At 44.9% G+C, this 72,089-nt stretch overlaps 2 protein-coding genes across 4 annotated transcripts in view; both read left to right on the top strand.

Annotated features, from left to right (window-relative positions):
• The window catches only part of LOC106568787 (protein sidekick-2), a 767,299-nt gene extending 766,232 nt beyond the window's left edge, over nt 1–1,067 (top strand). For both annotated transcript variants that reach the window (XM_045715764.2, XM_045715765.2), the window contains exon 45: nt 1–1,067. This exon is cut by the window's left edge and continues 9 nt beyond it. In XM_045715764.2, the coding sequence (XP_045571720.1) occupies nt 1–525 (525 nt within the window). In that variant the 3' untranslated portion in view covers nt 526–1,067.
• Nucleotides 1,068–7,865: 6,798 nt separating this feature from the next.
• LOC106602028 (cdc42 effector protein 4) lies at nt 7,866–50,066 on the top strand. Of its 2 annotated transcripts, XM_014194474.3 has the most exons (3): nt 7,866–8,222; nt 21,098–21,304; nt 43,085–50,066. In XM_014194474.3, the coding sequence occupies exon 3, from the start codon at nt 43,323–43,325 to the stop codon at nt 44,427–44,429; it is 1,107 nt and encodes a 368-aa protein (XP_014049949.1). In that variant the 5' UTR covers nt 7,866–8,222; nt 21,098–21,304; nt 43,085–43,322; the 3' UTR covers nt 44,430–50,066. The 2 variants fall into 2 exon arrangements, with proteins under 2 accessions (XP_014049949.1, XP_014049952.1); XM_014194477.3 differs by lacking the exon at nt 21,098–21,304.
• The last annotated feature ends 22,023 nt before the right edge of the window (nt 50,067–72,089 follow it).

Here is a 72,089-nt window from a genome sequence, read left to right on the forward strand (position 1 = left end):
AGCGAGTACGAGGTGGATCAGAATCGGGGAGGGCAGCAGAAGACCCACTCCTTTGTCAACCACTACATCAGTGACCCCACCTACTATAACTCCTGGCGCCGCCAGCAGAAGGGCGTCTCCCGCCCCCCGGCCTACGGATATACCCAGCCAGAGCCGCTGCACCCCCACCCCCTGGATGATCAGGACCCCATCCAGCCCACCACCAACACCACCCCGAGACACCCTCCACCCCTGCCCCCACTACCCCCCCTGCTGCCCCGGGCCCTCTCTCCATCCCCCCAGCCCCAGGGCCTCCAGCGGCTTCATAGCCAAGGGGGTCTCATCCAGGGTCTGGCACCCCAGGGTCAAGGCACACTATTCAGGCCAAAGGGCAGCCGGACTCCCACTCCCTCGCTGCTGTCCTGTTCTGTGTCTGAATCCCCCAGCCAGCACGGGACCCTCCTGTACAGCAGTAGGCCTCCAAGCAGCCTGGGCTGTTCCTCCACGCAGCAGCCTCCTACCGCGGGATTCTCCTCTTTCGTTTGAACCATGTTTAACACACTGCTCCCAGTAGGAACATATATCCCAGAGGTCTCTTTTATCCCTCATTCACACTATAGGGCTGACCCTGAGCCCTACTGTGCTGGCTAGCCCTCATTCACACTATAGAGCTGACCCTGAGCCCTACTGTGCTGGCTAGCCCTCATTCACACTATAGAGCTGACCCTGAGCCCTACTGTGCTGACTAGCCCTCATTCACACTATAGGGCTGACCCTGAGCCCTACTGGCTTCGACAGTTTCTTTTCACATGATCCTGTCCAGCATGGTCCATCTACTATAGTGGATGTGTAACCTGGCCAGCGCCGTACAGCTCAGGGGATTATTTTGTTGTAGTTGGTTTTACTCGCATTTACATTTTTTCTGCTTGTTTCTTAATGACAACGATTTTTAAAGGTGTTCTCTCGATATTATAGTAAACATTGCAGGCATCTTGGATAGTATTTTTTCGCTCTCCCGTGTGTGTGTGTGTGTGTGTGTGTCTATGAGTGAGCGAGAGAAAGTGAGAGCGAGAGAAAGAGAGAGAGAGAGAGTGGAGAGAGAGAGAGAGAGAGAGAGAGAGAGAGAGAGAGAGAGAGAGAGAGAGAGAGAGAGAGAGAGAGAGAGAGAGAGAGAGAGAGAGAGAGAAAGATTTAATACAAAATTTAAAAAGACAATCATTCAGAATGTTTATGATGCTTGGCACATTAATAATAGTATTTTACATGACAGCCACGACACGTGAACCAGGAAATGAGTATTTAAAGTGCAGCCTATATGAACAAGAGAACAGTACCACATCACAAAGGATCAGTGGACTGTGGACTATGTCTTACAGAGAATGACAGAAAACACAATTAAAGGGGAAAAGACTCAATGTGGGCTAGAAATATGAACCAAGGACAAACGTAAGAGTCAACTGTAACATGACGAATGACATTTGGTACCACGACACTCAATCAGCTACAACGGCTTCAACACCTTTGATGTTCTTCTCACTTAAACCCAAAACATTGTTGCTATTTTATATGTACATATGTGATATGCATTTGTCTTCATTTTGTTGAACAGATATTTATTTCTTAATGGCATCTATCAATCACTTCTGTAATGGTAATGTTATCAATGTCATTAAAAAAGTATTGCATAATGTTATCTGTGTGCTTACAGCTACAGTACATTCCTCTGCAACTGCACAACGTTGCATGTGGTTTTTCAACACTTTACAATATGATTCAGGCTTCATTCCACCTATACATAGATAAACACCCACATTTGTTGTATTATAATATTAATTTGTTGTATTATAATATTCATTTGTTGTATTATAATATTCATTTGACCAAAGTATTATGGGACATTTCTAACGGGATGGAAACCATTGGAAGAAGGTGCCTGATCACATTAAAGGTCCATAAGGACACTTATATCACCTGTGTTGATGTGTGCTGAAACTCACTGTACACATCAGAACCACATGATCATGGTACTACTGCAACAATAAATTATTTTATTTTCTACAAATTGTTTCTTTGAATGCCTCAAATTGTAAACCTTGAAATAGATACCCAGACTCTGTTGAATGTTCCTGCAGTTTATTCAGTTTCTACCTGAAAGGTCAGCCTCATAGGTCTGGAGCAGATATCAAGGCACTCGCTAAAGTTAAATAATCAGGTTCAGCCTCACAGGTATGGAGCAGATATCAAGGCACTCACTAAAGTAAAATAATCAGTAATATGTTGAAGTCTGAATAACATGAACTTGTCCATGTTTATGTACTGTAGCTAGGCAACACTACTGAAAGAACCCCATCCTCCTTCACATAGAACACAACTCTGTCAGAGCCAGAGCCATAAGGATGACTGACACTAGATGCTAATAGGCAGATAGCTGACCTGATTCTTCCCAGCCACATCAGAGACAGAGCAGAGCCAGGACAGAGACAGAGACAGAGCAGAGACAGGACAGAGACAGAGCAGAGACAGAGCAGAGACAGGGACAGAGACAGACAGAGCCGAGATGAGACAGGGACAGAGAAGAGACAGAGAAGAGACAGAGACGAGACAGAGACGAGACAGAACAGAACAGAGCAGAGACAGAACAGAGACAGAACAGAACAGAGCAGAGACAGAGCAGAGACAGAGACGAGACAGAACAGAACAGAGCAGAGACAGAGACAGAGACAGAGACAGAACAGAACAGAGCAGAGACAGAACAGAGCAGAGCAGAGACAGAACAGAACAGAGCAGAGACAGAGACAGAGACAGAACAGAACAGAGCAGAGACAGAACAGAACAGAGCAGAGACAGAACAGAGCAGAGCAGAGACAGAACAGAACAGAGCAGAGACAGAACAGAGCAGAGACAGAGACAGAACAGAACAGAGCAGAGACAGAGACAGAACAGAACAGAAAAGAGACTGAGACAGAACAGAACATAAAAGAGACAGAGACAGAACAGGGGAGAAGAGATGACAGGGGAGAAGGGGGGTGACAGGGGAGAAGGGGGGTGACAGGGGAAAAGGGGGGTGACAGGGGAGAAGGGGGGTGACAGGGGAAAAGGGGGGTGACAGGGGAGAAGGGGGGTGACAGGGGAGAAGGGGGGGTGACAGGGGAGAAGGGGGGTGACAGGGGAGAAGGGGGGTGACAGGGGAGAAGGGGGGTGACAGGGGAAAAGGGGGGTGACAGGGGAGAAGGGGGGTGACAGGGGAGAAGGGGGGGTGACAGGGGAGAAGGGGGGTGACAGGGGAGAAGGGGGGTGACAGGGGAGAAGGGGGGTGACAGGGGAGAAGGGGGGGTGACAGGGGAAAAGGGGGGATGACAGGGGAGAAGGGGGGTGACAGGGGAAAAGGGGGGATGACAGGGGAGAAGGGGGGTGACAGGGGAGAAGGGGGGTGACAGGGGAGAAGGGGGGTGACAGGGGAAAAGGGGGGATGACAGGGGAGAAGGGGGGTGACAGGGGAAAAGGGGGGATGACAGGGGAGAAGGGGGGTGACAGGGGAAAAGGGGGGATAACAGGGGAGAAGGGGGGATGACAGGGGAGAAGGGGGGGTGACAGGGGAAAAGGGGGGATGACAGGGGAGAAGGGGGGTGACAGGGGAAAAGGGGGGATGACAGGGGAGAAGGGGGGTGACAGGGGAGAAGGGGGGTGACAGGGGAAAAGGGGGGATAACAGGGGAGAAGGGGGGTGACAGGGGAAAAGGGGGGATGACAGGGGAGAAGGGGCGTGACAGGGGAGAAGGGGGGTGACAGGGGAAAAGGGGGGATAACAGGGGAGAAGGGGGGTGACAGGGGAGAAGGGGGGATGACAGGGGAGAAGGGGGATGACAGGGAGAAGGGAGGTGACAGGGAGAAGGGAGGATGACAGGGGTGAAGGGGGATGACAGGGGAGAAGGGGGGATGACAGGGGAGAAGTGGGATGACAGGGGAGAAGGGGGATGACAGGGGAGAAGGGGGGATGACAAGGGAGAAGGGGGATGACAGGGGAGAAGGGAGATGACAGGGGAGAAAGGAGATGACAGGGGAGAAGGGGGATGACAGGGGAGAAGGGAGATGACAGGGGAGAAGGGGGATGACAGGGGAGAAGGGAGATGACAGGGGAGAAGGGGGATGACAGGGGAGAAGGGGGGATGACAGGGGAGAAGGGGGATGACAGGGGAGAAGGGGGGATGACAGGGGAGAAAGGGGGATGACAGGGGAGAAGGGGGGATGACAGGGGAGAAGGGGGGATGACAGGGGAGAAGGTGGATGACAGGGAGTAGGGAGGATGACAGGGAGAATGGAGGATGACAGGGAGAAGGGAGGATGACAGGGGGAAGGGGATGATATGGGGGATGACAGGAGAGAAGGGAGGATGACAGGGGAGAATGGGGAATGACAGGGGAGAAGGGGATGATAGGGGAGAATGGGGGATGACGGGAGAAGGGAGGATGATAGGGGAGAATGGGGGATGATAGGGGAGAATGGGAGATGACAGGGGAGAAGGGAGGATGAAAGGGGAGAATGGGGGATGACGGGGGAGAAGGGGATGATAGGGGAGAATGGGGGATGACAGGGGAGGGTGGGATAGTACACCTGGAGATAATCTCTTTATTTCTAACCGGAAAATATGTATCCTTAGGAGAGAGACGAGAGACAACAAAAAGAGAGAGGGGTTGAGAGAGAGAGAGAGAGAGAGAGAGAGAGCGAGAGAGAGAGAGAGAGAGAGAGAGAGAGAGAGAGAGAGGTGGGTACAACGAAATGAGAGGCCCGGTCTACAATCCACAGGAAGCTCCAGAAAGCTTATATTTTGCAGAAGCCCTCCTCTGACGGCAGTAATTGGACAGAAAGACAGATCCTTGGCAAATCGTTAATGCATCCACAAACCCAAACAGAGCACTGCAGTTGTCTAGAGATTCTCATTAAGATCCAACTCACAGGGCCAGGAGCCGGATGGAGTGAAGGAGAGAGAGAGCGAGAGTGTACGAGGGAGAGAAAGAAAGACAAAGAGGAAGAAAGAGAAAGAGAGGGAGAAAAAGAAAGGGAGAAAGAGAAAGAGTGGGAGAAAGAGAAAGAGAGGGAGAGAGCGAGAGAGAAAGAGAGAATACACTGGGAACTCAGCCAACAAGAAAAGGAAATGGCTATAAAATATGACTGATGGACATTGGCTGTTTAAATACAGTCCTTCATGTTGTTCATTTCATCACAGAAAGTACATGAGGGAGGAGAAAGAGAGAGGGGGATAAGGGGGGAGTTTACAGTAAAGTGCTTGTCAACATGAAGTTCATCACGCATCTTTTAGAACAATTAAATTGTCTGAAAAAGTATTTTCCTAAATGATACTATGGATAGAGATGATGAATTAGTTCACTGACTGTTCTTGCCTAGTGATTTGAACATGAGTTTTTTCCAGCGTCATCATCTATCACTCAACAGCAGCCCTGCCAGTCAGAGTAACAGAGGGGGCTGATTCTGAATAACTATATAGTCTAATGGCCATATCATCACAGACATTGTTAGAACAGGTGTAGGATGCTTACTCTAACCTGGATTGTTAGGCCAGGTCTGGGATGCTTACTCTAACCCGGATTGTTAGGCCAGGTGTAGGATGCTTACTCTAACCCGGATTGTTAGGCCAGGTGTTGGATGCTTCCCTAACCTGGATTGTTAGGCCAGGTGTAGGATGGTTATTCTAACCTGGATTGTTAGGCCAGGTGTAGGATGCTTACTCTAACCCGGATTGTTAGGCCAGGTGTTGGATGCTTCCCTAACCTGGATTGTTAGGCCAGGTGTAGGATGGTTATTCTAACCTGGATTGTTAGGCCAGGTGTAGGATGGTTATTCTAACCTGGATTGTTAGGCCAGGTGTAGGATGCTTACTCTAACCCGGATTGTTAGGCCAGGTGTAGGATGCTTCTCTAACCTGGATTGTTAGGCCAGGTGTAGGATGGTTACTCTAACCTGGATTGTTAGGCCAGGTGTTGGATGCTTACTCTAACCTGGATTGTTAGGCCAGGTGTTGGATGCTTACTCTAACCTGGATTGTTAGGCCAGGTGTTGGATGCTTACTCTAACCTGGATTGTTAGGCCAGGTGTTGGATGCTTCCCTAACCTGGATTGTTAGGCCAGGTGTAGGATGGTTACTCTAACCTGGATTGTTAGGCCAGGTGTAGGATGGTTACTCTAACCTGGATTGTTAGGCCAGGTCTGGGATGCTTACTCTAACCTGGATTGTTAGGCCAGGTGTAGGATGGTTACTCTAACCTGGATTGTTAGGCCAGGTCTGGGATGCTTACTCTAACCTGGATTGTTAGGCCAGGTGTGGGATGGTTCCTCTAACCTGGATTGTTAGGCCAGGTGTAGGATGGTTACTCTAACCTGGATTGTTAGGCCAAAACACAACGTGCAGAACGAACGGCCGAATGAATGAACTGCAGAAGACCTTCAGATGGACCTTGGGCTGGTACGCTCACTAAAACTTTGAGGACCATATGGTTCTGAATAAGGTTGAATATTTTCCATCAAATCTACCAATTCTGCAAGAAAATTGTAAGCTTCTCCCGGGCATCCTGGGTATTCCTGTTCAACCTGAGTCTGACGTAATTATACCTCATTTAGTTGATGTAGTCTAGTCTTAAAAGTAGCGGTAAAAGCGGTAAAATATGATGTGGTTATTATTACAGCCTAGTGAAAATGACATTAGTTTGAGTCTACCTTTGACTGTAAGATGTTAGCCAGCTTGTTAAGTCCTTTTCTCTCCCCTTGTACCTGGCTATCAGGGGGATTTGGAAAGGTTGTGGCTGTTTTTATATTAAACTGTGCATCCTCTACTTAAAGGCTGTTATCACCCCCTTGAGAGGAGCCCTTTTCCATAGGCTAAAACATGTTACCTCTCACGCCCCTGAGTCGAACCAAACGCAATGCTCGGTCCCTCTGGGTGACCCTATCATAATCAATCTGCTATCATAATGAATCTGTTGATAGACTGCATACCCCCCAGCAGACTTCCACCCACCTCAACAAAGCATGCAGGTCATGCCCCTTTGTTCTGTAAATCCTGCACCTATTGGAAATCATCTTGTAAGTCATGTGACTATAGGCCTACCTATCCCCTCCCTGGGCAGTAAGTCATGTGACTATAGACCTACCTATCCCCTCCCTGGGCAGTAAGTCATGTGACTATAGACCTACCTATCCCCTCCCTGGGCAGTAAGTCATGTGACTATAGACCTACCTATCCCCTCCCTGGGCAGTAAGTCATGTGACTATAGACCTACCTATCCCCTCCCTGGGCTGTAAGACATGTGACTATAGACCTACCTATCCCCTCCCTGGGCTGTAAGTCATGTGACTATAGACCTACCTATCCCCTCCCTGGGCTGTAAGACATGTGACTATAGACCTACCTATCCCCTCCCTGGGCTGTAAGACATGTGACTATAGACCTACCTATCCCCTCCCTGGGCTGTAAGTCATGTGACTATAGGCCTACCTATCCCCTCCCTGGGCTGTAAGACATGTGACTATAGACCTACCTATCCCCTCTCTGGGCTGTAAGACATGTGACTATAGACCTACCTATCCCCTCCCTGGGCAGTAAGTCATGTGACTATATACCTACCTATCCCCTCCCTGGGCAGTAAGTCATGTGACTATAGGCCTACCTTTCCCCTCCTTTGGCTGTGTGAGATATGGTACCCGTTGGCACACACACACGAATTTGAATGTGACAATCATTCATTACCCATGTCTGCAGTTTGGAAAACATGTGGGGCCCACACAGAGCCTTTTGTCGGTCTCAGTAAAGTGAGAATAGCCTGAATTCTAGAATACCCCTCTATCACTTTAAGACGCCATGTGGGAGGGGAGTGGTCAGACTCACGAAAGGAGTGGAAACGTGATGAACGTTGCACCGGTGTACAGCCACCCCTGACAGAAGCACAGAGGACACATCATAGCTACTATTTTACTCTGGAAATCAACTTCACTATCTTATTTTGGTGTTGTTTTGTTTCCAAATAAAAATAATAGAATTGGGATTTTGGAAGAGTTGATAGGATATATATTCTCTACATTTTGCCTGGTCCCGTTGTTGAGCGGATCCTAGCCTACTACAAGACAAGCCTACAGACAACGTTGTTGTGTGATGAACGCGCCCTTGTCTTGAACCTGGGGACCCGTTGAAACTGTCACGCGGATCAACGCCTTGTGAATGGGATGCTTTTCACGGTGAGTTCCGGGTGGCCTATGCATGCGCTTTAAATTAGATCCATAAAAAAATACTTAATTGTGGATATTTTATTCCGTCTTGATCATAGTGCATGTAGCTTACAAACAGACAGGAGCGCAGATGGGGGGACCACGGGGGGTGAATATTGGGAGGGGAGAGGCTTTTGTAATCATCAACCAGGCTACTTATTGTTCCCTAGTCAGTGATCCTCCGCCGTGTTGAAACTGGTTTAACTAGGGTTATTTCATGATTCTCTTTTTAACAGCTTCATTGGAGTAGTTATCCCCTTTCTGTCGAGTGTAGACTATTCCCCACATTACAAAGAACAGACCATTGCAACATGCAGTGGTTTTGGGCGCTGCCGGGTGCCTGTTTATTGAATGCAACGATGTTGCAAAAATGACGGTAGTCAGTAGAAATAGGCTCGTGTTACTTTGTTGCCTTTTCTGTGTCTGGCTTCATGATCATTTGCTTTGCGTTTTGAAATCAATACAATAAGATTGTTTTAGGTTTTCTGTTATAACTCTGCTTTCAGTGGACTTATTATTTTCATATTTCTTAACTTTATATTCGACTGATTCACTTAGAAGTTGTGTAGCTTAAAGGAATTCAAGGAAATATGGGGCGACTCACTTTTTATTATGGTAAAAAGAAAAGTATCGGTTGTATTGAAGGCAGTGGTTTAGCTCCTGGATAGGTTGTCTAGACTAGGGGAGCATGGTGGCCTAAATCTATGATGATGGTGACTCCGGTGAAATCTTTTCTGATGTACTCCATCATACCATGTCCACGAACAACGTCCTCTTTGATAGCCTAACTACTAATTGGTTGCACCAGAGCACTTTCTTAAAGAACATGCATTTGACAGAATGGGAGAAAATGCATTTTTGCCAACTCACTCTGCAGCATTGGGAGAGGTGAGTTTGGATCTCAGACCAGAGAAGTGTTCAATCATTAACCAGCAGACATTAGATAAAGTGGCACTGCTGGTGACAGAATGGACAAACTGACCCTGTTAAGTTCAAAACTGTGTACGTACACACACACACACACACACACACACACACACACACACACACACACACACTTCGTAGCAGACAGTTCACCTACTGTTTAGCCTCTCGTCGTGTGTGTGTGCGCGTATGCGCTGGTACACTGGTCAATGCGCATCCCATTCTCCCAAACCATTACCCTCCCAGCCAGAGACTGTTGACATGGCAACCAGATCTGTGTCACTGGGCATGGCTGTCAGTCATGGCCTCAGATCAGCTCATTGGCTTGAAGTCCTCTACTTCCTGTGTTCCAAATGGCACCATAGTCACTATACAGTGCACTATTTCTGACCAGGGCCCATAGGGACGGATAGGGAGCCATTTGGGACACAGACCTCTGGTCCTCCTGTTATAATGGACCATGGGGGGTTGTGGTTATTAGGGCTAAACTTTATAAAAAAAATGTGCAACGGAAAATTCAACCAAACCAACCATTTCTCATTGGACAAATTTAGGTAGTAGCCTACCCCAAGTTTCACTCAGGTTTCTACCGTTTTGTTGAATCAAGAATATTGGTGGATAAATCAAACGTTTCAATTGTCATGAAATGAATGGATCTTTTCATTTGTCTGTTTTCCTGTGTGGTAGCTGTGAACCGCTGTGTTCTGTCTTTCACCACAGCACTGTGTTCTCTTTCACCACAGCACTGTGTTCTGTCTTTCACCACAGCACTGTGTTGTGGGGGGGGGGGGGGGGGGAGGCCATGCATCCTGCTTTAAACCGAACTCTGTCATAGAACGTGTGTGTGTGCGTGTGTGTGTGTGTGTGTGTGCGTGCGTGTGTGTGTGTGTGTGTGTGTGTATGTATGGGGGGTTGACGTTCCAGGAAATTCCAACAGTGTTATTTTCTCCTAGGAATGTCTCTGCGGACTGCGACACTGAGCTGAATGATGCTGAGTATGTGGTGAAGGGTTGTACCCTGTAGTTTGGGTGACTGATGTTGCCAGTTCAACACTTAGAAGTAGGTCTTTCAGCGACCAGGGACGCTTTGAGGTTGGAATGGATCCATCTTTATCATTGGTTCCCCTCCTCTGATCCTGACTGTTTACTGTTCTGGCAGGTTGTATCCCTCCTCTGATCCTGACTGTTTACTGTTCTGACAGGTTGTATCCCAGCTGACACCCTGCCCTCTATAGTCTGTATCCCAACTGACACCCTGCCCTCTATAGTCTGTATCCCAACTGACACCCTGTCCTCTACAGTCTGTATCCCAACTGACACACTGTCCTCTATAGTCTGTATCCCAGCTGACACCCTGTCCTTTCTGTCCTCTATAGTCTGTATCCCAGCTGACACACTGTCCTCTCTAGTCTGTATCCCAACTGACACACTGTCCTCTATAGTCTGTATCCCAGCTGACACCCCGTCCTCTCTGTCCTCTATAGTCTACATCCCAACTGACACCCTGTCCTCTATAGTCTGTATCCCAGCTGACACACTGTCCTCTATAGTCTACATCCCAACTGACACACTGTCCTCTATAGTCTGTATCCCAACTGACACCCTGTCCTCTATAGTCTGTATCCCAGCTGACACACTGTCCTCTATAGTCTGTATCCCAACTGACACCCTGCCCTCTATAGTTTGTATCCCAACTGACACCCTGTCCACTATAGTGCTCTACATAAGATCCTGCTAGGGAATAGGGTGTTGTTTAGGATTAAGACATCATTTGACTGTATTGTCCTCTCTTGCTTTTGGCACACAGTTCTAAGGGTCTGTAACTAAACTAAACTAAACTTAACTAACTAGGTCCATGATTTGTGCACAGGAGCTAACCTTTGAGCTTTGGTTCATTAGTTCACTGCAAACTGTATGTAACCCCTGTTATGTTGCCCCAACATCTATATTCCAAGGGGGTTTGGTGAGTCTCAAATGTCACTGTGAATACTGTGTTTGTTCCTGGGACCCTCTTGTTTCAGGCCTGATAATAAGTGTGTGTGTGGGGGGGGGGCAGGCATACTAACGTGATTAGTAGAGTTTGTTCACAAGCCAGAGGAAATGTTTATTCAGCAACCCCCTGCTATCTGGGGTCCTGAGGATGTCCGACTCATTATACAGTCCTCTGCCCTCTCATCATTATACAGTCCTCTGCTCTCTCATCATTATACAGTCCTCTGCCCTCTCATCATTATACAGTCCTCTGCTCTCTCATCATTATACAGTCCTCTGCCCTCTCATCATTATACAGTCCTCTGCTCTCTCATCATTATACAGTCCTCTGCACTCTCTCATCATTATACGGTCCTCTACACTCTCTCATCATTATATGGTCCTCTACACTCTCTCATCATTATACGGTCCTCTACACTCTCTCATCATTATACGGTCCTCTACACTCTCTCATCATTATACGGTCCTCTACACTCTCTCATCATTATACGGTCCTCTACACTCTCTCATCATTATACGGTCCTCTACACTCTCTCATCATTATACGGTCCTCTACACTCTCTCATCATTATACGGTCCTCTACACTCTCTCATCATTATACGGTCCTCTACACTCTCTCATCATTATACGGTCCTCTACACTCTCTCATCATTATACGGTCCTCTACACTCTCTCATCATTATACGGTCCTCTACACTCTCTCTCATTATACGGTCCTCTACACTCTCTCTCATTATACGGTCCTCTGCTCTCTCTCATCATTAAACGGTCCTCTGCTCTCTCTCGCCATTACACGGTCCTCTGCTCGCTCTCGCCATTACACGGTCCTCTGCTCGCTCTCGCCATTACACGGTCCTCTGCTCGCTCTCGCCATTACACGGTCCTCTGCTCGCTCTCGCCATTACACGGTCCTCTGCTCGCTCTCGCCATTACACGGTCCTCTGCTCGTGCTGTACAGATGAGTGGCAACATTCTGATGCATCTAAAGCACAGGTGAAAGGTCAGGAAGCACTCACAGTACAGTTTAGCAGTACAGGTTAGAAGTACAGTACCTCGTTATTAAAACCTTATTGCTGCTGGTTGGTTTAGATTTGTGTCTGTTTATTTGTTTAGAGTATGGATTGATTGTGTGTGTGTGTGTGTGTGTGTGTGTTATTTTCTGTTGAGATGGGAGACTCCTACTCCCCCTGCCCTTCCTGTGGGCTCAGACCTTTATACACACACACACACTCCCCTGTACCGCCACAGTGTGTCACCAGTAATTGCCATGTAAAGCTAACTGATGTCGTTAACTTATCTTTCTAGTGTAATTAGGAACATTCCTTTAGCGCTGTGCAATGCAGAACACAGTTCAACAGCCATGGACGTGTGTCTCAGATGTTCACCAATTAGTCCAACCAATCAGGTCAAGTCTTTGGTCCAGCTGGTGAACTGGAAGGCCAAGCCTTGTGGTTTAGGAACTGAGGACAGCAGTAATTTTAAGGAGGAAAACTTAACAATCCCCCCCATATCTTACTTCTGATAAAACCTCCAAGTGTATAATTTTAGATGCCTGAGAATTAGAATGCATTTTAATATTCCTTGAATGTTCCGGAGTTCCACTCTGTTCTAATCTCCCTCACTGTGCCCACTCTCTTTAGGCTGTGTAGTAAGTCTTCTAAATGCCATGGTGGGAGGTGTCCCCTCTGAAAGCCTCTGCCTGTTTACTTCTAGATGCCATGGAGGGAGGTGTCCCCTCTGAAGGCCTCTACCTGTTTACTTCTAGATGCCATGGAGGGAGGTGTCCCCTCTGAAGGCCTCTACCTGTTTACTTCTAGATGCCATGGAGGGAGGTGTCCCCTCTGAAGGCCTCTGCCTGTTTACTTCTAGATGCCATGGAGGGAGGTGTCCCCTCTGAAGGCCTCTACCTGTTTACTTCTAGATGCCATGGAGGGAGGTGTCCCCTCTGAAGGCCTCTACCTGTTTACTTCTAGATGCCATGGAGGGAGGTGTCCCCTCTGAAGGCCTCTGCCTGTTTACTTCTAGATGCCATGGAGAGAGGTGTCCCCTCAGAAGGCCTCTGCCTGTTTACTTCTAGATGCCATGGAGGGAGGTGTCCCCTCTGAAGGCCTCTGCCTGTTTACTTCTAGATGCCATGGAGGGAGGTGTCCCCTCTGAAGGCCTCTACCTGTTTACTTCTAGATGCCATGGAGGGAGGTGTCCCCTCTGAAGGCCTCTGCCTGTTTACTTCTAGATGCCATGGAGGGAGGTGTCCCCTCTGAAGGCCTCTACCTGTTTACTTCTAGATGCCATGGAGGGAGGTGTCCCCTCTGAAGGCCTCTACCTGTTTACTTCTAGATGCCATGGAGGGAGGTGTCCCCTCTGAAGGCCTCTGCCTGTTTACTTCTAGATGCCATGGAGGGAGGTGTCCCCTCTGAAGGCCTCTGCCTGTTTACTTCTAGATGCCGCGCTGAGTGCCGTTACGTCACTCTGTGCAACGGTTGGAAAGGGAGGATATATTACTGGAAAATGTCAATGTTTACCAGTAAACTACCAGCATTTTGGTAACGTTCAAGGATTTTATGTAATTTTTTCACAAGACATCTAGTCCCTTTTGGGTCCTTCAGATTTTCACAGATGTGTGTAATTATCTCAGGCCCTCTGTGTGGTATATCGCATGTCAAATATTCAAAGATATAAGAATTAAAAAAAATAGCACGACAAAGCTGTAAATCATGCTGAATACAAACCATCAACTTGGTGAATATCATTGGTATTTAATGAGGGTTTCAGCATGAAATATCCTTTTTGTTTTCTTTAAACACGTTTATTTATCCTACTATATCTTTGTTGTAAATGTATTGGTCGCCAAACTGGTGGCAGTTGTGGATTGTTAGTTGAATATAATGCCTGTGTATGTACAGTGGCAAGAACAAGTATGTATAAACCGTTTGGAATTACCTAGATTTCTGCATTAATTGGTCATCAGATTTGATCTGATCTTCATCTATGTCACAACAATAGACAAACACAATGTGCTTAAACTAATAACACACAAATTATTTTTGTTGTCTATATTGAATAGTACATCATTTAAACATTCACAGTGTACGTTGGAAAAGTATGTGAATCCCTAAGCTAATGACTTCTCCAAAAGATCATTGGAGTCAGGAGTCAGCTAACCTGGAGTCCAATCAATGAGACGAGATTGGAGATGTCCTGCCCTATTCACTAGTAGGGTTGCACATTTTGGGGAATATTCAGAGGTGGAAACTTTCTGTGGGAATTAATGGAAATGTATGCAAAATAATATTTATACCATTTAAATGTAGGTGTTTTTTGCATTGGATATATTTACCTTACCATATAGAGACAAACAAACCTTTTCCCTTATCATAAGTAGACATAATTGCAAATTATTAAATACTTCCAATATAAATCAAATATCAACATTTAGTTACAAATTGAACTTTAAATAAATGAGTTGACTCTTCCATGTCTTCTCCCTGGACCTCCTCAATGTCCACCTCTTGAACATCAGACTCTGAGGCCTCATCTTCACTGTCACTTTCCAACCTTGTTGAGGATGGCTTGTTGTCAGGCTCAAAAAGCCTAAAATTTGCCCGGATGGCCACCAATTTTTCAACCCTTGTATTGGTCAGCCTGTTGCGTGCTTCGGTGTGTGTGTGTTCCCAAACAAGGACCAGCTGAGCTCTGAGGTGGCTGATGTTGGTGGGATTTGGAGGATGATGGAGGCAACAGGGGAAAGAGCTTCAGATCCACAAAGTCCCTTCCACCAGGTGGCTGATGAGATATGTTGGCACGACTGCAAAGCCCTTGCTTGGAAGTGTACTTCGCCAGACTGCCAAGAACCTTGCCCTCATCCAGGCCAAGGTGGCGAGACACGGTAGTGATGACACCATAGGCGTTGTTGATCTCTGCACCAGACAGGATGCTCTTGCTAGCATACTTGGGGTCCAACATGTACGCTGCGGCGTGTATGGGCTTCAGGCAGAAGTCTTCACGCTTTTTGATGTATTTCAGAACTGCAGTTTCCTCTGCTTGGAGCAACAGTGAAGTGGGTAGGGCAGTATGGATTTATTCTCTTACATCTGCAAGCAGAGTCTGAACATCAGACAGGATGGCATTGTCTCCCTCAATCTGTTGAATGGGTACTGCTATAGGTTTCAGGCTGCTTACCACTCTCTCCCAAAATACATCATCCAGGAGGATCCTCTTGATGGGGCTGTCCATATTGGCAGACTGTGATATGGCCATTTCTTGGAGACTCCTTCCCCTCCAGGAGACTGTCAAACATGATGACAACACCACCCCAACAGGTGTTGCTGGGCAGCTTCAATGTGGTGCTCTTATTCTTCTCACTTTGCTTGGTGAGGTAGATTGCTGCTATAACTTGATGATCCTTCACATACCTAACCATTTCCTTGGCTCTCTTGTAGAGTGTATCCATTGTTATCAGTGTCATGATGTCGATGAGGTGCAGATTCAATGCATGAGCAGCACAGCCAATGGGTGTAATCAAATGTATTGATATAGCTCTTCTTACATCAGCTATCTCAAAGTGCTGTGATGTGAGGGTAGGACTCGTCCACTTTAGACCAAGCAGCCTTCATGTTCGCAGCATTGTCTGTCACCAGTGCAAATACCTTCTGTGGTCCAAGGTCATTAATGACTGCCTTCAGCTCATCTGCAATGTAGAGACTGGTGTGTCTGTTGTCCCTTGTGTCTGTGCTCTTGTAGAATACTGGTTGAGGGGTGGAGATGTAGTTATTCCTTGCCCACGAACATTCGACCACCCATCAGAGATGATTGCAATAGTCTGCTTTCGCTATTATTTGCTTGACCTTCACTTGACCTCTGCATCCAGAAAATGAGTAGATAAAGCATGTCTGGTTGGGGGGATGTATGCTGGGTGAAGAACATTCAGAAATCTCTTCCAATTCACACTGCCTGTGAGCATCAGAGGTGAACCAGTTGCATACACATCTCGAGCAAGACATTCATCATTTCTCTGACTACGTTCTTCCATTGAGTCAAAAAAACGTGTGATTCCAGGAGGACCATGAGCTGTTGCTATTGAGAAGGAGTCTGATTCGTAATTTTCACCTCGAATAGAAGTAGAGGGTCTTTTGTCAGAGATTATGAGCGCTGAGGGAACTTTATGTACTTGCCCAGATTATGCTTCATCTTTGTTGCATTCTTCACATATGATTTGGCACAGTATTTGCAAATGTACACAGCTTTTCCTTCTACATTATCTGCAGTGAAATGTCTCCACACATCAGATTGTGCCCGTGGTATTTTCTTGTAAAGATTAGGAAAAAAAGAGGAAGAAAAAAACCCCACATACAACTACACGTACAGATAAATAGCAGTTAGATTAAACAACTCCTTTGTAAGATGAATGTTAAAAAAATGAAACATGTATGGAACAGGTGAATTAACACTCCTCAGTTAGCAGGCTCAAGCAAGCTAAAACCCACATGGTAGCAAAAACGAAGTAGCAGAAATTGTTAACAAGTTAGAAATTATTTAAACACACTTAGCTGTAGGCTACTATTTACTAGTTAACCTCTCTTGGGGACCCACGGTTCACACTATTCAACAGCCAGTGAAAAATCAGAGCGACAAATTCAAAACCACAAAATGTCATAATTCAAAGTTCTCAAACATTACACCATTTTAAAGATACATGTCTCCTTAATGTAACCACATTGTCCGATTTCAAAAAGGCTTTACGGTGAAAGCATAAAGTTAGATTATGTTAGGACAGTACCAACCCAAGAAAAACCACACATCCATTTTCCTAGCAAGAACAGGCGTCACGAAAACCAGCTAAAATTATGCACTAACCTTTGACGATCTTCATCAGATGACACTCCTAGGACATCATGTTTCACAATACATGCATTTTTTGTTCAATCAAGTATATCCAAAAACAGCATTTTACATTGGCGCGTGATGTTCAGAAAATATAATTTGCCTCCAATACTTCCGGTGAATCAGCACAACAATTTACAAAAATACTCATCATAAACGTTGATAAAATATTAAACTGTTATTCAAAGAATTATAGATGAACATCTCCTTTATGCAAACGCTGTGACAGATTTCAAAAAAGCTTCACGGGGAAAGCACACTTTGCAATAATCTGAGTACTGTGCTCAGAAAAAGACATCAAGCAATACAGATACCGACCATTTTGGAGTTATCTAAAATCATAAATAGCATTAGAAATATTCACTTACCTTTGATCTTCATCAGAAGGCACTTCCAGGAATCCCAGGTCCACAATAAATGTTGTTTTGTTCGATAAAGTCCATAATTTATGTCCAAATACCTCCTTGTTGTTTGCGCGTTCAGAAAGCTACTCCAAGTGTAGTAAGCGCGGCCAAAATGTCACGACGAAAAGTCAAAAAAAGTTATATTTATGTTCGTTCAAACATGTCAAACATTGTATAGCATCAATCTTTAGGGCCTTTTTAACTTAGAACTTCAATACTATTCCAACCGGACGATTCCAATGTCTTGAAAAATGTTTTGGAACACAACTACCCCTCACGTGAACGCGTGCCAATGAACTCGTGTGCTTTCCTGAGTCAACAACTTCCAACTTCCTTTGTTGGCTCTCTGTTCACCATAGACGCCTCAAACAACTTTCTAAAGACTTGACATCTAGTGGAAGCCTTAGGAAGTGCAAAATGAACCCTAAGTCACTGTGTGTTGGATAGGCAATCACTTGAAAAAACTACAGCCTCAGATCCTCCACTTCCTGGTTGGATTTTCTCAAGTTTTTGCCTGCCATATGAGTTCTGTTATACTCACAGACATCATTCAAACAGTTTTAGAAACTTCAGTGTTTTCTATCCAAATCTACTAATAATATGCATATTCTAGTTCCTGGGCCCGAGTAGTAGGCCGTTTAATTTGGGTACATTTTTCATCCGCCCGTGAAAATACTGCCCCCTACCCAAGAGAGATTAACAAAAAATCATGTATGTCATATAAAATATATTCACCCCACCCAGTATTGTTATCAAAACTTACCAGAAAGCATGTAGTTGTTGGCTCAGACAGTGTGGTAGTGTGGGCTCAATAGCATCTCATTCGTGTGCAAGGTCTTGAGAATCAGCTGTACATGTGATGGAAGAGTGCACTGTGCATGTGATGGAAGAGTGCACTGTACATGCAGAGGGTTGCAATTCCATTGAATTGGGGATAGTTTAACCAAAATATGCCACAAGACCTATAATTGCCTTGTGTATCCCACAATAAAAGGCTCACTGTTATAAGCTAACTTTTTTGTTGTTGAATTTAAGCAAAATACCCCAAATTCCAGGGCTTAACTTCCCATGGAAATTTCCGGGGAAGTTCACCGGAAAGTTTCCGACCCTTTGCAACCCTTTTCACTGGAAGCATTGCCTGATGTGGTCCATGCCCCAAACAAAAGCGATCTCTGAAAGACCTAAGATTAAGAATTTTGACTTGCATAAAGCTGGAAAGGGTTACAAAAAGATCTCTTAAAGCGCCGATGTTCATCAGACCACGGTAAGACAAATTTGTCTATAAATGGAGAAAGTTCAGCAATGTTTCCACTCTCCCTAGGAGTGGCCGTCCTGCAAAGATGACTGGAAGAGCACAGCGCAGAATGCTCAATGAGGTTAAGAAGAATCCTAGAGTGTCAACTAAAGACTTACAGAAATCTCTGATCATGCTAACATCTCTGTTGACGAGTCTACGATACGTAAAAAACTAAACAAGAATGGTTTTCGTGTGAGGACACCACGGAAGACGCCACTGCTGTCCCTCTCTTCCTCCGCTCCTGACCCTGTCCCTCTCTTCTTCCTTCCCTCCCTCTCTCCCTGACCCCGTCCCTCCCCTGACTCCGTCCCTCTCTCTCTCCCTCTCTCCCTCCCCTGACCCCGTCCCTCTCTTCCGCCCTCCCCTGACCCCGTCCCTCTCTTCCGCCCTCCCCTGACCCCGTCCCTCTGTAATTGTTTTCCTTCTTCCTGGTGGTGTGTTGGAAGATTGGTCACCTGCAGTTCTTGTCAGTGTTTAAATAGCAGCTCAGTAACAGGACAGAGGTCACAGCACATGGAGTATACGTCACAAATAGCACCCTATTCCCCCGTTTTAGTGCACTACTTTTGACCTTACAAACAACACCTTTTGTAACAACAAGCCATAGTTGATCAAACTTTGTTAAGCTTTCAGGCTTATATTTTTAACCCATGCAGGATCGCCCATAGGGTGCACTAGGCCCCATCGGGCTCTGGTCAGAAGTAGTGCACTATATAGGGAACAGGCTGCTATTTGAAACTCAACCATCACCTAGTAGAAACATGTCCCTAACTGTCTCTCTTGGATCTTGACTGAGAGGAGAGAGCAGCATTCCATAGAACACGCTGCCTCCCCTCTGTTGTCCGTGTGGGAGGTGTGACACATAGAACACGCTGCCTCCCCTCTGTTGTACGTGTGGGAGGTGTGACACATAGAACACGCTGCCTCCCCTCTGTTGTCCGTGTGGGAGGTGTGACACATAGAACACGCTGCCTCCCCTCTGTTGTCCGTGTGGGAGGTGTGACACATAGAACACGCTGCCTCCCCTCTGTTGTCCGTGTGGGAGGTGTGACACGAGCATGCAATGCTGATGACCACACACACACACACACGTTAGGTGAGCGCTGATGGTTGGAGGTGATGGCAGCACTATGGTTTAACACTACGGCGTCCATTCACACCACAGGGTTGGTTCACAACACACACCTCTGTGTGGGTGGAGGTGTGAGGTGAGAGAGAGGAGTAACCAGCTCACACTGGGGTCTATATTTAGTCTGGCTCTGGCCTATATACTCTGGACATCAGTCTAGCCAACAGAAAGGCCTGTTTTGTACGCCATGACAATTTATCCTAGACAGACTTCTAAATATAGAACATCTATTTGGCTACCAATGATTCATCGAAAATGAGCATTTCTTGAAAGTGCAACATGCTCCATTACAATGAGGCCCCCGACTGTAAGTGATTATTGTGCTGCTGTCTGCATGGTCCCACCCTGTTGGTCTGATGGAGAGATAATGGGCTGTTCCTCTCTGATGTGTTTGGGCTGTTCCTCTTCTAAATGGGACGTTCAGCTCTGGTAAGTGGCTGTGTAGCACGACTCAGAGGCATACATTAAGAGTTTGTCCAGGTTTGGGAAGGGCTGCCATGGTAACGTCTTTATTCTCTAGATGTTGGTGATGTAACAATACTAGAGTGACAGTTCCCTATGAAATGACCCGCCGTAAACAAACAAAACAGAGCAGCGAATTTCAGATGTTTTAATTGATTAGCGTTCGGGATAGTGAGCATCCAAGTCGGTATTGTGTTGTGGTGTCAAACAAATGGCGTATCTGCTTTCACTGGACATCTTCATAGGTTTAAAAACCTGTCCGAAATAAACCTGTGTAACTCAGAAGTGTGGCAGTGGCTACAGACTCTTATCACTTGGCTACTGAGGAGGAAGTGGCACTCTCAGAACGTTAAGACAGAAACCTCTCTAGATACATGCATAGGACTCTGCCACAGCCCCAGCAGCCTGCTAGGACCCTGGCACAGCCCCAGTAGCCTGCTAGGACCCTGGCACAGCCCCAGTAGCCTGCTAGGACCCTGGCACAGCCCCAGTAGCCTGCTAGGACCCTGGCACAGCCCCAGCAGCCTGCTAGGACTCTGGCACAGCCCCAGCAGCCTGTTAAGTTACTTGGTGCAGTAGAGACTGACATCTAGCAGAGACCAATGGTCTGGTGAATTACTGGGACTAGTGGCAAATCTCTGAATAGTGTAATATAACCCAGGTCACCGATGTCTGGAAACTTCCAATGTCATCAGTAGCTAGAGGACTGTACTGTAAAAGATTGAAGAAGACTATTCTATTCTGTTCTTATTCCCAGGTCTTATGTATGTCCAACAGTCTGGGGAATGACTGGGATAAGAGGCAGATCTCTGAAGAAACCCAGTCTAGGGTAACCCATGCCTGTGTAGAATGAACATCTAGAACGAGCGTGCCGAGCCGCCATAGCCGGTCCCTATTTCCAGGTCTTGTGGATTGGGCCATATCCCCCCATGCCCTCAGGTCATCCTTTCATCACTCCATCCAGGTCAGTAGTTTTTATTGGCTCCAGACTGACTGAGTGCCACCGCCCAGCTTTGGCCACCTTCTCTGGGGTTGGATGGGCCTCATGGTGGGGGAGGGGGATACCACCTTCTCTGGGTTTGGATGGGCCGCATGGTGGGGGAGGGGGATACCACCTTCTCTGGGTTTGGATGGGCCGCATGGTGGGGGAGGGGGATACCACCTTCTCTGGGTTTGGATGGGCCGCATGGTGGGGGAGGGGGATACCACCTTCTCTGGGGTTGGATGGGCTGCATGGTGGGGGAGGGGGATACCACCTTCTCTGGGTTTGGATGGGCCGCATGGTGGGGGAGGGGGATACCACCTTCTCTGGGGTTGGATGGGCTGCATGGTGGGGGAGGGGGATACCACCTTCTCTGGGTTTGGATGGGCTGCATGGTGGGGGAGGGGGATACCACCTTCTCTGGGGTTGGATGGGCTGCATGGTGGGGGAGGGGGATACCACCTTCTCTGGGGTTGGATGGGCCGCATGGTGGGGGAGGGGGATACCACCTTCTCTGGGGTTGGATGGGCCGCATGGTGGGGGAGGGGGATACCACCTTCTCTGGGGTTGGATGGGCCGCATGGTGGGGGAGGGGGATACCACCTTCTCTGGGGTTGGATGGGCCGCATGGTGGGGGAGGGTGATACCACCTTCTCTGGGCGGGGATGGGCCACATGGTGGGGGAGGGGATACCACCTTCTCTGGGGTTGGATGGGCTGCATGGTGGGGGAGGGGCATACCCTCTGGAGGAATTGATTATCAGGGAAGTGTGTCAAGTATTGTCAATACTCAATTAGGGAATTGGTATGTAGGAGTCATGTTCATGAATGGTGTGTGAGTGTATTGAAAGGATGTGAAGAATGATGTCAGTCCTGAAACCCAGGAAGCTGTATCGTAAACTCCCTCTAATGAAACTGGGCTGTTAGTAATGTAGAGTTCTGTAATCTGAAGAAGTGGATGAGGTATTCAGTAGAGGGTTGTAAAACATAACGCACAGTGTTATTTATGAATGGAGATTAGTGAATGTTTCTCCTCGTAACTCAGGTTACAGCTCCCACAGCGACTGTTACTGCTGTCATTTCCTCACAGTGGGTGTGTGGGACGGAATAACTTATTTTAGTAACTACAGTACAACTCAACAGCATTTGTCTTTCAACTCAATCAAGCCAAGTGTGTTTTGCCTCTAATTCACTCTGATTCAAGTGGAGGAAATCTGTCTGTTTAGAGGAAGCTGAAAGCTAAAGCCTTGTGGAACCCACTCATTGGCCTTTCTCATGATGCCTTAGTGTTCAGGGCTATCTCTCCCCATAATGTTGGGTCTTAATGAAGCAGAATTATACCCCAGTCAGGCTTACAACCCTCCTCAGACCTATACAGTGTTCATTCTGTCTTGAAACCTATAAACACCTAACATTTAGAGTGCACGTCCCCAAATGGCACCCTATTTCCTGTATAGGGACTCTGGTCAAAAGAAGTGCACTTCATAGGGAATAGGCAGAGGAAGTTAACGCAGCGTTTCCATGGCGTTCTCAGGGTAAGAATACTGTTGGGGAAAACCCTCTGGAATTCCAGAATGTGTCTTCCTGACCAGATGTCACATGATGAGCAATAGAGGAACATATTTAGGGACAGTTTGGAACTGTGTGTGTGTGTGTGTGTGTGTGTGTGTGTGTGTGTGTGTGTGTGTGTGTGTGTGTGTGTGTGTGTGTGTGTGTGTGTGTGTGTGTGTGTGTGTGTGTGTAAGAAGGTTGTTGGTGAGTAACCGTGGGAACTCTGAGGTCACTGCTTGGGGATTGACTTTACAAACACACGTTTACAACACACACACGCTCTTTGACAAAATGCAACATCCATGTCACGTGGGCCAGAACACAGAGAATAGAAACAGCTGGGAAGTGATCTGTCTCCACTGTACTAAAGTATACATGATCCCCTATGGGATTGTGAAATATGGTTTGCAACATACAGACTATGTTCAGAGAGACATAATGAGAAAGAAAGATCGAAAAGGGTGGAGAGAGACATTCAGGCTAAACATGCCTTCCTCCCACACTGACCCTGACCTTTGACCCAGAAGTGAATAATGGGGTCTGAGCTAGCAGGATGTCAGAGAGATGAACCATGCACAACATACTGTGGTTACTGTGAAACATCTGAACTGATAAGCTGACATTCAATACACACACAATCTTAAACAGCTACATTTACATTTTAGTCATTTAGCAGACGTTCTTATCCAGAGCGATTTACAGTAGTGAATGCATACATTTTTTAAATGTTTTTTATTTCCCACGTACTGGTCCCCCGTGGGAATCGAACCTACAACCCTGGCGTTGCAAACACCATGCTCTACCAACTGAGCCACACGGGACCGCAGTGAAAGTAGAGGGGTCTTGGTCTTTGCAAATTATACACACACAGAGGGTGTGTGCATAACCCTTTGGCAAAAGTTTATTATAGAATGGCATTTGCTTATGAAACATTCGCCTTCCTTTGCTAGTAGAAGCTAGCAGGCAGCCTGACTAGCTGGCTTTAGCTTGGGTAAAAACATAAGCTTGTTAGCCTTTTTAAATCAAATTGTATTAGTCACATGCGCCGACTACAACAGGTGTAGATCTTACAGTGAAATGCTTACTTACGAGCCCCTAACCAACATGCAGTTAAAAAAATTACAGTTAAGTATATGAGATAAAAGTAACAAGTAATTAAAGAGCAGCAGTGAAATAACAACAGCGAGACTATATACAGGGGGGTGCCGGTACAGAGTCAATGTGTGGGGGCACCGGTTATTTGAGGTAGTATGTACATGTAGGTAGAGTTATTAAAGTGACAATGCAGAGATGACGACAAAGTAGCAGCGACGTAAAAGAGCGGGTGGGGGGCACTACAAATAGTCTGGGAAGCCATTTGACTAGATGTTCAGGAGTCTTATGCATGGGGGTAGAAGCCATTTGGACCTAGATTTGGCCGTCCGGTACCGCTTGCCGTGCGGTAGCAGAGAGAATAGTCTATGACCAGCAACTCTGCAGCCCCATCGATGCAAATGGGGTGTGCTCGGTCCCTCTTTTTCCTGTAGTCCACAATCATCTCCTCTGTATTGATCACGTTGAGGGAGAGGTTGTTATTCTGGCACCACACGGCCAGGTCTCTGACCACCTCCCTATAGGCTATCTCGTCATTGTCGGTGATCAGGCCTACCACTGTTGTGTCATCGGCATATTTAATGATGGTGTTGGAGTCGTGCCTGGCCGTGCAGTCATTGAGTGAACAGGGAGTACAGGAGGGGACTGAGCACGCACCCCTGAGGGGCCTCTGTGTTGAGGATCAGCGTGGCGGATGTGTTGTTACCTACCCTTACCACCTGGGGGCGGCCCATCAGGAAATCCAGGATCCAGTTGCAGAGGGAGGTGTTTAGTCCCAGGGTCCTTAGCTTATTGATGAGCTTTGAGGGCACTATTGTGTTGAACGCTGAGCTGTAGTCAATGAATAGCATTCTCACATAGGTGTTCCTTTTGTCCAGGTGGGAAAGGGCAGTGTGGAGTGCAATAGAGATTGCATCATCTGTGGATCTGTTGGGGCGATATGCAAATTTGAGTGGGTCTAGTGTTTCTGGTATGATGGTGTTGTGAGCCATGACCAGCCCTTCAAGGCACTTCATGGCTACAGACTTGAGTGGTACGGGTCGTTTAGGCAGGTTACCTTAGTCCCTGTGCCCAAGAACACTATGGTGGTCTGCTTAAAACATGTTGGTATTACAGACTCGGACAGGGGGAGGTTGAAAATGTCAGTGGAGACACTTGCCAGTTGGTCAGCGTGTCCTCGTAATCCGTCTGGCTCTGCGGCCTTGTGAATGTTGACCTGTTTTTAAAGGTCTTACTCACATTGGCTGCGGAGACCGTGATCACACAGTCTTCCAGAACAGCTGGTGTTCTCATGCATGTTTCAGTGTTATTCTCCTCAAAGTGAGCATAGAAGTAGTTTAGCTCGTCTGGTAGGCTCGTGTCACTGGGCAGCTCTCGGCTGTACTGCCCCTTGTATTCTGTAATGGTTTGCAAGCCCTGCCACATCTGACGAGCGTCAGAGCCAGTGTAGAATGATTCTATCTAAATCCTGTGTTGATGCTTTGCCTGTTTGATGGTTCGTTGGAGGGCATAGTGGGATTTCTTATAAGCTTCCGGGTTAGAGTCCTGCTCCTTGAAGGCGGCAGCTCTAGCCTTTAGCTCAGTGCGGATGCTGCATGTAATCCATGGCTTCTGGTTGGGGTATGTATTAGAGGTCGACCGATTAATCGGAATGGCCGATTTCCAGTTTTCATAACAATCGGAAATTGGTATTTTTGGACGCCGATTTTATTTATTTAAAAAAAAAAAAAAAAATATATATATATATATATATATATTTTTAACCTTTTTAACTAGGCAAGTCAGTTAAGAACACATTCTTATTTTCAATGACGGCCTAGGAACGGTGGGTTAATGCCTTGTTTAGGGGCAGAACGACAGATTTTACCTTGTCAGCTCGGGGATTCAATCTTGCAACCTTACTGTTAACTAGTCCAACACTCTAACCACCTGCTTTACATTGCACTCCACGAGGAGCCTGTCTGTTACACGAATGCAGTAAGAAGCCAAGGTAAGTTGCTAGCTAGCATTAAACTTATCTTACAAGAAACAATCAATCATAATCGCTAGTTAACTAAACATGGTTGATGATATTACTAGTTTATCTGCGTTGCATATAATCACTTAGGTACACGTTGCTCCAACCATAAACATCAATGCCTTTCTTAAAATCAATACACAAGTATATATTTTTAAACCTGCATATTTAGTTAATATTGCCTGCTAACATGAATTTCTTTTAACTAGGGAAAATGTGTCACTTCTCTTGCAACAGAGTCAGGGTATATGCAGCAGTTTGGGCCGCCTGGCTCGTTGCGAACTGTGAAGACTTTTTCTTCCTAACAAAGACAGCCGACTTCGCCAAACGTGGGATGATTTAACAAAAGTGCATTTGCGAAAAAAAGCACAATCGTTGCATGACTCTACCTAACCATAAACATCAATGCCTTTCTTAAAATCAATACACAGAAGTATATATTTTTAAACCTGCATATTTAGCTAAAAGAAATCCAGGTTAGCAGGCAATATTAACCAGGTGAAGTTGTCATTTCTCTTGCGTTCATTGCACACAGAGTCAGGGTATATGCAACAGTTTGGGCCGCCTGGCTCGTTGCGAACTAATATGCCAGAATGTTACGTAATTATGACATAACATTGAAGGTTGTGCAATGTAACAGGAATATTTAGACTTAGGGATGCCACCCGTTAGATAAAATACGGAACGGTTCCGTATTTCACTGAAAGGAAAAACGTTTTGTTTTCGAGATGATAGTTTCCGGATTCAACCATATTAATAACCAAAGGCTCGTATTTCTGTGTTTATTATGTTATAATTAAGTCTATGATTTGATAGAGCATTCTGACTGAGCGGTGGTAGGCAGCAGCAGGCTCGTAAGCATTCATTCAAACAGCACTTTCGTGCGTTTTGCCAGCAGCTCTTCGCTGTGCTTCAAGCATTGCGCTGTTTATGACTTCAAGCCTATCAACTCCCAAGATTAGGCTGGTGTAACCGATGTGAAATGGCTAGCTAGTTAGCGGGTGCGCGCTAATAGCGTTTCAAACGTCCCTCGCTCTGAGACTTGGAGTAGTTGTTCCCCTTGCTCTGCATGGGTAACGCTGCTTCGAGGGTGGCTGTTGTCGATGTGTTCCTGGTTCGAGCCCAGGTAGGAGCGAGGAGAGGGACGGAAACTATACTGTTACACTGGCAATACTAAAGTGCCTATAAGAACATCCAATAGTCAAAGGTATATGAAATACAAATCGTATAGAGAGAAATAGTCCTATAATTCCTATAATATCTACAACCTAAAACTTCTTACCTGGGAATATTGAAGACTCATGTTAAAAGGAACCACCAGCTTTCATATGTTCTCATGTTCTGAGCAAGGAACTTAAACGTTAGCTTTTTACATGGCACATATTGCACCTTTACTTTCTTCTCCAACACTTTGTTTTGCATTATTTAAACCAAATTGAACATGTTTCATTATTTATTTGAGGCTAAATTGATTTTATTGATGTATTATATTAACCTGTTGGGGCTAGGGGGCAGTATTTTCACGGCTGGATAAAAAAACGTACCCGATTTAATCTGGTTACTAATCCTACCCAGTAACTAGAATATGCATATACTTATTATATATGGATAGAAAACACCCTAAAGTTTCTAAAACTGTTTGAATGGTGTCTGTGAGTATAACAGAACTCATTTGGCAGGCAAAACCCTGAGACATTTTCTGACAGGAAGTGGATACCTGATGTGTTGAATTACCTTTAAGCCTATGCCATTGAAACACACAGGGGTTGATTAATGTTTTGGCACTTCCTATTGCTTCCACTAGATGTCACCAGCCTTTACAAAGTGTTTTGAGTCTTTTACTGTGAGATCTGACCGAACAAGAGCCATGGAACGGTGATGGCCGATTAGACTCTGGCGCGCGAGTTCATGTTGGGTACCCTCGTTCCAATACGTTATAAAAGAGAATGCATTCGTCCACCTTGAATATTATTCATGTTCTGGTTAAAAAAGGCCCTAATGATTTATGCTATACAACGTTTGACATGTTTGAACGAACGTAAATATATTTTTTCCCCTCGTTCATGACGAGAAGTCCGGCTGGCTTAGATCATGTGCTAACAACACGGATCTTTTTGGATATAAATGATGAGCTTTTTTGAACAAAACTACATTCGTTATGGACCTGGGATTCCTGGAAGTGACATCTGATGAAGAGAATCAAAGGTAATGGATTATTTACATAGTATTTTCGATTTTAGATCTCTCCAACATGGCCGTTTGTCTGTATACCAAAACATATTTTTCTGGGCGCAGTGCTCAGATTATTGCAAAGTGTGATTTCCCAGTAAGGTTATTTTTAAATCTGGCAAGTTGATTGCGTTCAAGAGATGTAAATCTATAATTCTTTAAATGACAATATAATATTTTACCAATGTTTTCTAATTTTAATTATTTAATTTGTGGTGCTGACTTGACTGCCGGTTATTGGAGGGAAACGATTTCCTCAACATCAATGCCATAGTAAAACGCTGTTTTTGGATATAAATATGAACTTGATAGAACTAAAAATGCATGCATTGTCTAACATAATGTCCTAGGAGTGTCATCTGATGGAGATTGTAAAAGGTTAGTGCATCATTTTAGCTGGTTTTATGGTTTTGGTGATGCCTGTCTTTGAATTGACAAAACATTACACACAGCTATTGTCAATGTACTCTCCTAACATAATCTAACTTTATGCTTTCGCCGTAAAACCTTTTTGAAATCGGACATCGTGGTTAGATTAAGGAGATGTTTATCTTTCAAAGGGTGTAAGATAGTTGTATGTTTGAAAAATTAGAATTTTGACATTTATTTGGTTTCAAATTTGCCGCTCTTGAAATGCAGCTGCTGTTGATAGGGTGCACCACGTGTGGCACGCTAGCGTCCCACATAGCCCCAAGAAGTTAAGTTAAAATAAGTGTTAATTCAGTATTGTTGTAATTGTCATTATTACAAATAAATGTAAAAAAATCGGCCGATTAATCGGCACCGGCTTTTTTTGGTCCTCCAATAATCATTATCGGTGTTGAAAAATCATAATCGGTCGACCTCTAGCATGTATGTACGGTCACTGTGGGGAGGACGTCATCGATGCACTTATTGATGAAGCCAATGACTGATGTGGTGTACTCCTCAATGCCATCGGAGGAATCCCGGAACATATTCCAGTCTGTGCTAGCAAAACAGTCCTGTAGCTTAGCATCTGCTTCATCTGACCACTTTTTTTTATTGATCTAGGCGCTGGTGCTTCCTGCTTTAATTTTTACTTGTAAGCAGGAATCAGGAGGTTAGAATTATGGTCAGATTTGCTAAATGGAGGGCGAGGGAGAGCTTTGTATGCATCTCTGTGTGTGGAGTATAGGTGGTCCAGAGTTCTTTTCCCTCTGGTTGCACTTTTAACATGCTGATAGAAATTTGGTAAAATGAATTTAAGTTTCCCTGCATTAAAGTCCCTGGCTACTAGGAGCGCGTCTCTGGGTGAGCGTTTTGTTGTTTGCTTATGGCGGAATACATTTCATTCAGTGCGGTCTTAGTGCCAGCCTCTGACTGTGGTGGTATGTAAACAGCTACAAAGAATACAGATAACTCTCTCGATAGGTAGTGTGGTCTACAGCTTATCATGAGAAACTCTACCTCAGGCGAGCAATAACTTGAGACTTCCTTAGATATCGTGCACCAGCTGTTGTTTACAAAAATACATAGACCACCGCTGCCCCTTGTCTTACCAGACGCTGCTGTTCTATCCTGCCGGTACAGCTTATATCCAGCCAGCTGTATGTTGATGTTGTCGTTCAGCCACGACTCCATGAAGCATAAGATGTTCGTTTTTAATGTCCAGTAGGTAGTTTAATCTTCCACGTAACTCGTTGATTTTGTTGTCCAAAGATTGCACGTTTGCTAGCAGAATGACGGAAAGTGGGGGTTTATTCAATTGCCTGCGAATTTTCACACGGCAGCCGGACCTTTGGCCCCTCTTTCTCCTACTCCTCTTCACGGGGATCGGGGCCTGTTCACGAGGAAGCAGCATATCCTTCGTGTCGGGCTCGTCAGAGTCGTGAAAGGAAAAGGAGGATTCTGCCAGTCTGTGGTGAGTAATCGCAGTCCTGATGTCCAGAAGTTATTTTCGGTCATAAGAGACGGTAGCGACAACATTATGTACAAACAACGCAAATAAGGGAACAAAAAAACACAATCGGCTGGGTGCACGTAAAATGTCTGCCATCTTCTTCGGCACCACCATGTGAAATAATGATTTATAAATATTGTTACACTTTCAGGTGTAACCGAAACCATTATCCCAGTTTGATATGCTGCCTGGGCATTATTTCCATACCAGTTAAAAATAGAACATCATCATGTTTTGGTCACAAAGAAAAAAACACTTGGCTAGCTAGTTGGCTACAGCTGGTTGTACCATTTCACCATAACCTGTAATCACTACTTATTACTTCTAAACAAATACCTTTTTAGGGTGGATTCTTGTTGTTTTTCTTTACTGTTTGAACAGTTGCTGAGATTACATTTGGTTATCAATGCAAAATTGGCTTCTTTGATGAATAGCCTATAGCTCAGATTAGGTAACCAAGAGACAACACTGCCCCCACGTCTGTGGAAGGCCTGATACACGTGTCAAAATGTTCACGTAGTGAAAAAGTCAGTCGAATGCCAGAGCATATTACAAGGAGCTGACCCTTTTTGTGACAAAAAAAAATCTTCAGTCTGCATAGAGCTTGTAGTAAGCTTAACACCTGGGTCCCCATGTCAGGTGCCACTGAAGCAGCGCAAGCTTGAGGCCTGAAGTGTGGAGTAGGGAGAGGGAGAGTGTGTGCTTGAAGCCTGCGGGGAGGAGCAGAGGGAGGGCTTGTGGGAGCAGAGGTAGGGCTTTCTTAGGTTCTTTCCATTGGACTACTACATCTTTCATGTACTTGTTGCTTTCCTGTCAGATCATCATCATGCCACCCAGAAGCAGTGTCTCATAAATATAAAGCGGTCTTTGTCTGGCATGCTTTGAGTTATTCCTGCTTCCATTTTCTTTCCATACAAACATGTCAGTGGAGGATGCTGGGTAACAACAAACATGTTTGCGTATGTATCCGCTGTAGCCCCTGTGTTTTAGACTGGCCTATCAGCAGACCCATCACATGTCATGGAAACTCCGACCTTTATTTACTCACTACAGCTAGACGGATGTTGTTCCATAACATGGCTGATGTTATTAGATCAAGTTATTTGGCTTCTATCATAGGTGCAGTCAGTGTCATTCTGGTTTTCTCTGACATCAGGGAACTACTGATATACTTTCACTGTATTAGTCAGGATTTGAACATGCTGTGCGGTGTGATTTTAACATGCTGTGCGGTGTGATTTTTAACATGCTGTGCAGTGTGTACCAAGAAAAGCAAGGTGAAGTGGGTATCTTATCAAATGTATTACTTGTGGTGAATATCAGTGCAGTGTTTCTCAGTCTTTTCCAAACCAGGGACCGGCAAGCTATGGCTTTTCACTGCTCAAAGGACTTCTTGTCAGGAAGAGGGCATCTTGCGTCGATCAGGAAGAGGACATCTGTTGTAGATAGGCTTGCAAAGGGTCGGAAGCTTTCCGGTAAATTTCTCAAATTTTGCTTAAATTAGCCGGTAGCCTAGTGGTTAGAGCATTGGACTAGTAACCGAAAGGTTGCAAGATCGAATCCCCGAGCTGACAAGGTAAAACATTGTCGTTCTGCCCCTGAACAAGGCAGTGTTCCTAGACAACCCACTGTTCCTAGGCTGTCATTGAAATAAGAATTTGTTCTTAACCTCTATGGGCTAGGTGGGACGCTTGCGTCCCACCTACGTAACAGCCACTGGCAGCCTGTGGCGCGATTTTCAAAACGTAAAAAATCCTATTACTTCAATTTCTCAAACATATGACTATTTTACAGCTATTTAAAGACAAGACTCTCGTTAATCTAACCACACTGTCCGATTTCAAAAAGGCTTTACAACGAAAGCAAAACATTAGATTATGTCAGCAGAGTACCAAGCCAGAAATAATCAGACACCCATTTTTCAAGCCAGCATATAATGTCACCAAAACCCAGAAGACAGCTAAATGCAGCACTCACCTTTGATGATCTTCATCAGATGACAACCCTAGGACATTATGTTATACAATACATGCATGTTTTGTTCAATCAAGTTCATATTTATATCAAAAACCAGCTTTTTACATTAGCATGTGACGTTCAGAACTAGCATACCCCCCCGCAAACTTCCGGGGAATTCGCTAACATTTTACTAAATTACTCACGATAAACGTTCACAAAAAGCATAACAATTATTTTAAGAATTATAGATACAGACCTCCTCTATGCACTCGATATGTCCGATTCTAAAATAGCTTTTTGGTGAAAGTACATTTTGCAATATTCTAAGTACATAGCCCAGGCATCACGGGCTCGCTATTTAGACACCCGGCAAGTTTAGCACTCACCATAATCATATTTACTATTATAAAAGTTTGATTACCTTTTGTTGTCTTCGTCAGAATGCACACCCAGGACTGCTACTTCAATAACAAATGTTGGTTTGGTCCAAAATAATCCATCGTTATATCCGAATAGCGGCGTTTTGTTCGTGCGTTCCAGACACTATCCGAAATGGTAAAGAAGTGTCGCGCGCATGGCGCAATTCGTGACAATAAAATTCAAAATATTCCATTACCGTACTTCGAAGCATGTCAACCGCTGTTTAAAATCAATTTTTACGACATTTTTCTCGTAGAAAAGCGATAATATTCCGACAGGGAATCTCCTTTTCGGCAAACAGAGGAAAAAATCCCAAAGGCGGGGGCGGTCGGGTCACGCGCCTAAGCCCAGTGTCCCTTGATCGGCCACTTGAGAAAGGCGATAATGTGTTTCAGCCTGGGGCTGGAAGGACGACATTCTGTTTTTTCCTGGGCTCTGAGCGCCTATGGACGACGTGGGAAGTGTCACGTTAGAGCAGAGATCCTTAGTAAATGATAGAGATGGAAAAGAAGTTCAAGAAATGGTCAGACAGGCCACTTCCTCTAAAGGAATCTCTCAGGTTTTGACCTGCCATTTGAGTTCTGTTATACTCACAGACACCATTCAAACAGTTTTAGAAAATTTAGGGTGTTTTCTATCCATATGTAATAAGTATATGCATATTCTAGTTACTGGGTAGGAGTGGTAACCAGATTAAATCGGGTATGTTTTTTATCCAGCCGTGTCAATACTGCCCCCTAGCCCTAACAGGTTAACTGACTTGCCTAGTTAAATAAAGGTAAAATAAAAAATTACAGTAAACCTTTTTTTGTGGGATACACATAAGGCAATTCTAGGTATTGTGCCATATTTTAGTTAAACTTTCCCTCTGCATGCACAGTGCACTCTTCCATCACATGCACAGTGCACTCTTCCATCACATGTACAGCTGATTCTCAAGACCTTGCACACTAATGAGATGCTATTGAGCCCACACTACTACACTGTCTGAGCCAACAACTACATGCTTTCTGGTAAGTTTTGATTAAAATACTGAGTGGGGTGAATATATTTAATATGACATACATGATTTTTTTGTTAACTAGTAAATAGTAGCTTATAGCAAAGTGTGTTTAAATCATTTCTAACTTGTTAACAATTTCTGCTACTTCATTTTTGCTACCATGTGGGTTTTAGCTTGCTTGAGCCTGCTAACTGAGGAGTGTTAATTCATCTGTTTCCATACATGTTTCAATTTAAAACATTCATCTTACAAAGGAGTTGTTTAATCTGCTTAACTATTTATCTGTACATGGAATTGTTTTTCTTTACTATTTTTTTCTTCTAATCTTTACAGGAAAGTGCCACGGGTACTCACAACAAGCAACCTCTTACAAAAGTCAGTCTACTTCTATTCGAGGTGAAAATGATGAATCAGACACCTTAACAATAGCAACAGCTCATGGTCCTCCTGAAATGAGAAGTTTTTTTTGACTCAACGTAGTCAGAGAAATTATGAATGTCTTGCTCGAGCTGTGTATGCCACTGGTTCTGTGTATGCACACTGCCTCTGATGCTCACAGGCAGTGTGTATTGGAAGAGCTTTCTGATTGTTCTTCGCCCAGCAAACACCCCTCCAACCAGACATGCTTTATCTACTCATTTGCTGGATGCAGAGTTCAAGTGAAGGTCAAGCAAATCATAGAGAAAGTAGACTGTATTGCAATCGTCTCTGATGGGTGGTCGAATGTTCGTGGGCAAGGAATAATTAACTACATCTCCACCCCTCAACCAGTTTTCTACAAGAGCACAGACACAAGGGACAACAGACACACCGGTCTCTACATTGCAGATGAGCTGAAGGCAGTCATCAATGACCTTGGACCACAGAAGGTATTTGCACTGGTGACCAACAGTGCTGCGAACATGAAGGCTGCTTGGTCTTTAGTGGAGTCCTACCCTCACAGCACACCCATTGGCTGTGCTGCTCATGCATTGAATCTGCTCCTCAAGGAAATCATGACACTGAAAACAATGGATACACTCTACAAGAGATCCAAGGAAATGGTTAGGTATGTGACGGGTCATCAAGTTATAGCAGCAATCTACCTCACCAAGCAAAGTGAGAAGAATAAGAGCACCACATTGAAGCTGCCCAGCAACACCTGTTGGGATGGTGTTGTCATCATGTTTGACAGTCTCCTGTAGGGGAAGGAGTCTCTCCAAGAAATGGCCATATCACAGTCTGCCAATATGGACAGCCCCATCAAGAGGATCCTCCTGGATGATGTATTTTGGGTGAGAGTGGTAAACAGCCTGAAACCTATAGCAGTAGCCATTGCACAGATTGAGGGAGACATTGCCATCCTGTCTGATGTTCAGACTCTGCTTGCAGATGTAAGAGAATAAATCCGTACTGCCCTACCCACTTCACTGTTGCTCCAAGCAGAGGAAACTGCAGTTCTGAAATACAGACTTCTGCCTGAAGCCCATACACGCCGCAGCGTACATGTTGGACCCCAAGTATGCTGGCAAGAGCATCCTGTCTGGTACAGAGATCAACAAGGCCTATGGTGTCATCCCTACCGTGTCTCGCCACCTTGGCCTGGATGAGGGCAAGGTTCTTGGTAGTCTGTTGAAGTACACTTCCAAGCAAGGGCTTTGGGATGGAGATGCAATATGGCAGTTGTGCCAACATATCTCATCAGCCACCTGGTGGAAGGGACTTTGTGGATCTGAGGCTCTTTCCCCTGTTGCCTCCATCATCCTCCAAATCCCACCAACATCAGCCGCCTCAGAGCTCAGCTGGTCCTTGTTTGGGAACACACACACACCGAAGCGCGCAACAGGCTGACCATTACAAGGGTTGAAAAATTGGTGGCCATCCGGGCAAATTTGAGGCTTTTTGAGCCTGACAACGAGCCATCCTCAACAAGGTTGGAAAGTGACAGTGAAGGTGAGGCCTCAGAGTCTGATGTTCAAGAGGTGGACATTGAGGAGGTCCAGGGAGAAGACATGGAAGTCTGAGAGGAAGACAACCAAAGCTTTAGTTTCTAGACTATCATTTTACAGATGTATGTTGAAAACATTTTTGGGAGATGCGATGGATCATTGGGGATCATTCAATATTCCCTTTCTTTTGTTGTTCAGTGAAATCATCCCATGTGAAGAGTCAACTCATTTAATGAAAGTTCAATTCGTAACTAAATCATTTTTATTTTTCATTTCTATGGAAGTATTTAATCATTTGCAACTATGTCTACTTATAAGGTAAAACGTTTGTTTGTCTCCATATGATATGGTAAATATATCCAATGCAAAAAACATCTATTTAAATGGTATTAATATTAATTTGCATATTTCTGTTAATTCCCATATATTCCCATGATTCCTATGTATTCCCGTTAATTCCCATGGAAAGTTTCCACCTCAGAATATTCCCCAAAATGTAAAACCGTAGGTGTAGACCAGGAAGAGGGACATGTGGTGTAGACCAGGAAGAGAGACATGTTAGCTTGCGTGCAAAGCTTTTTTGTTGAAGGCTGATGCCTTTTGCAGCACACACACTTGATGCCTCTGCAATGTACACACACACACACACACACACACACACACACACACACACACACACACACACACACAGGCTTGATGCCTCTGCAGCCCTTAGACATTCACACAGACAGGAAGTACGGTCCTCCGCTTGCCTTGCAGGGGGGGTTGGTAACCACGGAGACAGAAGCAGCAGGAGTGTGGTTGCTGTGTAGACAACAGCAGGTGAGGGCATTATAAACAGGAAGTGGACTGAGGCTGTGCTTCGACTGGCAGAGGGGTGGAGCCTCAGAGAGAGAACGAGGTCGACGGCTCTGCTGGGCTGCTGCCTGCTTCCAGGAAACCTCGGCAGTCAGAATCTGTGGCTCCCCCCACCCCACCCATCCTAAACCGAGACTTTCTAAATGTGTTATGAGAGCAGAGCTAGGAGGAGAGAGATCTGGAAGGAGTGAGGAGTAAAGCCTGAATGGAGTACACAAAGGAAAAGACAGCCGCGTGATCAGATCAGTCAGCACATGGGTGATGGGTTGAGGCAGTATTTGAGTGTGTAATCATTTGTGTACTATGTATGTAGGTCTGTGTGTGGTACATATTGATTTGTAGGGACTCTTATTAGGATGGGCTTTCAGCATGGCATGTTGCATCATTTTCATGTGTGACTATTGTAGTGTCTTTGGCTATGCCGGATTAAGTGATATGACATGCTAACCTATCAAATTCTTTCTCTAATTAATATTACCTGATTAAGCTAATCATGTAAATGTAATTAACTAGAAAGTCGGGGCACCACGGAATAAAGTTTATAGAGCCGTTATCTTCCGAATAAACTCTTAAAATACTTAGTAATATTTTACATCGATAGCAGTCAATATTAACCCTTATCTTATTTTCAGTCTCATAATGAAAGTTGTAAATTCTTGGCTATCTTCACGAACCCTGGCTAACAAGTTGAATCAGCAATACAAAATTGGGTTTAATTATTTATTTACTAAATACCTAAACTTATCACACAGAATTACAAATACACCGAATACATATGATGTCATACAAAAACGTCCTGGTGGACGGAACCTGTATCATGGCTGGTTACACAAAGGAAAGGGGGTTGGGCTTGAATGAAAGAGCGGGAAGATTTAGGAACACAGAAACAGCAGCTATGCTATCGTAAATACATTATCTTATGCATTCTAAATTACCGCCCATTTGGAAAAGGAAAATGCAATAAATATTTACTCTGAGCTGCGCTTCGGTAGATTGGTCGTAGATGCTGGCCGGGTTGGCCAACAGATCTTCCTGTACTCGGAAGAATGTCTCTGGTGGTAAATTGGATACGTGGTGGTAACTTCGTCCGTCTGTTAGACTGGATCCGTCGTCCGTCCTTTCCTAGCCCACGTCTACAGCGGCCGCTGCTAAGTCAACGGCTAGGAAGTATCACTTCTGTAGTGAATAAGCTCAAAGTTCATACCAGTTCATACCATAGCTCACGCCGAGGTTGGTTTACTTGACATGTGTGTCCTTCTGACGTAGAGGCTGCAGACCTCACGTACTGGAACAACGTGGTTATCTTTACGTCAAAGGCTTATATAGTGGAGAGGGGGGAAGGATGTGTTTCATCGTTTATAACCCCTCCTCTTCACAGGGGTGGGCCACTGATCAAGCAGGGCACTTTCCTTATGAAAACCCAATTCTCTCATTTGGAAGCTAAAATTACATTTAATCTCCTAACAAACAATTCCAATATCAAACATTTCAATTGCATAACAATTCCATGTTACTCTGATAACTAGAGGGTGTATACTTTCTCAGGTACAGTTTATGTCGTCCTGTCATCAGTCATAATGTCTCAGATAACAACGAACTGACATCCATACTCATTACGTTCCAAAGCATATTTCCAACTGGTTTTATTACCAAAATATGGTTCCTTTCCCCATTTGTTTGATGTTCCCAGACTCTCTATATTTTTCAGGACAGCAGTCCTTCAGTAGGGTCAGAGAGGGGAAGGGAGAAAGGTATTTATGGGGGGGAGGGTCATAAACCTTACCCACAGGCCAACGTCATGACACTATGTTTCCTGGTTGACTTTCACATGTTTCACTGAAGCACTGCAGCTCTTTCTATTAACCAACCTGTTTTCTATTGTACTGGCCCTCTCTTTCAGGTCAGCAACCTGGGGTGACTATAGCTGCAGCCTGGGGTGACTATAGCTGCAGCCTGGGGTGACTATAGCTGCAGCCTGGGGTGACTATAGCTGCAGCCTGGGGTGACTATAGCAGCAGCCTGGGGGTGACTATAGCAGCAGCATGGGGGTGACTATAGCTGCAGCCTGGGGGTGACTATAGCTGCAGCCTGGGGGTGACTATAGCTGCAGCCTGGGGGTGACTATAGCTGCAGCCTGGGGGTGACTATAGCTGCAGCCTGGGGGTGACTATAGCTGCAGCCTGGGGGTGACTATAGGGGTGAGGTCAGGGCAGTAGAAGAGTCTGGTCTGAACACTGCAGGTCATAACAGTGATACAGTAATGTGCGTTGTCAGGTCAGCTGCCTGTCAGCACTCATCTCTGTCTCCTGGAGGAATGCTCTGAGTACACACACACACACACACACACACACACACACACACACACACACACACACACACACACACACACACACACACTCCTACTGCATCACCTGCCTTCCCTAGCTGAAGGGCATAGTTCTGTCTGTTCACTAAAAGCAGCATGGTCTCTATATCAGCCTGATCTGGTCTGTTCACTAAAAGCAGCATGGGCTCTATATCAGCCTGATCTGGTCTGTTCACTAAAAGCAGCATGGTCTCTATATCAGCCTGATCTGGTCTGTTCACTAAAAGCAGCATGGTCTCTATATCAGCCTGATCTGGTCTGTTCACTAAAAGCAGCATGGTCTCTATATCAGCCTGATCTGGTCTGTTCACTAAAAGCAGCATGGTCTCTATATCAGCCTGATCTGGTCTGTTCCCTCCGGTCGAGGCTGTTTCTCACTGGTTCCACCACTATAGTGTCAAGAAAGATTATGTTTTGTTTTCCCCCTCCGGTCGAGGCTATTTTTCACTGTTTACACTACATTATGCTGCTGTTGTGTCTACAACGAGGACAAGGACATTTTCAAAGTCAAAATAGAACATTTAGCTTTTTCCACCATTAAGTAGTATTAAAGGCAAGTTTGGCTCTTTCTCTCTGTGTTCATATATGACTGTGTGTGATGTATGGTAGGACATGCTGTTTGTCGTACTGTACGTTGTTATGGTTTACGACAGTGTGCTGCTCTACAGATGAATGGGTTGTCAGAATGAGTGGCACATGTCATTAAACGACAGAGTGTACAATGTGAAACTGTGCAGATGTTCGTTCTCTTACAGCTAAGCTAGATATAACACTGTGGTCTGGGGTTTAACAGTTTGGCTCTTTCTCTGTGTGTTTATATAGGCCTGGTCTGGGGTTTAACAGTTTGGCTCTTTCTCTGTGTGTTTATATAGGCCTGGTCTGGGGTTTAACAGTTTGGCTCTTTCTCTGTGTGTTTATATAGGCCTGGTCTGGGGTTTAACAATTTGGCTCTTTCTCTGTGTTCATATAGGACTTTTCTGGGCTTTTGGCTTTTCCAGTCCAGTCTCCTGATGCATCCCAAACACCCCTCTATAATGTAGCAGTGGTACAGTCCAGTCTCCTGCTGCACCACCAGGTGCCAGAGCGAGATCCCTCCATGTCAGTCAGACAGACAGGAACACAAAGACAGTTCAATCAGTAATACTGTAATATTGTTCAATCAGTAATATTGTGGTCTAGGGTTTAACAGTTTGGCCCTTCCTGTCTGTGTTCATATAGTACTGTGGTCTGGGGTTTTGAACCTCAATTTCAATGCATGGTGGCACTATACTCCCCTACAGTTCAATGTCATTTTCAATGCACTTTAAAAAACCCATGGATGTGCCCCAAATATACCCTATAATAGTACACTTCTTTTGTGCAGAGCCCAATGGGTCCTGGTCTAAAGTAGTGCACTATTTAGGGAATAGGGTGCCACTGGGCCCTGGTCTAAAGTAGTGCACTATCTAAGGAATTGGGTGCCGTTAGGGCCACGTATCATGTCAAATTTAGATGCCAGAGTGGTATTAGTTATTATTCCAGGGTTGAACCATGAAGGCTTATGCTTCCTGTAAAGAGACAGATGTTTTAGCCTCTTAAATTCTTAGTCGGTTATTGGTTTAATGGGAGTTTACATCTTGTGGTGGCTGTGAAACGTTCTTTTAAACATCAAATCTGAGATAGTTACGGCTCTTGTTCGATTGGTCATTTCACTGTAATAAATAATGTTAAAGGCACAATATAGGATAATGACTGCTGTTCTTTTAAAGGTACAATCTGGGATATGTACTGCTGTTTTCATTTGTTATTTCACTGCAAAATGAAGGTTCAACTACAGATGAATAAGTTAGTAGCCTAAACTATCCTCCAGGATCGGTTCTGTTCCACTGCAGCACGGCTATCACTATTACTGATTGAACTGTCTTTGTGTTCCTGTCTGTCTGACTGACATGGAGGGATCTCTCTCTGGCACCTGGTGGTGCAGCAGGAGACTGGACTGTACCACTGCTACATTATAGAGGGGGTTTTGGCGTGCATCAGGAGACTGGACTGTACCACTGGTCCATTATAAAGGGGTGTTTGGCATGCATCAGGAGACTGTACTAGAGGTTAACCGACTGATTTTTCAATACCGATATATTGGAGGATTTAATAAGACGATTTTTATATATATGTGTGTGGTGTGTGTGTGTGTGTGTGTGTGTGTGTGTGTGTGTGTGTGTGTGAGTGTGTGTGTGTGTGTGTGTGTGTGTATATATTTGTTTGTTTGTAATAATGACAATTACAAAAATACTGAATGAACACTTATTTTAACTTAATGGTATACATAAAATCAATTTAGTCTCAATTAAATAATGAAATGTTCAATTTGGTGGGAGGCTCAGAACATATGAAAGCTGGTGGTTCAATATTCCTAGTTCTTCAATATTTCCAGTTAAGAAGTTTTAGGTTGTAGTTATTATAGGACTATAGGACTCTCTTTACCATTTGTATTTCATATACCTTTGACTGTTGGATGTTCTAATAGGCACTTTAGGCTGGCAATACTAATCTCAGGAGTTGATAGGCTTGAAGTCATAAACAGCGCTGTGGATCAAGCATTGCAAAGAGCTGCTGGAAAACGCAGTAAAGTTTGAATGAATGCTTACGAGCCTGCTGTTGCCTACCACCGCTCAGTCAGACTGCTCTATCAAATATCAAATCATAGACTTAATTAGAATATAATAAATGCAGAAATACGAGCCTTTGGTCATTAATATGGTCAAATCCGGAAACTATCATTTTGAAAACAAAACGTTTCTACTTTTAGTGAAATACGGAACCGTTCCGTATTTTATTGAACGGGTGGCATCCCTAAGTCTAAATATTGCTGTTACATTGGACAACCTTCAATGTTATGTCATAATTATGTACAATTCTGACAAATTAGTTCGCAACGAGCCAGGCAGTCCAAACTGTTGCATATACCCTGACTCTGCTTGCACTGAACGCAAGAGAAGTGACACAATTTCCCTAGTTAATATTGCCTGCTAACATGAATTTCTTAACTAAATATGCAGGTTTAAAAAAATATATTTCTGTTTATTGATTTCAAGAAAGGCATTGATGTTTATGGTTAGGTACATTTGTGCAAAAATTGTGTGCTTTTTCGGCAATGCGCTTTTGTTAAATCATCACCCGTTTAGCGAAGTTGACTGTGATTCGATGATAAATTAACAGGCACCGCATCGATTATATGCAACGCAGGACAAGCTAGTTAACCTAGTGATATCATCAACCATGTGTAGTTAACTAGTGATTATGTGAAGATTGTTTTTTTATAAGATACGTTTAATGCTAGCTAGCAACTTACCTTGGCTCCTTGCAGCCACAAGGTCCTTTTGACACTGCACTCGCGTAACAGGTGGTCAGCCTGCCACGCAGTTTCCTCGTGGACTGCAATGTAATCGGCATCCAAAAACACTGATTAACGATTGTTGGGAAAACTTGAAATCGGCCCTAATTAATCGGACATGCCGATTTAATCAGTCGACCTCTAGACTGTAACACTGGTCAATTATAGAGGGGTGTTTGGGATGCATCAGGAGACTGGACCACTGGTCAATTATAGAGGGGTGTTTGGGATGCATCAGGAGACTGGACTGGACCACTGGTCAATTATAGAAGGGGTGTTTGGGATGCATCAGGAGACTGGACTGGACCACTGGTCCATTATAGAGGGGTGTTTGGGATGCATCAGGAGACTGGACTGGACCACTGGTCAATTATAGAGGGGTGTTTGGGATGCATCAGGAGACTGGACTGGACCACTGGTTAATTATAGAGGGGTGTTTGGGATGCATCAGGAGACTGGACTGGACCACTGGTCAATTATAGAGGGGTGTTTGGGATGCATCAGGAGACTGGACCACTGGTCAATTATAGAGGGGTGTTTGGGATGCATCAGGAGACTGGACTGGACCACTGGTCAATTATAGAAGGGGTGTTTGGGATGCATCAGGAGACTGGACTGGACCACTGGTCCATTATAGAGGGGTGTTTGGGATGCATCAGGAGACTGGACTGGACCACTGGTCAATTATAGAGGGGTGTTTGGGATGCATCAGGAGACTGGACTGGACCACTGGTTAATTATAGAGGGGTGTTTGGGATGCATCAGGAGACTGGACTGGACCACTGGTCAATTATAGAGGGGTGTTTGGGATGCATCAGGAGACTGGACTGGACCACTGGTCAATTATAGAGGGGTGTTTGGGATGCATCAGGAGACTGGACTGGACCACTGGTCCATTATAAAGGGGTGTCAGATCGGAGTTTGTTTTTATCTAAAACACGTTGTTATCCACTCTTGTTTCAGAGCAATGATACGATGACATGGTATGAAACAATGTCTTGTCATGATCATAAATATCTAATGTTGTTTTCCCCTCTTTCTTTTCAGATCGATCCACCCTGGAACTGAAGACTTGTGTTATTGTTTCTGGGGACTGCAATGAGTGTGACACGGATCTACCTTGAAGACTTCCCAAAACTTCTTTCTTTGAACTCTTTACAAAGAGAGAGATCTGTCCTTCTGGGCTACTGACTGACTGACTGACTGACTGTGTGTGTCTGTGTGACAGACTCTGTCCGAGGTTGGCCAACAGAGTGTCCGAGGTGTGTGACCTCAACCAGCAACCATGCCCATCCTAAAGCAGCTGGTATCTGGTTCGTCCCAGTCCAAACAGCGCCGCTCCCGTATGGACCTGACCCGGGAGATGATCAGTGCTCCCCTGGGGGACTTCCGCCACACCATGCACGTGGGGCGCAGCGGGGACGCCTTCGGGGACACCTCTTTCCTCTCCACCCACTCTGGGGAGGCCCCCCACCAGGCCGAACCCCAGGCCCATCCCCACTCCCCCCGCCCGGGGCTTTTATCCAGAACCTTCCGCAGCAGCAAACGCTCCCAGTCCGTCACCAGAGTGGACCAGAGAGACTGCTCGCTAGCGCCACCCGGTGGCTCGCCCACCTTCGTGAAGAACGCCATGTCGCTCCCCTTCCTCAATGATGAAAACGGTGACCATGTTGATGGAGGACACAGGGTGCCTAAGAGCCTCTCGTCCAGCCCACTGAAACAACTGAATGAGCAGGATGGAGGTGGAGGTACCAGGCCGTCTAATGGGGCCGCTGCTGGGGCACGCTCTCTGGAGCTGGATGAGAGGAGCTTTGGGGAGCTGACTGACCTTCCAAGCCCCAGCCGCGGGTACTACGGAGGGGGGATGAAGCGCGCTGTGTCGGTCATGTCGTTCCACATCGACCTTGGGCCCTCCATGTTGGGGGACATCCTGGGGGTGATGGAGAAGGAGGGTGATGATCTGGGATACGAGGAGGGGAAGAGCAGTGAGGAACGGGCCTCTCCTACACTACTCCTGGGGAGGGAGGTGGGAGGAGAGGAGGAGGGAGAAGAGGAACCGGAAGCTGTGCTACTGCAGCTGCAGGAGGAGGCGGTCCCTGTACCTGTGAGTCCAACCAGCTCTGTACAACCTGAGGTGGGAGAGGACGAGGGAGCACCCTACACCCCAGAGTACACCCCAGAGCCCCGCCCTAAACACCTGCAGCACCAATTAGATACCTGTTCTGTGTCCAGCTCCGCCTCTGGCTCCGCCCACGTGGAGCAGGAGAAACCAGCCGGACAGCTCCACGGGGGGGATACGGACAGCGCCACTTTCAGCGCCCCACCTGAGGAGGAGGAGCTGGGAAAGTTTTCTTCCTTCTTGGAGGACGAGGATGATGAGATCCGTGTATGAAACAAGACGTACACGCTCAAACCATATACGGAGCGGATGAGTGTGGATTAATACAGATGGATAGATTCTATACTGAGTGGATATGGATGAGTACAGATGGATAGATTCTATACTGAGTGGATATGGATGAGTACAGATGGATAGATTCTATACTGAGTGGATATGGATGAGAACAGATGGATAGATTCTATACTGGATGGATATGGATGAGTACAGATGGATAGATTCTATACTGAGTGGATATGGATGAGTACAGATGGATAGATTCTATACTGAGTGGATATGGATGAGTACAGATGGATAGATTCTATACTGGATGCATATGGATGAGTACAGATGGATAGATTCAGTACAGTATAAAGTCCCACATCACAACAGAGACGTATAGACTGGATGGCTTACAGGATGCTGTGGACGACGTGTTGAGTTGATACAGGAATGAATGAATTACTACTGTGGATGAAACTACTCTATAAAGGCCCATATTATGACAGAGATGTACAGTCTATACTGGGTGGATATGGATCACAGTGCAGTAGCAGTACCTCTGGTAGAGTGAAGGACATATTGATACAACAACAAACTAATACAGTGGATGAAACTCTACTCTGTCTAGTCTGGATAGAAGGGTTATAGTACAGCACCTCCTCTGGTAGTGTGGATGACGTGTTGAATTAAATAGAAGAAACTGCTACTGCTTCCTCTGTCCTTCCTGTGAGAATACAAACATCTGGACATAGTCATGTGGACTGGGATCCTGCTTTAGGGGGAAAGGGAAAAACAGTCTGTAGGACACTGGCTCCTTCTGGATGAATACAACCCCCATCTGTTACATACAGAACAACTTGCTAACTTCTCCCTCCCTCACACACACCACATTACAGCTACTGTCTGTCTGTACACTGAGAGAACTGACATGGAAGAGAAGTCCAAGTGTGTGAACTCATGAATTTAGCAGAGACACTTAAGATAATAACATTTTTGATAAACAACATGACTTTATTAAGCCTCTGTCCAGTGCTATTCATTCCCCTTACATGTGTCATAATAATACGGGCTTTTCTTCATTGATCTGTGCCATTTCATATGATGCAGCTCCTCTCTTGTTCTGTGCTCCTCTCTGCCTGTTAAGTGGAACTGTGTTGGTGTTATCAAGTGGTCTGGCCGGAACAGAGAGCTACTGTTACCGCGGTGATGGGGACCTGGCTGCCTGTCTGTCACAATAAAAGGCTTGTGTTGTGTGTATCACTCCACTAGCTGTGATGAGGCTTTTTCCATGCTAGAGCCTGGTAGAGAATCTTTATTAGAGCCTGCTACCTACAACATGGTGACTAGGGCCTGCTACCTACAACATTGTGACTAGAACCTGCTACCTATAACATTGTGACATACCTGAAATTAGTTGCAAAATTAATAGCAAATATATTCAAGATGTTGACAAGGTTATAAATAATGATTTTTAATTGAAATAATAGTGTCCAAACTTGGCTTTCGTCAAAGAATCCTCCATTTGCAGCAATTACAGCCTTGCAGACCTTTGGCATTCTAGTTGTCCATTTGTTGAGGTAACCCCATGCTTCCTGAAGCACCTCCCACAAATTGGATTGGCTTGATGGGCACTTCTTAAGTACCATACGGTCAAGCTGCTCCCACAACAGCTCAATAGGGTTGAGATCTGGTGACTGCAGGCCACTCCATTATAGACAGAACACCAGCTGACTGCTTCTTCCCTAAATAGTTCTTGCATAGTTTGGAGCTGTGCTTTGGGTCACTGTCCTGGTGTAGGAGGAAATTGGCTCCAATTAAGCGCCGTCCACAGGGTATGGCAATGCGTTGCAAAATGGAGTGAAAGCCTTCCTTCTTCAAGATCCCTTTTACCCTGAACAAATCTCCCACTTTACCACCACCAAAACACCCCAGACCATCACATTGCCTCCACCATGCTTGACAGATGGCATCAAGCACTCCTCCAGTATCTTTTCATTTTTTCTGCGTTTCACAAATGTTCTTTGTGATCCGAACACCTCAAACTTAGATTAGTCTGTCCATAACATTTTTTTCCAATCTTCCTCTGTCCAGTGTCTATGTTCTTTTGCCAATCTTAATCTTTTGTTTTTATTGGCCAGTTTGAGATATGGTGTTTTCTTTGCAACTCTGCCTAGAAGGCCAGCATCCCATCTCTTCACTGTTGACGTTGAGACTGGTGTTTTGCGGGTACTATTTAATGAAGCTGCCAGTTGAGGACATGTGAGGAGCCTGTTTCTCAAACTAGACACTCTAATCTACTTGTCCTCTTGCTCAGTTGTGCACCGGGGCCTCCCACTCCTCTTTCTATTCTGGTTAGCGCCAGTTTGCGCTGTTCTGTGAAGGGGGTAGTACACAGCGTTGTACGAGATCTTCAGTTTTTGGGCAATTTCTTGCATGGCCTTCATGAAGAGCCATGCTTCATTTCTCAGAACAAGAATAGACTGACGAGTTTCAGAAGAAAGTCCTTTGTTTCTGGCCATTTTGAGCCTGTAATCGAACCCACAAGTGCAGATGCTCCAGATACTCAACTAGTCTAGAGAAGGCCAGTTTTATTGCTTCTTTAATCAGGACAACAGTTTTCAGCTGTGCTAACATAATTGCAAAGGGGTTTTCTAATGATCAATTAGACTTTTTAAAATGATAAACTTGGATTAGCTAACAAAACGTGCCATTGGAACACAGGAGTGATGGTTGCTGATAATGGGCCTCTGTACGCCTATGTAGATATTCCATTCAACTTTTGAACAGTAGTGTATAACATCTCGAGCCTGCTACCTATAGCATCTTGACTAGAGCCTGCTACCAATAGCATCTTGACTAGAGCCTGCTACCTATAACATTGTGACTAGAGCCTGCTACCTATAACATTGTGACTAGAGCCTGCTACCTATAGCATCTTGACTAGAGCCTGCTACCTATAGCATCTTGACTAGAGCCTGCTACCTATAGCATCTTGACTAGAGCCTGCTACCTATAACATTGTGACTAGAGCCTGCTACCTATAACATTGTGACTAGAGCCTGCTACATATAACAGTGTGACTAGAGCCTGCTACCTATAGCATCTTGACTAGAGCCTGCTACCTATAACATAGTGACTGGAGCCTGCTAGCTATAACATCGTGACTGGAGCCTGCTAGCTATAGCAACATCGTGACTGGAGCCTGCTAGCTATAACAACATCGTGACTGGAGCCTGCTAGCTATAGCAACATCGTGACTGGAGCCTGCTAGCTATAACAACATCGTGACTGGACCCTGCTAGCTATAGCAACATCGTGACTGGACCCTGCTAGCTATAACAACATCGTGACTGTCAGAACGATAGATCATCTAGTTAGTTCATTGTTACATCAACACCAGTTCTGTTTCACATTCTGGCATTTTCCTCACATTATCAGTGACATGTTACACAAGTCACCTATTTGTCGGTTGGTGTTTGTGCCTCAACCTCTTGTCATTTCCTGTAATGAAGTGGACTGTATAACATGGGCGGGAGGAGATTTTCCCCTGTTTACCTAGCATTGAGAGTTTAGCCTTAACTCTCCCAGCCTGATGCTGTTGGTAAACTAGCATTAGCAGGGTCCTAAAGCAGACCGATGGAAGCATAGGGCCTGTGGCGATTATCAAACACTGGTTACAGCAGGACGTTTAGAGCAGAGAGAAGTGTGTGTGTGTGTGTTCCTCTTTCTCCACCTGCAGATCAGGTTAGATCAGTTTTGTGAAATTCGGATGCAAATTCTCTGACTCCATTTGCCTATGATTTGTCCATATTTCTCTGCAATGAAAATCCTTCTGCAAGTGTGTGTTAGTCAGGTTCTGCAATCATGTCAGAGCTAACAGGCTACAGAGTGTCTGATAATAACAGCTAACCACTTCCTTCCTTCCCCACTTAAAAAGAGAGTTAGAAACTGTTCATAGCTGCAGTAGTCTAGTGCACCTGGCCTGACTGCATCAACATGACCGTTGCATCCCAAATGGCACCCTGTTCCCTACATTGGGCCCTGTAGGCCCGGGTCCAAGATATAGGATGCTGTTCTCACTCACCTCTAGGGCCCTCACTAGGATGGTCCAGCTGTCTCACTATTGAACTGGACCTTTTTAGTGTTCATTAGGGCACACTGTAGCAAAATGTTTTGTGTTGTTATTGGAGACATTCAGGTAGAATCTCTCTCTCTCAATTTTTTTTCTCCCACCTAAATAGAATCCTGGCTGGTAATTATAGCCTTATGTTTTGTTGAACCACACCGACGCATCAGCAAGCTCTGCTCTGTTAAACCAGACACTGTGTTGTGGTCTGTAACATGTTGATGATGCTTTGTATCTGGACATACAGACAGAGAATATCTGTTTAAATTAGTATTTAATTACACAGTGTTAATGAAAGACGTGTATAAACAGGGGCGCAACTTTCACATTCTGAAATTGTATTTTACCCCCCTCCCCCATTTTATCATTGGAATGTGATACCAAATGAGGCATCGGTGTGCTTTAGGACCATGCGGACGCCTCCGAGGTTGGGTAGGCTGTTTTGAGTGTTTTTATCTGACTGGATAAAAAATAAATTGTGCCCCCCCCCCCCCCCCCCCCCATTTCTAAAACCAAAGATTCACCCCTGTGTATAAATATGTGTGTCTGGCTTCAGAAAGAAACGCATTATTGAAGAAGAAGACTGCTTCACAGGTATCTATCTGTACACGGATGCATTAAGGTGGCTGACTTCCTTTTTTACACTGTGTGAGATTTGTCATTTTCCTAGTGTGGGCAGCAGTGAGTGAATATGCCAGTGAACAGATGTTATTCCAGGTATCATAATAGTGACGTCTATATTAATTCTCAGTCATAACTCAGTCTACGTCCCAAATAGCACCATATTTCCTATATAGTGACCTACTTTTTACCAGGGTCCATAGGGAATAACCAGGGTCCATTCATCCCAAATGGCACCCTATTCCCTATATAGTGCACTACGGACCAGAAGTAGTGTACTGTAAAGGGAATGGGGTGCCATTTTGGACGAATCCTAAGACTGACCAATGAGCATCAGTAATATAATCACATAACTTTGGTTATGGAGCTCAAAGTTATGAGAGCCTGCAAAGACTTCTGGTCCTTCCTCCTTGATTGGTTAATCACTGTAGATATCCAGTTAAAGGTCAAATATTCTGGCTCTGCTTCTTTTAATCATTGTACTTTTTTTATCAGATATTAAAGGCTCCCTCTCTGATTTCAGTCAAGCCAGAAATAAATACTGTAATTGTTTCAACATTTTATCTCCTAGAAAAGAAAATGGAAAAACAGAATTTATTTGTTACAGTATAGTCATAGTAGCCTGGTTGAGTCAGTCTGGTTGATGAGGCTATATTCACAGTTCTCTCTCCACTTTAACACTAACAGTCAAATATTCAAATTACCCATGTTTAAAATCATGAGGCTGCAATGAAAGCAAAATGGAGGATTCTGTTTCTATTTCCTACATATATTTGTGTTGAAGCTGTAAATTATCTCTTGCTATTCTTTGTCTTTGTATGAATAATGTATGTTTACATGCTCTCCTTACTCTCCCAAATAACTGCTCTATTTTGTAATAAAATACAAGCCTACCATCATTACTCCACCGTCTGGTATGTTTTAGAGTCATGTTGCTGTGTTTGCTTTCTGACGTACTGTATTCACCTGCCGTGTTTTGATGCAGATGCTTACGGGATCAAATAATATGTTCTACAAAAGGTAAACAAAGTCTCTAAGGCTGTGCTTACACAGGCAGCTCAATTCTGATCTTTTTTCTACTAATTTGTCTTTTGACCAATCGGATCAGATCTTTTGCCAATAATTGGGTGAAGGATCAGAATAGGTCTGCCTGGTGTAAACGCAGCCTATTCTCCCAGGTGCTTTGTCGTCAATGTTTCGAACCTTATGTCGTCATTTGATTGTATTGGTTCTTGAAGAGTAGCATCCCCTTGTACATGTCTCAGCTAACATACTAAAAGCATCAGTGTTGGTGTTGACTTGGGCTGGACCATGGACCAGAGGGAGGAGGACAGGCCCTGGGGTAGGACCAGAGGGAGGAGGACAGGGGAAGGACCTAGAGGGTGGAGGAGGACCTAGAGGGTGGAGGACGGGGGGAGGACAGAGGGGGGAGGACCAGATGGGGGAGAACCAGAGGGTGGAGGACAGGGGGAGGCCCTAGAGGGTGGAGGACAGGGGGAGGACCAGAGGGAGGAGGACAGGAGGACCTAGAGGGTGGAGGACCTAGAGGGAGGAGGACCAGAGGGGGGAGGATGGGGAGGACCAGAGTGGGGAGGAGGACAGAGGGGGGAGGACCAGAGTGGGGAGGACAGTGGGAGGCAGACAGGGGGAGGACCTAGAGGGTGGAGGACAGGGGGAGGCCCTAGAGGGTGGAGGACAGGGAGGACCAGAGGGTGGAGGAACAGAGGGGGAGGACAGTGGGAGGCAGACAGGGGGAGGACCTAGAGGGTGGAGGACAGGGGGAGGCCCTAGAGGGTGGAGGACAGGGAGGAGGACCAGAGGGGGGAGGACCAGAGGGGGGAGGACCAGAGGGGGGAGGATGGAGAGGACCAGAGTGGGGAGGAGGACAGAGGGGGGAGGACCAGAGTGGGGAGGACAGTGGGAGGCAGACAGGGGGAGGACCTAGAGGGTGGAGGACAGACGGGGGAGGACCAAGAGGGTGGAGGACGGGGAGGACCAGAGGGTGGAGGAACAGAGGGGGGAGGACAGTGGGAGGCAGACGGGGAGGACCTAGAGGGTGGAGGACAGAGGGGGGAGGACCAAGAGGGTGGAGGATGGGAAGGACGGGGAGGACCAGAGGGGGGGAGGACCTAGAGGTGGGAGGCAGACAGGGGGAGGACCTAGAGGGTGGAGGACAGAGGGGGGAGGGCCAAGAGGGTGGAGGACGGGGAGGACCAGAGGGGGGAGGACAGTGGGAGGTAGACAGGGGGAGGCCCTAGAGGGTGGAGGACCAGAGGGAGGAGGACAGTACTTTGTCTATATGTTCGGTCTGTAGTGTCTGTTTGTGATCAGCACCATTTCAGCAGGTTAAATTCCTGGTACATGTAACTGTAGTTGTCTAATAAAGATGATTCTGGAGGATCAGTAATGGGGGAGGGGTCGAAGGAGCAGGCAGTCATGGAGACCGGGACTGGGAATATCTTTGTCCTACCTCCTGCCCCTTGCCGGGGCTGGCTGGCTGGATGGATGAACACAGATCTGATGTGACGGCTGTTTGTTAGGCACCCCCGCTCTGAGGGCTGGGTGAACTCAGCTGGGGCCTTGGGGAGGATGGAGGAGGGTCCTACTGTCAACATGGCTGTACTGAATCTGTACGTGGAGGTCCTGATAGACAACCTGATTGATGTATCTGTTCATGGAGGCTCTGCCCTGATAGACAACCAGTTTGATGTATTTATTTATTTTATTTATCTGTACACAGAGGCCCTGATAGACAACCAGTTACCTTTTTTCTGGATTCCCCTTTCCCTGCCAGTTTGTGTATGGAAGGTTTTAGTGATCAGATGTTTGTATGTTGTGTGTGTTGTGTAGGCCTGTGATATAAGTTTCTGAGGCTCAATAAATTCAATTCAGTTCTACACTCAGGCATACAGACGTGGCCCAAAAGGTGGGCACCCTTGCACTTTTTTCAGATAATGCATAATTTCTTCCAGAAGGCTGTTGGAATAGCCTTAATTTTTCAGAACAAGAATAGACTGACGAGTTTCAGAAGAATGGTCTTTGTTTCTGACGATTTTGAGCCTGTAATCAAACCCACAAATGTTGACGCTCCAGATACTCAACTAGTCTAAAGAAGGCCAGTTTTATTGCTTCTTTAATTAGGACAACAGTTTTCAGCTGTGCTAACATAATTACAAAAGGGTTTTCTAATGATCAATTAGCCTTTTAAAATGATAAACTTGGATTAGCTAACACAACGTGCCTCTGGAACACAGGAGTGATGGTTGCTGATAATGGGCCTCTGTTCGCCTATGTAGATTTTCCATAAAAAAAACAGCTGTTTCCAGCAACAATAGTCATTTACAACATTAACAATGTCAACGCTGTATTTCTGATCAATTTGATGTTATTTTAATGGACAAAAAATATTCTACAATGTGGAAAATAGTACAAATAAAGCAAAACCCTTGAATGAGTAGTTGTTCTAAAACTTTTGACCAGTAGTGTACATATACACCACCCAGGAATACATACACCAGCCACCAAGGTGCAGCAGAGGTCAGACCTGATGGCTCCTAGAACTCCTCATTCTAATTCTACAGTTCACTCTCTCTGGTGCTTTATGATGGACTAGGTCTCCTCCCCCATTGAAATGCATCTGTCCTTGTACAGTTTCATATCTCAATCACTTAACAGCTGTTCTATCTCCCTCCATCCCTCTTCTCCTCTTTCTCTCTGCCTGTCTAATCCTTCTCCATCCCCTCTGTACTGCTGGGTGTTCCTCCAATGCTAGAGGAACCGCTGTTCTACCTCTTTCCCTCCCTCCTCTCCTCTTTCTCTCTGTCTAACTGCTCTTCCAATCCTGGGTGTTCCTCCACTGCTAGGTCTCTGTTCCAAATAGCTCCCTATTCCCTACATAGTACACTACTTTTGGGGCCTGGTCAAATAGGGAACAGGGTGCCCTTTGGAACACTTCCATTATCCTGATGGCCTGAGTTAAAACATTTAGTATTGATTATGGTTATTGATGATGGCGATCAATACAAAACGGAGTGCCTTAATTGATCCTTGTTCTGTCTAACTGTATATAAACCATTAGTGGTTACGGTATGTGTGTTTAGGCCATTTTGGTTTACTGTATGTCTGTTTGGGCATGCAGATCACAGGAGGCTGGTGAGGGGAGGATTCTGTTCCAGCCATTACTTTGAGCCTGTCCTCCCCAATTAAGGTTCCACCAGCCACCTGTGATGCAGATACATGCAATTATAAATTCTCACCATCTTTTTGTGTCTATTTTCTGCAGGTGTTCTCCAAGTCACTGAATTCAGATTCTATCATTATCATCATCAAGTTGAATTCCAAATCAACCTCCAGCCTCTACACGCTCCCGAGTGGCGCAGCGGTCTAAGGCACTGCATCTCAGTGCTAGAGGTGTCACTACAGACCTGGTTCGATTCCAGGCTGTATCACAACACAACCGTCCCATAGGGTGCCGCACAATTGGCCCAGCATCATCCGGGTTTGGCCGGGGTAGGCCGTCATTGTAAATAAGAATTTGTTCTTAACTGTCTTGCCTAGTTAAAGGTTAAAAATAAACTTCCACCCCAGAGCCTCCCTCTCTGACTGTTGTCTTCTGCCACCGAGTGGACTCTGGAGGAAAGACATGGATAGGGGTGTGTCTGGAACAATGGAAACAGATCAGTCTACAGGATGTTAGAGTTGTTTGACTGTTTTTCTCTCTGATGACATCTGTTTGTTTCAATGCACAACCTGTTACAAACATTTTAAGTCTATGGCATTGGTTATTATGTAATTCTGCTTAGGCTATAATCTCTTCTTGGGAGACAGACTGATCTCAGGAAATCACATTTGGTTATAATTGCAACATTGACATATTTGTAGTGTTAGACATCCAACTTTAAAAGTACATGGGAAAAATGTTCATTGCCATTTTTTTCATCACTCCCTGAACTGTTATTCTCTCTTTCCACCACTAGGGGGTGATCACAGCCTTCCAGTGAGTTCCCCTATGTAACCCCTGGCGGGACACAACAGCCTTTTTGCCAAATTTCCATGATCAGACTTGGGATGAGTTCCTATGGGCCCTGGTCAAAAGTAGTGCACTATATAGGGACTAGGGTGTTATTTGGGACGTAGCCTTGCAATGCTTCCAGGGCGACGGCATGCGAAAATCTGGAAAGCATTAAGAAACCTGCTGGTAAAAAGAACTGGGAAAGGAGGGAGGGAGGGAGGGAGGGAGAGAGAGGAGGAGGTAGGAAGGAAAGGAAGGAGAGAGGGATTGGAGTTGGAGGTGGGGGATGGGAGAGAGAACCAGGAACAAAATTATTGATTGTTTACAACTGTTTTTAGCCAGGCTGTTGTTCCCTCTCCTCTCCTCTTACATGCACACACACACACACGCATGTTACATTCCCTAGAGTGTAATTCTCTTCCTCCATACTAGACCCAACTGAACCACTCCCCAAAATCCCCCCCACCCATAGCAGATCCTTTTTTATCTTGGCTGCCTGCAGAGTTTGTGGGTGTTGTTTTATGGCTCAAAAACATACAGTTTCTGCTGCAATCCAGATTTTACTGAAGGAGGGAGAGAGGTGTGTGTGTGTGTGTGTGTGTGTGTGTGTGTGTGTGTGTGTGTGTGTGTGTGTGTGTGTGTGTGTGTGTGTGTGTGTGTGTGTGTTTGAGGTTGGGGTGAGAGAAGGAAGATCTGAATGCCATCCAGACAGATTTTCCCAGGGTCTGCTACACATTCAGTGTCTAAGACCAAATATACACACATGGTCCCGTGTGGCTCAGTTGGTAGAGCATGGCACATGCAACGCCAGGTTGGTGGGTTTGATTCCCACGGGGACCAGTATGAACAAATAGTAAAATTTATATGAAAATCACTACTGTAAGTCTCTCTGGATAAGAGTGTCTGCTAAAATGTACATGTAAAAATGGTGCATATCTGGGAGGGGGGAGCATTGTACTGTATGTTTGTGAGAGGCCTCGTACTGCATGTTTGTGAGAGGCCTCGTACTGCATGTTTGTGAGAGGCCTCGTACTGTATGTTGGTGAGAGGCCTCGTACTGTATGTTTGTGAGAGGCCTTTTACTGTATGTTTGTGAGAGTCCTTGTACACTCCTGTACGTTGGTGAGAGGCCTTGTACTGTATGTTGGTGAGAGGCCTTGTACTGTATGTTGGTAAGAGGCCTCGTACTGTATGTTGGTGAGAGGCCTCGTACTGTATGTTGGTGAGGCCTCGTACTGTATGTTGGTGAGGCCTCGTACTGTATGTTGGTGAGAGGCCTCGTACTGTATGTTGGTGAGAAGCCTTGTACACTCCTGTACGTTGGTGAGAGGCCTTGTACTGTATGTTGGTGAGAGGCCTTGTACTGTATGTTGGTGAGAGGCCTCGTACTGTATGTTGGTGAGAGGCCTCGTACTGTATGTTGGTGAGAGGCCTCGTACTGTATGTTGGTGAGGCCTCGTACTGTATGTTGGTGAGGCCTTGTACACTTCTGTATGTTGGTGAGAGGCCTTGTACACTCCTGTATGTTGGTGAGAGGCCTTGTACTGTATGTTGGTGAGAGGCCTCGTACTGTATGTTGGTGAGAGGCCTCGTACTGTATGTTGGTGAGGCCTTGTACTGTGTGTTGGTGAGAGGCCTCATACTGTATGTTGGTGAGAGGCCTCGTACTGTATGTTGGTGAGAGGCCTCGTACTGTATGTTGGTGAGAGGCCTTGTACACTCCTGTATGTTGGTGAGAGGCCTTGTACTGTATGTTGGTGAGAGGCCTTGTACTGTATGTTGGTGAGAGGCCTCGTACTGTATGTTGGTGAGAGGCCTTGTACACTCCTGTATGTTGGTGAGAGGCCTTGTACACTCCTGTATGTTGGTGAGAGGCCTTGTCACTGTATGTTGGTGAGAGGCCTCGTACTGTATGTTGGTTGAGAGGCCTCGTACTGTATGTTGGTTGAGAGGCCTCGTACTGTATGTTGGTTGAGAGGCCTCGTACTGTATGTTGGTGAGAGGCATTGTACTGTATGTTTGTGAGAGGCCTCGTACTGTATGTTTGTGAGAGTCCTTGTACACTCCTGTACATTTGTGAGAGGCCTTGTACTGTATGTTGGTAAGAGGCCTCGTACAGTATTTACATGTGCAAACAGGGAAAGATTAGTAATAAATCAACCCTTTATTGTCAAAAGAGAATGTTTGATCTTTAAGCAAGAGTGACATGATAAAGATCCACATACAGTCCGTATGTCTGGACATACTAAATCACATGTGTAATGATGCCAAAACAGCTATCAATGAGAGAAGGAAACAGAGATAAGTAGTAGGAGATAAGGAAACGGAGATAAGTAGTAGGAGAGAAGGAAACGGAGATAAGTAGTAGGAGAGAAGGAAACGGAGATAAGTAGTAGTGGAGAAGGAAACGGAGATAAGTAGTAGGGAGAAGGAAACGGAGATAAGTAGTAGGGAGAAGGAAACGGAGGTAAGTAGAATGAAACGGAGATAAGTAGTAGTGGAGAAGGAAACGGCGATAAGTAGTAGGGAGAAGGAAACGGAGGTAAGTAGTAGGGGAGAAGGAAACGGAGGTAAGTAGTAGGGGAGAAGGAAACGGAGGTAAGTAGTAGTCCTATGCAATAGAATAAATAAAATAAGTTTGTTGATCTTAAAATGGTTTACACTAACATGGAGTCTGATCTTTCTATTGCCCTGGGGATTTCAGCTGAATGTGGAGTTTGGTTAGTCTACTCTACAAATCTGTCAGCACATTTTATTGACTGATTCAACTTGATCAGAAATCAATGCTATTATCACTTTCTCTCTCTATTCAGTTTCCTTTCTGTACCAGACTTGAATAACACACACACTAGTTACACTCACTACAGTAAACATTTGACGTGATAAGACTGAGGAAGACTGAGCTTTGACTTTTAGTGTCAATGTGAACTTTCTGTTGACCAATTTCTCTGGGCCCATTTATCCATTAATCCATCCATTCATCCATCCACCCATTCATCCATTCATAACCAGTCTTTCCTCTGTTCTCCAGAGTCAAATCAATGGGAAAATCTAATGTAAACAACAGATGAACCAGGTTGTCTAGAACAGATGAACCAGGTTGTCTAGAACAGATGAACTAGGTTGTCTAGAACAGATGAACTAGGTTGTCTAGAACAGATGAACCAGGTTGTCTAGAACAGATGAACTAGGTTGTCTAGAACAGATGAACCAGGTTGTCTAGAACAGATGAACCAGGTTGTCTAGAACAGATGAACCAGGTTGTCTAGAACAGATGAACCAGGTTGTCTAGAACAGATGAACCAGGTTGTCCTAGTGATGTCAAATAGCAGAAAAGCCCTCTCTCTCTCTCCGTCCCGCCCTCTCTCTCCGTCCCGCCCTTTCTCTCCGTCCCGCCCTCTCTCTCCGTCCCGCCCTTTCTCTCCGTCCCGCCCTCTCTCTCTGACCCATCCTCTTTCTCTGACCCATCCTCTCGCTCTCTGTCTGTCTGTCCCTCCCTCACTCTCTGTCCCTCCCTCTCTCTCTCTCTCTGTCCCTCCCACACCCTTTCTCTGTCAGCTCTCTCACGTGCACATACACAGACTCTCTCATTCTGCAAACACCCACCCACTCTCACAGCCCTTAAAGCCTTAGACATCTTTCTCAGTTTTTCTTTTGAGAAGGACAGATACACTAGTTAAGGTATTCCCAAACTGGGGTACGTACAATGCCGTCAGGGGTACGCCAAATAAAAATGTGATTCACTTTTCTTTTTTTTTTAGCTGTCTGGGTGAGGTTTTTGTCTCGCCTGAGTTTCCTCGTTTCACTGCCAAAAATAAAATTAAACCATCTAGTGTTCAGCGAAATAACAACACAATGTCAAATATAGGTAGCCTAGTCAAATAATTAACATCCAATCACATTAACCGTTACTCTCTCACGGGAATTCCACTAACGGTCCGTATGTGGCCAAACGTAGCTGCTGCTCATTCCGTTTGCTCGAAAATGAATTAATGGTTAACAAAAGTACGACCTGCGTCCATAGAGACACATACCAGCTCTACTGGTAGTACTGCTACTGCCAGCAGTACTACACCTGCACCTGTTGACGACACAAGTTGTTCTGCTTCCACGAGCACATCCAATGCTAGCATCAGTAATTCTACATTTGTTGTTAGCCCAGCTAGCATGGACACTGCCAGTTGTGAATCTGATGCAGCTGAAGAGCTACTGCCCCCTTACCTGGGAAAGCACCTAACAACAGACAGGGAAGTTGGAGAAGTACATTGATTTGGGTTCACTTATATAGGGAGTAGTGCCTTTCCTCAGCCACAGTGTGTTATATGTGCAAAAGTATTATCTCACAACTCAATGAAACCTTCACTCTTGTGCAGACATTTAGAAACAAAACATGCCAATTTGAAAAATAAGCCACAGGAGTTTTTTGAGCGAGAGTTAAGACGACGTTCGAGTAGTAAGACATGTATAAAAGCAACATATACCATTAATAAGAAGGGGCTAGAAGCGTCTTATATGGTGAGCTACCGAGTTGCTAGGACAGGCAAGCCCCATACTATTGTGTAGGACTTAATTCTTCCTGCTGCCGCGGCTATGGCTGGGACAATGCTGGGGGGAAAGGCCCAAAAAACTATACAGACAATGACTTCATCAAACAACACCGTTTCATGACGCACCAGTGACATGGCAGGAGATGTTTTAAAACAATTACTGCTTCGCATACAAGCCAGTGAATTCTATGCGTTACAGCTGGATGAGTCAACAGACGTGGCGGGCCTGGCACAGCTCCTGGTATATGTCTGTTACGTTTATGAGGTGTCAATTAAGGAAGACATCCTCTTCTACAAACTGCTGGAAACCAGGACAACAGGAGAGGATATTTTTAAAGTACTGGACAGCTTCGTGACATCAAATGGACTTTGGTGGTCAAGGTGTGTTGGTATCTGTACTAATGGCACAAAAGCCATGACAGGGAGACATAGTGGAGTGGTAACACGCATGCAAGCAGTTGCTCCCGACGCTACTTGGGTACACTGCAGCATCCACCGAGAGGCTCTTGCTGCCAAGGGAATGCCTGACAGCTTGAAAGATGTTTTGGACACAACAGTGAAAATGTTTAACTTTGTTAAAGCAAGGCCCCTGAACTCTTGTGTATTTTCTGCGTTATCCTCTTAGGGCTAGGGGGCAGTATTGACACGGCTGGATAAAAAACGTACCCGATTTAATCTGGTTACTACTCCTGCCCAGTAACTAGAATATGCATATAATTATTGGCTTTGGATAGAAAACACTCCAAAGTTTCTAAAACTGTTTGAATGGTGTCTGTGAGTATAACAGAACTCAAATGGCAGGTCAAAACCTGAGAAGATTCTGTACAGGAAGTACCCTGTCTGACCATTTCTTGGCCTTCTTTGCCATCTCTATCCATTACAAAGGATCTCTGCTGTTACGTGACACTTCCTACGGCTGCCATAGGCTCTCAGAAGGCGGCAAAAAGCTGAATCGTGGCTTTGCAGGCTCTGGTTGAAAAAAAGTAGCGCGTTTGGGTAGTGGCTGGTTACAGTACTGTGAGACTCAGGCTCGTGCCCGCGTCGACCGAAAGCTTTGTTTTCTTTCCTCTGTTTACCTAAACGGAGATTCCCGGTCGGAATATTATCGCTTTTTTACGAGAAAAATGGCATAAAAATTGATTTTAAACAGCGGTTGACATGCTTCGAAGTACGGTAATGGAATATTTAGAATTTTTTTGTCATGAATTGCGCCATGCTCGTAACCCTGATTTACCATTTCGGATAGTGTCTGGAACGCACGGACAAAACGCCGCTATTTGGATATAACGATGGATTATTTTGGACCAAACCAACATTTGTTATTGAAGTAGCAGTCCTGGGAGTGCATTCTGACGAAGACAACAAAGGTAATCAAACTTTTGTAATAGTAAATCTGACTTTGGTCAGGGCTAAACTTGGTCGGTGTCTAAATGGCTAGCCGTGATGGCTGGGCTATCTACTGAGAATATTGCAAAATGTGCTTTCACCGAAAAGCTATTTTAAAATCGGACACCTCGATTGCACAAAGGAGTTCTGTATCTATAATTCTTAAAATAATTGTTATGTTTTTTGTGAACGTTTATCGTGAGTAATTTAGTAAATTGTTAGTAAATTCCCCGGAAGTTTGCGGGGGATATGCTAGTTCTGAACGTCACATGCTAATGTAAAAAGCTGTTTTTTGATATAAATATGAACTTGATTGAACAAAACATGCATGTATTGTATAACATAATGTCCTAGGATTGTCATCTGATGAAGATCATCAAAGGTTAGTGCTGCATTTAGCTGTCTTCTGGGTTTATGTGACATTATATGCTAGCTTGAAAAATGGGTGTCTGATTATTTCTGGCTGGGTACTCTGCTGACATAATCTAATGTTTTGCTTTCGTTGTAAAGCCTTTTTGAAATCGGACAGTATGGTTAGATTAACGAGAGTCTTGTCTTTAAAATGCTGTAAAATAGTCATATGTTTGAGAAATTGAAGTAATAGCATTTCTAAGGTATTTGAAAATCGCGCCACGGGATTCAACTGGCTGTTGCGTAGGTGGGACGAATTCGTCCCGCCTAGCCCAGAGAGGTTAAGCAATGATATGGGCAGTGACCATGTAACGCTTTTACAACATACAGAAGTGCGCTGGTTATCAAGGTGCAAAGTACTGACATGTTTTCGATAAATTGAGAGATGAGCTTAAAGTTGTCTGACCGCTTGCATGATGACAAGTTTCTCACACGACTGGCCTATCTGGTTGATGTTTTTTCTCACCTGAATGATCTGAATCTAGGATTACAGGGACTCTCCACAACTATATTCAATGTGCGGGACAAAATTGAGGCTATGATTAAGAAGTTGGAGCTCTTCTCTGTCTGCATTAACAAGGACAACACACAGGTCTTTCCAACATCGTATGATTTTTTTGTGTGCAAATGAACTAAAGCTTACGGACAATGTCAAATGTGATATAGAGAAGCACCTGAGTGTGTTGGTTGCGCAATTACACAGTTACTTTCCCAAAACGGATGACACAAACAACTGGATTTGTTATCCCTTTCATGCCCTGCCTCCAGTCCACTTACCGATATCTGAACAAGAGAGCCTCATTGAAATTGCAACAAGCAGTTCTGTGAAAATTTTATTAGAAGCCACTGCCAGATTTCTGGATTGGGCTGCACTCAGAGTATTCTGCCTTGGCAAATCGCATTGTAAAGACACTGATGGCTTTTGCAACCCCGTACCTATGTGAGAGTGGATTCTCGGCCCTCACCAGCATGAAAACTAAATACAGGTTCAGACTGGTGTGGAAAATGATTTAAGACAGACTCTCTCCAATGTGTGGCAGGCTTGGTGGCAAAAAAACTATATTTGTGAGTGCGCTAACCCTGGTGCTAGAGGGGGAGTACAGCTGGAGGTTCAATGTCTGAAGGGATACGGGACTATAGGTTTGGGAACCACTGCACTAGTTGATTTAGCTGTGTCTGTTTGGACTTTCTACAATCAAAGTAAACAAACACAGGTGAAGGGACGGAGTAGTGGTGCTTGGATAGACAGTCTATCATGGCAGCTCTGGAGCTCTGGACTGAGACTGTCTATCAGACCAGAGCTTCAGAGCTGCCATGATAAAGACTGTCTATCATGGCAGCTCTGGAGCGCGTGCACACACACACACACACACACACACCTTTTTATGTCTATCCCTCACTGTTTGTTTTTAGTCAACATTGTGTAAATCTCCTCCTAGATGTTCAGACTAAACTGTGCTTCACAATATTACATCAACATCAGATGAATACTAGATATGATGACTGAACATGAGCTCAAAGGGATGTTTGAATATTGTGGATGAGAAAAACGTTTTGTACTTCTGCAGTCTCTTCCTCTGATACTGCACTCTCTACTGGAGAAGAGCGTTCACTGAGATGCACTGTGCATATACACACCCACATACACAATCACGCGCACACGCACACTAACACACACAGCCACGGGACCTGTTAAGTGTACTGAGCCAATCAGAGCTGGCAGCCCAAAGACAGCTGGTCACAGAAGAGCAAGGCTGTGTGTGTGTGGAGTCAGTTCCTGGCGTATACAGTTGTTCAGAGAGCCAGAACCCTGCAGTACTTTCCCCCTTCTCATCTCCAACTCTGTGACGATGAGGAAAGTAGTAGTTTCTATCCCTCAGTACGTGTGGGTTGTACCCCTCCTATGTGTAGAGCACTGACAGTTTGTATGAGTGTGAGTGTGTGGCCTTGATTCATAAGGCTACTGAGATCTGCTGAGGAGGAACAAGGACAAGGCAATGTTTCCTCCATGCAATCAGTGATATCTGAGGCTGTGTTCCAAATGGCCCCTATATACCCTGTAGTGCACTACTTCTGATTAGGGCCCATAGGGCTCTTACTGACCCTTTAAAAATGTTTTTTTTTTAACAGGATGTGATGTCACAGTAATGGAAAAGTCTGCAATGTTATCTGGGCTTGCTAAACACACACACACACCACACACACACACACACACACACACACACACACACACACACACACACACACACACACACACACACACACACTCAGCTCTGCCAATACTGCTGATATTAACCGGGTCCATGCAGGCAGGATGACATCACCGTGATTTGCCCTATGAAAACAATGGACAGACTGTTCCCAAAACAGCCAATAAAGAGATGTACAGAACCCCATGGGCCCTGGTAAAACGTAGTGCACTAAATAAGGAATAGGGTGCCATTCGGGAGGTGACCCCAGTCCCCTTCTATAGAGCTGAAGTCAGGAGGTGTGGGCCATTCCCCTTCTAGAGGGCCAAGGCTGAAGTCAGAGAGGTGTGGGCCAGTCCCCTTCTATAGGGCTGAAGTCAGGAGGTGTGGGCCAGTCCCCTTCAATAGGGCCAAGGCTGAAGTCAGGAGGTGTGGGCCAGTCCCCTTCAATAGGGCCAAGGCTGAAGTCAGGAGGCGTGGGCCATTCCCCTTCTATAGGGCCAAGGCTGAAGTCAGGAGGTGTGAGCCAGTCCCCTTCTATAGGGCCAAGGCTGAAGTCAGAGAGGTGTGGGCTGTGGGAGACTGTGGCTTTAACTTCTAGTGTATATGTTTATCCTATTGCCTGTACAGTTATCAGCTAATCCTATTGCCTGTACAGTTATCAGCTAATCCTATTGCCTGTATAGTTATCAGCTAATCCTATTGCCTGTATAGTTATCAGCTAATCCTATTGCCTGTATAGTTATCAGCTAATCCTATTGCCTGTACAGTTTTCCTTTTTGCTGCATTTGTACTGATTATAAAAAGCATGTTACCCTATTTAAATAGAACTAAAGGTCTTTCTTTCAATAAGCCTGTGACCATTTAACAAGAGGAAGTTACACCGAGGCCTGTACTCTGGAGCGAGATCGATTTTCAGGTGGAGGCTCCGTCATGGTCTGGGGCGGTGTGTCACAGCATCATCGGACTGAGCTTGTTGTCATTGCAGGCAATCTCAACGCTGTGTGTTACAGGGAAGACATCCTCCTCCCTCATGTGGTACCCTTCCTGCAGGCTTATCCTGACGTGACCCTCCAGAATGACAATGCCACCAGCCATACTGCTCGTTCTGTGTGTGATTTCCTGCAAGACAGAAATGTCAGTGTTCTGCCATGGCCAGTGAAGAGCCCTGATCTCAATCCCATTGAGCACGTCTGGGACCAGTTGGATCGGAGGGTGAGGTTCTAGGGCCATTCCCCCCAGAAATGTCCGGGAACTTGCAGGGGCCTTGGTGGAAAAGTGGGGTAACATCTCACAGCAAGAACTGGCAAATCTGGTGCAGTCCATGAGGAGGAGATGCACTGCAGTACTTAATGCAGCAGGTGGCCACACCAGATACTGACAGTTGATTTTGACCCCCCCTTTGTTCAGGGACACATTATTCAATGTCTGTTAGTCACATGTCTGTGGAACTTGTTCAGTTTATGTCTCAGTTGTTGAATCTTATTTATATATTTGATATATTTTTATTTAATATTTACACGTTAAGTTTGTTGAAAATAAACGCAGTTGACAGTGAGAGGACGTTTCTTTTTTTGCTGACTTTATATGACGTATGGTCTCTACAGAGATGCGACCAACAGGCAGGCAAGCCCCTCGTTACATCCTGCTGCTACCGCACCTCAGTACAGCCCCTCGTTACAGCCTGCTGCTACAGCATGACAGCCATGTTAGATCTTCATTTACATGACACTACAACATTCTATGACAGCCATGTTAGATCTTCATTTAGATCTTCAGCGACCTGTACGCTCTCGTAGGCTGGCCTTCGCTTCATAATCGTCGCCAAACCCACTAGCCATGTTAGATCTTCATTCAGATCTTCAGCGACCTGTACGCTCTCGTTGGCTGGCCTTCGCTTCATAATCGTCGGCAAACCCACTGGCTCCAGGTCATCTACAAGACCCTGCTAGGTAAAGTCCCCCCTTATCTCCGCTCACTGGTCACCATAGCAGCACCCACCTGTAGCACGCGCTCCAGCAGGTATATCTCTCTGGTCACCCCCAAAGCCAATTCCTCCTTTGGCCGTCTCTCCTTCCAGTTCTCTGCTGCCAATGATTGGAATGAACTACAAAAATCTCTGAAACTGGAAACACTTATCTCCCTCACTAGCTTTAAGCACCAGCTGTCAGAGCAGCTCACTGCACCTGTACATAGCCCATCTATAATTTAGCCCAAACAACTACCTCTTCCCCTACTGTATTTATTTAATTTATTTTGCTCCTTTGCATCCCATTATTTCTATTTCTACTTTGCACTTTCTTCTACTACAAATCTACCATTCCAGTGTTTTACTTGCTATGTTGTATTTACTTTGCCACCATGGCCTATTTTTGACTTTACCTCCCTTATCTCACCTCATTTGCTCACATTGTATAAAGACGTATTCTTTTCTACTGTATTTTTGACTATGTTTGTTTTACTCCATGTGTAACTCTGTGTTGTTGTATGTTGTCGAACTACTTTGCTTTATCTTGGCCAGGTCGCAATTGTAAATGAGAACTTGTTCTCAACTTGCCTACCAGGTTAAATAAAGGTAAAATAAAAAATAAAATTACATGACACTACAACATTCTATGACAGCCATGTTAGATCTTCCGAGAGAGAGACTATGTAGTCATTACTATAGTACACACTCTAGACAGAGACAATATGTAGTCATTACTATAGTACACAGTCTAGACAGGGAGACAATATGTAGTCATTACTATAGAACACAGTCTAGACAGAGACAATATGTAGTCATTACTATAGTACACAGTCTAGACAGAGAGAGACAATATGTAGTCATTACTATGGTACACAGTCTAGACAGAGAGAGACAATATGTAGTCATTACTATAGTACATAGTCTAGACAGAGACAATATGCAGTCATTAATATAGTACACAGTCTAGACAGAGACAATATGTAGTCATTACTATAGTACACAGTCTAGACAGAGACAATATGTAGTCATTACTATAGTACACAGTCTAGACAGAGACAATATGTAGTCATTACTATAGTACACAGTCTAGACAGAGAGAGACAATATGTAGTCATTACTATAGAACACAGTCTAGACAGAGAGAGACAATATGTAGTCATTACTATAGTACACAGTCTAGACAGTGGGAGACAATATGTAGTCATTACTATAGTACACAGTCTAGACAGAGACAGTATGTAGTCATTACTATAGTACACAGTCTAGACAGAGACAATATGTAGTCATTACTATAGTACACAGTCTAGACAGAGACAATATGTAGTCATTACTATAGTACACAGTCTAGACAGAGACAATATGTAGTCATTACTATAGTACACAGTCTAGACAGAGAGAGACAATATGTAGTCATTACTATAGAACACAGTCTAGACAGAGAGAGACAATATGTAGTCATTACTATAGTACACAGTCTAGACAGTGGGAGACAATATGTAGTCATTACTATAGTACACAGTCTAGACAGAGACAGTATGTAGTCATTACTATAGTACACAGTCTAGACAGAGACAATATGTAGTCATTACTATAGTACACAGTCTAGACAGAGACAATATGTAGTCATTACTATAGTACACAGTCTAGACAGAGACAATATGTAGTCATTACTATAGAACACAGTCTAGACAGAGACAATATGTAGTCATTACTATAGAACACAGTCTAGACAGAGAGAGACAATATGTAGTCATTACTATAGAACACAGTCTAGACAGAGACAATATGTAGTCATTACTATAGTACACAGTCTAGACAGAGACAATATGTAGTCATTACTATAGTACACAGTCTAGACAGAGACAATATGTAGTCATTACTATAGAACACAGTCTAGACAGAGAGAGACAATATGTAGTCATTACTATAGAACACAGTCTAGACAGAGACAATATGTAGTCATTACTATAGTACACAGTCTAGACAGAGACAATATGTAGTCAAGTCTTGCTGCAGCCCAGGAGAAACATCATAGGGAAGGAAGGAACCACATGGCTGCAGACCAGGGCCAGGGTGTCCTGCAGGAAGAATCAAAAGGCTGCAGGCTACAATTGTTCTTCTCTTCATGGAGTGAACTGGGGTCAGAACTAGACAGAGAGAGGAGAGACAGAGCAGAGAGAATGGAAAGGAATAGGGAATGGAAAGGAATAGGGAAGGGAATGGAAAGGAATGGGGAATGGAAAGAAATAGGGAATGGAAAGGAACAGGGAATGGAAAGGAACAGGGAAAGGAATAGGGAATGGAAAGGAATAGGGAATGGGAAGGAATAGGGAATGGGAAGGAATAGGGACTTGAAAGGATTGGGGAATGGAAAGGAATAGGGAAAGGAATAGGGAATTGAAAGGAATAGGGAATGGAAAGGAATAGGGAATTGAAAGGATTGGGGAATGGAAAGGAATAGGGAATGGAAAGGAATAGGGAATGGGAAGGAATAGGTAATGGAAAGGATTGGGGAATGGAAAGGAATAGGGAATGGAAAGGAATAGGGAATGGAAAGGAATATGGAATGGAAAGGAATAGGGAATTGAAAGGATTGGGGAATGGAAAGGAATAGGGAATGGAAAGGATTGGGGAATGGAAAGGAATAGGGAATGGAAAGGAATAGGGAATGGGAAGGAATAGGGAATTGAAAGGATTGGGGAATGGAAAGGAATATGGAATGGAAAGGAACAGGGAAAGGAAAAGGGAATTGAAAGGAATAGGGACTTGAAAGGATTGGGGAATGGATAGGAACAGGGAAAGGAATAGGGAATTGAAAGGATTGGGGAATGGAAGATGTGACAGAAAGAAAGAGACCATCACTGTGCTTTGGTTTTAAGTCAGATGATAAGTAGTCTAAATTCAGTTTTGGTATTAAATGTGTAGGAAACACTCAAATATGGAGAGGAAAGGGAACTGACAGTGCCAGTCAGATAAGACCATATGTAAAACTATGACATTATGGTGTTAGAATGAGCATGTGTTTAGATATTTCTTACATCTTTCATCCATACTAAAAGGATCAGTAATAATCTTTTGCATTGAGTCCTCCTTCGTACAGAGTTGAAGTCTGAGTGAGTCTGTCCACTGCCAGATGAGAGATGGAAAAGCTGTGTTTTAACATAGTAGATTTGAGCCCAGCCCAAAAGAGTTACGACAGACCCTCCAGATTCAATCATGGAAACAACTGTCTATTGCACAAGCCAGTCTGGGCTGACTGGAGGAGAGAGGGAGAGAGAGAGAAATATAGAGAGGAGAGAGAGGTAGGAGGGAGGGGAGAGAGAGAGAGAGAGAAATATAGAGAGGAGAGAGAGAGATAGGAGGGAGGGGAGAGAGAAATATAGAGAGGAGAGAGAGAGATAGGAGGGAGGGGAGAGAGAGAGATAGGAGGGAGGGGAGAGAGAGAAATATAGAGAGGAGAGAGAGAGATAGGAGGGAGGGGAGAGAGAGAAATATAGAGAGGAGAGAGGTAGGAGGGAGGGAGGGGAGAGAGAGAGAGATAGGAGGGGGGGAGAGAGGTAGGAGGGAGGAGAGAGATATTTCCCGTGACTGTGCCTCAAAACCAGATGTTTACCTGGCCCACCATTCCACCCTGGACTTGAACAGCCTTTACGATCAGGTCCACCTATACAAGGTGCCTAACTTTGCCAGGACCCTAAAGGACATCGCCCTCAACTGCAGCCCCAACACCTCACACAGGAGTATGAGATCAACAGACACCCCACCCAAACCAGCAAGACATTCTCCCAGACCTGTGTGACCCCCCCCCCCCCTTACACATAGAGGACCCATGCCTGAGAGGACCTACATCCAGACCACAGCACCACATGCCACATCCACATCCACACAAAGTCTTCACTATTTCATCCTGGAATGTCCAGGGCCTGAGGTCATCTGCCTTTGGCCTAAAGAGCAGGAACCTGGAAATCAGAAATACAGAAAATGAGAAACATGGTATAGAGGAGATGGACCCACTGGTTGCCCTCTAGGTTACAGACAGCTGGTAGTCCCATCCACCAAACTATGAAACAGGGAAGGGACTCAGGAGGTATGCTAATTTGGTATAAAAATCAAAACAGGAAGGTTTTACATTTGGCTAGAAGTTCTAAAGGAAATGATGTCAACAGAGAAACATATCCTCCTATGTGCTAACTACAGTGCCCTCCACTAATATTGGCACCTTGGTAAATATGAGCAAAACTGTCACGACTCCTGCCGAGGGTGACTCCTCTCCCTGTTCGGGTGGCGCTCGGCGGTCATCGTCACCGGCCTACTAGCTGCCACCGATCCCTTTTTCCTTTTCTGTTGGTTTTGTCTTTATTGGTATCACCTGTGTGCCATTAGTGATTAGTTGGGTATTTAAGCCCGTTTCCCCACCTGTTCTGTGTGCGGGCTTATTTATTTCTTGCACTGTGTATTGTGTAAGTGGAACGTGTTTTGGGTCATTGTATTTTGATTACACCCTGTTGTTATTTTGGGTGTATACTTTCTTTGGTGGTGCATTTATTAAAGCACGATAGCAAACGCTCTTGTTTCCTGCGCCTGACTCCACACCCACTACATCAAGCGTTACAAAAACAGGCTGTGAAGAAAATGTCTTTATTGTTTATGCTCTTGGTCTTTCATTCAAAATATTCACAAAAATCAAACCTTTAATTAAAGTAAAATAATTGAAAGAAAGAAATTATCAGAAAAAATATATTTTTCTCAAATATATATGTGCCACAATTATTTGCACACCTTCATTCAACACTTTGTGAAACCTCCCTTTGCCAAGATAACAGCTCTGAGTCTTCACCTATTATGCGTAATGAGGTTGGAGAACACATGGCAAGGGATCTGAGACCATTCCACCATACAGAATCTCTCCAGATCCTTCATGTTCCGAAGTCCACGCTTGTGGACTCTCCTCTTCAGCTCATCACACAGGTTTTCTGTGGGGTTTAGGCCACGGGACTGGGATGACCATGGCAAAACCTTGGTTCTGTGGTCAGTGAACCATTTTTGTCCTGCTGGAAGATCCAACCACGGCCCAGTTTAAGCTTCCTAGCAGAGTTAGTCAGGTTTTGATTTAATATCTGCTGGTACTTGATGGAGTCCATGGTACCATGTATCCTAACAAGTTGTCCAGGGCCTTTGGAAGAAAAACAGGCCCACAACATCAAAGATCCACCATCATACTTCACAGTGGGGATGAGGTACTTTTCTGCATGGATATCTTTCTGTCTACACCAAACCCACCTCTGGTGTTTGTTTCCAAAAAGCTCTATTTTGGTCTCATCTGACCATAGAACCCGGTCCCATAGAAAATTCCATTAACATTTGGCAAACTGTAGGCGCTTGAGTTTGATGACAGCAAAGGCTTTTTTAATGGAAACTCTCCCAAACAACTTGTGGTTATGTAGGTAACGTCTGATCTTAGTTTTGGAGACTTTCTGACCCCAAGTCCCAACTTTTTATTTTATTAGGCAAGTCAGTTAAGAACAAATTCTTATTTACAATGACGGCCTAGGAATAGTGGGTTAACTGCCTTGTTCAGGGGCAGAATGACAGATTTTTACCTTGTCAGCTCAGGGATTCAATCTAGCAACCTTTCGGTTACTGGCCCAATGCTCTAACCACTAGGCTACGTAACGCCCCTCTAACCACTAGGCTACCTGCCGCCCCAACTAACGTCTACAATTCTTCAACTGTGATCCTTTTTTGGCCACTGGAACCCTCCTCCTCACTGTGCGTGGGGTCAATATAGACACACATCCTCTTCCAGGCCGATTGTTAACATCTCCAGTTGCTTTAACCTTCTTAATTATTGCCCTGATTGTGGAAATGGGCATTTTCAACCGTTGGGCTATTTTCTTATAGCCATTTCCTGAATTATGCAGCTCAACAACCTTTTCTCGCACATCATTACTGTATTCGCGGGTCTTTCCCATAGTGATGGATGACTATGGGAACTTGGCCGGTGTGTCACCTCATATTTATACCCCAGTGAAACAGGAGTTCATGGCTTACCACTTAAAACCTCTCTAGGGTACGTGGGATGGTAGCATCCCACCTGGCCAACATCCGGTGCAATTGCAGAGCACGAAATTCAGAAATACTCAATTAAAATATTTAACATTCTTGAAAATATGTGTTATACATCAAAATAAAGCTTAACTTCTTGTTAATCCAGCCGCTGTGTCAGATTTCAAAAAGGCGTAATGGCTAAAGCAAACCATGCGATTATCTGAGGACAGCGCCCCGCATACAAAACCATGAAAAAGATAACCAGGCAGGTGCGCCACAAAAGTAAGAAATAGCGATATAATTAATGCCTTATCTTTGAAGATCTTCTTCTGTTGGCACTCCAAAATGTCCCAGAAACATCACAAATGGTCCTTTTGTTCGATAATGTCCTTCTTTATGTCCCAAAAATGTCAATTTATTTGCCACGTTTGATTCAGATGTACACCGGTTTCAACTCACCCAACATGCCTACAAAGTATCTAATAATTTACCTGTTAACTTGGTCCAAACATTTCAAACAACATTCCTAATCCAACCTCAGGTACCCTAAAACTTAAATAATTGATGAAATTTAAGACGGAATAAACTGTTTCTGATACCGGATAAAATCAACGTGGAGAGAGCTCCTGGTCATGCGCACCGAAACAGTAGAGTCCACCTGTAGTGACACTTACAATGAATAGGACTACTTCTTCATTTCTCAAAAGATAAACATCGAACAATTTCTAAAGACTGTTGACATCTAGTGGAAGCCTTAGGAACTCCAACCAGGTTCCTTATAATAAGGGAATCCCATAGAAAATATTGGAAAATCCTATGACCTCAATTTTTTTCCCTGGATGGTTTGTCCTCGGGGTTTCGCCTGCCATGTCAGTTCTGTTACACTCACAGACATTATTGTAACAGTTTTAGAAACTTTAGTGTTTTCTATTCAAATCTACCAATTATATGGGCCTGAGTAACAGTTTACTTTGGGCATGCTTTTCATCCGGATGTCAAAATACTGCCCCCTACCCCAGAGAGGTTAAGTGTTCCTAATCACTCAGGTGAACTTAAAAACGAATGAGAATATACTTCAGATTTTACTCAGAAGAATTTCTAGGGGTGCCAATAATTGTGGAACACATGTTTCGGAGAAAATATTTATTTCACATATATTTTTTCAATAATTTTACTTCAATTAAAGGTTAGATTTTTGTGAATATTTTGAAAAATTCAGCCCATTTTGCTCATATTTACCAAGGGTGGAAATATTAGTGGAGGGCACTGCCTATCCCGCACTAGAATCCCCATACTTGAATGAAGACAGCTTCTCCATCCTGGAGGGGGAAATCAATCATTTCCAGGCCCAGGGACATGTACTA

The sequence above is a fragment of the Salmo salar genome, chromosome 03, assembly GCF_965601325.2.
Source record: "Salmo salar chromosome 03, fSalSal1, whole genome shotgun sequence".
In the NCBI taxonomy this organism is placed as follows: domain Eukaryota; kingdom Metazoa; phylum Chordata; class Actinopteri; order Salmoniformes; family Salmonidae; genus Salmo; species Salmo salar.

Coding starts and splice junctions, on each gene's coding strand:
- LOC106602028 (XM_014194474.3), top strand. CDS start 43,323: ATGCCCATCCTAAAGCAGCTGGTATCTGGTTCGTCCCAGTCCAAACAG.